Source organism: Lactuca serriola, chromosome 8 (assembly GCF_051521515.1).
Source record: "Lactuca serriola cultivar US96UC23 chromosome 8, Lser_US96UC23_V15, whole genome shotgun sequence".
Taxonomy (NCBI): domain Eukaryota; kingdom Viridiplantae; phylum Streptophyta; class Magnoliopsida; order Asterales; family Asteraceae; genus Lactuca; species Lactuca serriola.
In genome coordinates, this window is record NC_136415.1 from 279996138 (window position 1) to 280068226 (window position 72089).

The 72089-nt window shown below is 37.8% G+C and overlaps 2 protein-coding genes and 1 non-coding gene across 3 annotated transcripts; 2 read left to right on the forward strand and 1 right to left on the reverse strand.

Moving 5' to 3' along the window:
• The first annotated feature begins 6188 nt into the window (after positions 1-6188).
• Positions 6189-6857, forward strand: LOC145068124 (uncharacterized). Its single transcript, XM_079015105.1, has one exon. The coding sequence runs from the start codon at positions 6189-6191 to the stop codon at positions 6855-6857; it is 669 nt and encodes a 222-aa protein (XP_078871231.1).
• A 1692-nt stretch (positions 6858-8549) lies between these two features.
• Positions 8550-11154, reverse strand: LOC145066594 (F-box protein SKIP14-like). Its single transcript, XM_079013889.1, has 2 exons — positions 9456-11154; positions 8550-9354 (listed from the first exon to the last, which is right to left on the reverse strand). The coding sequence occupies exons 1-2, from the start codon at positions 10380-10382 to the stop codon at positions 8875-8877; spliced, it is 1407 nt and encodes a 468-aa protein (XP_078870015.1). The 5' UTR covers positions 10383-11154; the 3' UTR covers positions 8550-8874.
• Positions 11155-55565: 44411 nt separating this feature from the next.
• Positions 55566-55672, forward strand: LOC145071580 (small nucleolar RNA R71). The gene has a single exon (XR_013690586.1). It is a non-coding gene; the product is annotated as a small nucleolar RNA R71 (small nucleolar RNA).
• The last annotated feature ends 16417 nt before the right edge of the window (positions 55673-72089 follow it).

The window sequence follows — 72089 nt, forward strand, 5'->3', positions numbered from 1 at the left end:
TATCATTCGGGGAAAGCCAACGTAGTAGCGGACGCCCTGAGCAGAAAAGAATATTCCGGACGAAGGACCAAGTCGTTGAAAATGACTATACATTCACATCTATCCACGCAGATCAAAGAGGCTCAGCTGGAAGCTTTAAAGCCTGGAAACGTGACGGGAGAATCCTTACGCGGAATGGATAAAAATCTGGAGGTTAAGGGTGACGGAGCCTATTACTTTATGGACCGAATCTGGACTCCACGCCATGGAGGTTTTAGAGATTTGGTTATGAGAGAAGCACACAACACTCGTTACTCCGTCCACCCGGGTTCAGATAAGATGTATCTGGATCTCAAAAAGCTATACTGGTGGCCGAACATGAAAGCAGAGATCGCTACCTTTGTAAGTAAGTGCCTTACTTGCGCGAAGGTCAAAGTAGAATGTCAAAAGCCATCAGGACTCCTCCAACAACCGGAAATACCAGAATGGTAGTGGGAGCGAATCACAATGGACTTTATCACCAAGCTGCCCAAGACAGCAGGTGGATTAGATACCATTTGGGTCATCGTTGACAGGTTGACCAAGTATGCCCACTTTCTACCCATCAAGGAGACGGACAAGATGGAAAAGCTCACTAGGACTTATATAAGAGAAATAGTGCGATTGCATGGCGTCCCTATATCTATTATATCAGACAGAGATAGTAGATTCACCTCTAGATTTTGGCAATCATTGCAAGAGGCACTAGGAACGAGGTTGGACATGAGTACAGCCTACCATCCGCAGACTGACGGACAAAGTGAGAGGACGATCCAAACCTTAGAAGACATGCTGTGAGCTTGTGTGATCGACTTCGGGAAATCGTGGGATACACACTTGCCTCTTGTGGAGTTTTCCTACAACAATAGTTATCATACGAGCATCAAGGCAGCTCCATTCGAAGCCCTCTACGGTCGGAAGTGCAGATCCCCTTTGTGCTGGGCCGAGGTGGGAGACACTCAGTTAGCTAAAGGACGAGTTCCCGAAAGCGCCCTCACTGGTCCGGAGATCATTCGAGAGACGACCGAGAAGATTGTACAAATACGTGAACGACTAAAAGCCGCCAGGGATCGACAGAAAAGCTACGCCGACAAACGAAGAAAACCCTTGGAATTCCAGGTGGGAGACCGGGTCCTTCTGAAGGTCTCGCCCTGGAAAGGCACGATACGCTTCGGGAAGCGTGGAAAGTTAAACCCAAGGTACATAGGGCCTTTTGAGATTCTTGCCAGAATCGGCCCTGTAGCTTACAAACTAAACTTACCCCGCGAACTAAGTAACATACATCCTACCTTCCACGTCTCAAACTTGAAGAAATGTCTGTCTGATGAGACTCTCGTGATCCCCCTCGACGAGATCGAGATCAATGAGAGCCTCAACTTCGTGGAAGAACCTGCGGAGGTTTTGGATCGTGAAGTAAAACGGACGAAACAAAGCCGCATCCCAATTGTGAAGGTTCGGTGGAACGCCAAGCGAGGACCGGAATTCACTTGGGAGCGCGAGGATCAAATGAAACTCAAATATCCTCATCTCTTTGCTTAGTAGTATTGTAGTAACGTATCTGTTTGTATTCTAAATTTCGGGACGAAATTCCCCTAACGGGGGGATGATGTGACAACCCCAAATCTATTCCCGTTACAAATCCCATTTTCACTAACGGAATGCGTCACTATATGTTATTTGATGTAATATTTGGAATCGTCAATATCTGAATATCTAATTATATGCATGTCTTGATATTATTATATGAAATATAACTCGTATATGTTAACCCCGTTTAACCTAATAGAGTTGTATTACTTTTTCAACCACTTCACCCGGGTAAAAAGTTTTAACCCAGTTAACTTTAAACATCGGGTAGCCGTGTATCGGGTGCGATACCCGAGACATATGAAATGAGTGTGCACAACATTTGAACACTCTCTTACCACACATCCACTCTCTCTCTCTACTTTCTCTCTCTAGACTCGAAATCGACCCCGATTCCGCTAATTTCCGACTTCCAAACGTAAGTACTCATCCTCTATCTTAATCTAGACATACTTCATTGAATTTAGGGGCCAAAATCATAGAAATCAAGGACCAAAAAGGAGTTTACGGCCTAAGAAACTCCTTAGGCCGTAAACCCCCAAAATCATGCCAAAGACCAAGTTTTTCCTTCTTTTAAGCTAGTATACTAATTAAGGCATATATCTAGAAGAGTTTGGACACTAAAACACAAGGATTTTATGCTTAAAAAGGAGTTTACGGCCCAAGCTTGTGCTTAGGCCGTAAACACCTCAAACACCCCACAAATCCATGTTTAAAGCCCCAAAAACTCTTCTAGGATGTTTGGTAAATTGGACTTGACACCAAGGAAGGATTAAATGCATCAAACAACTTCATTTGAACACAAAAAGAGGAGTTTACGGCCAAGGCTAAGCTTGGGCCGTAAACACCCATGTTTTTGTGTCAAACAAGTCCCTAAACTACTCAAATGCATGTAAGGAATTTAGCTAAGGCCTTTGGAGGTGTGTTGTACCATTAAACTTCACATTTGGAGGCAAAATGAAGAGTTTACGGCCAAGGATGTTCTTGGGCCGTAAACTCCCCAAAAGTTCATGCCAAATTGTCCCAAAACTCATTATAGGGCCTTCTAGGATTTATCTAAGGTGTATGAGACCATGTTGTACCATTAAAACATACATCTTGAAGGGCTTAATGGAGTTTACGGCCCAAGAACAAGTATTAGCCGTAAACTCCCCAAAAATGTCACAAATTAAGGGTTTAATCCCTCCCTCTTAGTCCAAAATACATACCATTAAATTAAGGAAGTGAAATAAGGCCTTAAACATACATTTTGGAGTGTCACATGAGTTTACGGCCAAGCCTAGGGGGCTTACGGCCGTAAACTCCCAAGGAGTGGCCTTTGGGCCATAAACTCCAAGGGAGTGAGCTCATGGACCCTCCCGTAAATTATCCTTGGCCTTGTACCACTCCCGGGAACCCTTTCTAGGCCATAAAACCCCGAAAACGATGCTAGAATGCCCAAATACTTTAATGAAAAGCATAAGATGATTAACTTCTTGTAAAATACATATTTCATATGACATTAGGGTCCTAAAAGGTGCTCAAGTGGTTATTTGGTACCAAACGCTCAGTCGACACTTTTACCCGATTTACCCGATTCACCCGATTTTCGCGATTTCAAGTGAGTTCATACCCCTTTAATGAACCTTTCAAATGTTTTAAATGTTTTAGGGGGGAGATACAAGTTGCTTATAAATGTTTATGTAAAGTTTTACAGAACGATTTCCGCGTTACAAGGATTAATCACATGTGATTCACTACCCTTAGTTCAAATCACATGTGATTTGTCCCTATGCCTTATAAACGGGTTTTACATTTTCAAACTATTTTTAAAACAGTAAGCCAGATTTTAAATGTTCTTTTGGAAAAATACTTTTATTAAATCAATTTACTTATAAAATGTAACCACTCTGATATATTTATATAAGTAAGACTTGGAGGACTTAGGACCGATATCTCGCCTTATTTCCTGTTCTTGTTTGATTGTGGGCTTAGGGTAGTAGTTATCTGTCCGACTGTCGTTGATTTCTTAGTTATATAACATGTATATCAGTATGGGATACGAATGTTACTGCTTTCACTTAATACTAAAGTCATTACATGTCGAGAACCATCCACACTAAGTTAACTATAATAGGTATAGTTAATGTTGTTACTACTACTACTCGCTAAGTCACTACTCTTTACAATATAATACTCACTATTACCAGATAATACCCTAGTAAGAGAATACACTATGATCAATACTAAAAGATTACTACACTGTAACAAAAGAGAAAACACTAAACAAACAATAATACTCGAACCCACTACGAGATACTCTATTCGTTACCCACTATGCCCGGAGTTTTCCGATAGGAAGACGACACTACATGTATAGATCTATACGGGGCAGACGCTATTACATCCCGACTGTTAATTTCAGTCCGCGCCGTACAGGCCCAGGGATGCCACTACTTCACTATACTGTGCATGACCGGGATGGTCATGGGATCCCCTATTATCCTCACTATTAGTATATACAAGGAATACACTATAACTACACTAAATTACTACACTAAATGCTAAACTGCATCCCGAAGTAAGTAAGTATCTACCACTAAAAGAAGCTTGCACCTCTATCGCTGATTACAGGCTTAACCTATTCTATCACAATTATTATTTGGATATTTCCCAATATACGTTTACAATAAACTGTTTCAAAGAAATGAAGAATGCATACTTTTCACAGATTGTCACCTTAAATGTATTTTCTGGAAAATATGGGATTTTTCTAAGTTTCTACTACTTAAGAATAAATGACACATTTTTCGTACTAATGCTTTGTATACTAAAACTCACGCTAAACTCTTATGAACTCACCAGCTTTATGCTGATATTCGTTTTCAAAATAACTTGTATCTTCAGGTCAAAGATAGACAGGTACAGACGCAGCATTTTTGGAGAAGGTGGAGCACACAAGACCCATCTCTTATTTTTGATTTACTTTTGGGTGATTGTTAAACATTACAAAACACACTTGTAATTAAATTCACTATGTAATGCAATGGTTGTATGTTTCTTGTTTCTACTATTATGCAATTGTGATGATACTGTTCACTACGTCATCCACCCCGAAACGTATTCCGCCGTTATCGGTTTTGGGGTGTGACAGTATTATTATTGTGTTTATGAAAGGTAGTATACACTCACACATATAAACAACTTTATATTATACACATAGCACGTATTTTATAGAAAATACATAATATTTATGTGTTAGAAGAAAGTAACTACGCACTCACTTGATCAGAAGATGATCGGACAGCACTACGATTTGCAGAAGTAGTAATCCTCAGCAGATCTGAAAGATCTCTATAAAAATCGAACTTCTCGCGGGCAGAGCTTCGGCTCGGGAATTTCACTTCTCGGGATATTCGGGGCCTCGGGACTTGCTTCGGGGCTCGGGAATGATATCGGGGCTTCGGGATAATTCTTGCACGAAAAACGATGCAAAAACGCGAGAGAAAGAAGAGAAATGAGCAATTGAATCAGCTGCACTCGACTCCCTTTTATAGGGTCTGGATCTGCGATTTACGCGGGGCGTAACGACGATAAGGTCGCTGACCCCCCCCCCCCATGGATAATATCGGCCAATATATATTTAAATTAAATATCGAAAATATTTAATAAACTTCAAAAATTCATATCTTCCTCATACGAACTCCGTTTTCGACGTTCTTTATATCCCCGCGTAGGTGAGACTACGCTCTACAACTTTCGTTTAGACTCCGTTGGCTAATTTTGACTTTATTTTTATTATTTATTTTTAGTAGGCCGGGACAGAAAAACTCCGTTATAAAATCATAACTTCTTCATCCGACGTCCGTTTTCGCCTATCTTTTTATCGTTTTACTACAATTAATGAGATCTTCAATTCTCATTTAGATTGTTTTGGCTAAAAACTGCTCGGTCTCAAATCGAGCATTCGGGCTGCATACCGCTAAGTCGAAACTTCAAAAAATCATAACTTCCTCATACGAAGTTAGATTTGGGCGTTCTTTTTATGCACGCTCATGATTTAACGTATTCTACGACTTTCATTTAGATTGCTAAGGCTAAATATCACTCTAACGTAAATTCACTTTTTACGTCGCGCTGTGTCGTGCCGGTTCTGTCGCGAAACTTCGACAGGTTATAACTTCTTCGTTATAACTCGGATTTCGGCGTTCTTTATATGTACGAAATCCTTGTAACATATACTACAACTTATTTAAGATTATTCATTCTAAATAATCTTTCATCAAAAATTCATTTTTGACGCTTATCGTCTCTAAATTGACTAGCCCTGATCTACGGGCATTACATAATTTGGGATGAAGCTCCTATGGTCCATTAGCATGCATTTGAAGCTTTAGATCGAAGTTTGAAAGATGTATTCAGGTTTGAAAATTCTAGCAACTCAGATATTCTGTTTGGAGGGAAAGTTATTGTTTTTGGAGGAGATTTCAAATAAATTCTACCTGTTATTCCGGGTGGAAGTAGACAAAACATTGTTAATGCTTCTTTAAGTTTTTCATATTTATGGAAACAATGCAAGATCCATAAATTAACAAAAAAAAAACATGAGGCTAACTGTTGGAAGGGATCAATCTGATATAGAAAAAATCAGAGATTTCGCAGAATGGTTGTTGGATATAGGAGAAGGCAAACTTGGTGGTATCAACGATGGCGAAACGGTTATTGATATTCTCATTAATGATCCACATGATCCTATAGGTTCATTAATCAAGTTCGTATATCCTTCGATTTTGGAAAAGTACAACAATACAAGTTATTTTCAAGAAAGAGCAATACTTGCTCCAAAAAATGAAGTGGTTCAAGAAATAAACAACCATTTGCTATTAAAGTTTCTAGGAGATGAGGTTGAATACTTAAGTTCAGATAGTATATGTCAATCTGAATTTGTCCATGATCAGTTTGATGCAAACTTATATTCTCCTGATGTTTTAAATGATCTAAAAGTTTCGGGTTTACCAAACTATAAGTTAGTTTTAAAAATCGGTGTTCCGGTTATGTTGTTGAGAAATATTGATCAGAAAAATGGCTTGTGTAATGGAACAAAACTCCAGGTGATATCATTTGGCAAACGTGTTATTGAAGCACATATCATATCTGGAACTAATATTGGAAACCGTACTTTTATTCCAAGAATGTCTTTAACTCCATCAGAAAAAAAAATCCTTTCAAATTCCGAAGAAGACAGTTTTCATTGGCTGTATGTTTTGCAATGATCATTAATAAGAGTCAGGGACAATCATTATCCAATGTTGGTTTGTTTCTCAAACATCCCGTGTTTTCACATGGCCAATTGTATGTTGTCTTATCTAGAGTTCAAAGCAGAGACAGATTAAAATGGTTAATTTTAGAAAATAATAGTAGTCTCACAAATAAAACTTTCAATGTCATTTATAAGGAAGTTTTTAGGAATATATAAACAATGTTTTTCTACCATCTTTTATTTACTTTCCGTGTATCACACTTCATCCATCATATTAATTAATCAATTTATAATATTTTATTGTATTTGATTTATTCATGTTAATTACAATATCAATATTCTTCATTTTTTTCAACTTATCAACCGTGGATTTCTACGGGTTTAAACCTAGTTACATTATGAAGCGGTATAAGTAGGGGTGAGCGTGGTGCGGTTCAGTGCAGTTATTAGCCAAAACCTCACCACTAACCGCAAATGCGGTAATCCATTTTCAATACTGCTTGGTTCGGTTATGTTTGCGGTCCGGTTAGGCGGTTATTTTTGCGGTGCGGTTTTGTTTTTTCTGTGTCGCGGTTATTAACCGCATGGATTTGGTGCAGTTATTTTGTGTGATTTTTCACCACAGTTTAGAGCTCAAACGGTTTTAAGAGTTCAAACATATTAGTTGTAATAATAATAAAAGAAAACCATAATATATAAGACAATTAACTTAAATCACAAACAATTAATATTTTAAATACATCAAATCAATAGTAATTAACAATGAATTTCTTAAAATTGTCTAATTTCTCCATTTTTCAAAGTTAAACATAACAAAAAACCATATTTTTGTCTTCTAGTATTTTATTCATCTTTCATTCATGAAACTTGTCTTATTTTTAATATTTAATATATCAATATATTATAATAATAATAAAAATTGTATATAATATATGTGGTGCAGTCTTTTTTTTTTTTTTTTTTTGCGGTTTTTGAAAACTAATAACCGCAACGCACCGCAAATTTGCGGTTTTTGAAAAACATAAAACCTCACAATCGATTTTTATTGCGATTGCGGTTTATGCGGTTAATTTTAGTTGCGGTGCAGTTTTTGCTCACTCCTAAGTATAAGTCCTTGAAAAATATGAGAATAAATTATTTAAATTTTGAAAGAAAAACGAACGGTCAAAACTAAAACTTTTGGTACAAAAATATAATCCTTGTTTTCTTAGAACTTTAAATTTTACATAAATTATCTTTATAAATTTTTTTTCGCTTTAAGGCGTGTTCGGCAAAACTAGCTGGTAGCGGGTAGCTTGTAGCGTTTTGTTAAACACTACCTGAAATAGCATTTGGATTTGAAGCATTTTGATTAAACTAAACGCTAAAAAGCGTATAGTGCCAAACGAGGTTTTTTGTTTTAAACAAAATGTTTTGTGAAACGCTACAAACTAAAAGCTCTTAAACGCTTCAAAACGCTCCGTGTCGATCACAACCTTAGTCAGTTCTTCTATTTTGAATAAAAATATCGCTATTAAATAGAAGGTAAGAAACCATTATAACACGAATCAGATACAAACTTAAAAGACCAAAACCACAAAATAAAATATATTCATAAAAACGATCTTCACAAAATTAAAAAATCACGACTGAAACCTTTAACTTCTTGACAAGCACTTTTGAGAACATTTCTAAAACTGAATATAATAAACATCGTCCCCAATCATAAATGAATATTTCAAGTAAAATTAAAACCCAACATCAACATAATCAAACTACAAACCAAAAATAAAACATAACATGAAATGATATGATGAAATCATAAAAAAGGGTCTAAAAACTTCAAACCCTAAATTGACCACGCCAGCCCAAACCCATAGCCCACAACAGCCCAAACCGGTCCACTCACCAAATCCCACATCACCGGTTCAAAAAAATCCCAGGCAAACCAAGAGCCCAAGCCCAAGCCCAATTAACCATCATGACATCATCACCTGGCCTCATAAGATTACAATACTTGCCATATCCCGTACGTCACGTACCTAACTAGATTAGCCACGTGGCAACTGTTTCAAACACTCTGAACAAAGATACTCCAATGAAAACGTTTCTTCATACTCACTATTGTGCACACACCTCCCACATTCACAACACCGAGGTATGCAAATTATGCAAGCCCTACAAAAATCAGGACATTCATCTTTCTTTTCTTGACAGCTGTCACCTGGACAATCGTAAACAAGCCTCAGATTTTGACATCTAGGGCACACTTCAACATCTATTGCTCGATCATCATCCGATTCTGAATACAAGTTTCCACGATGATAATAACGCGGATTCAGATCATTATCGTGATCGTTTTTCTCAATTCCCAAAAGTTGTTTCAATTCTTCAAAGTGTTCGAGTGTTATTCCATAGAATCCACCTGTTCTTATATATCTGATTCCACCCGATTCAGCAATTGAATTGAAGGATTTTAGATTGTTCAAGATTCCCTCGATTGTGAGTCGTGTACATCCTGGAACAGATAACTATACGAAAAAGTAAAAAGATTGAATTACATAAAATCGTGGAGTAGAAATAGAATTACAATAAAAAAAGTTGAAATAAGATTGAATAATTGTTTGTTTACCTTGGTTAACTTTGGATTGGTTTTGAGAACACGTTTGAGAGCATCATCAGTGATTTTGGGGCATTTTATTAAGCTGAGACAATGCAGATTACCTTCAGCCCTATTGGTTAACTGAACAAGAATGTCATCGGTGATTCTCTCATTCAATGGCTGATCAATGTGAAGATTTCTCCATAAAAGAGAATCGTTACGAATGGTGGAACATAAAGATCTACAAACACGTTCCACCAATAAAAGGTCTCTAGTTTGAAGATAACTAAGAGCTAGAACAAAAGCCTCGTGAGGTTCTCCTCCAATAACATCAGGACAAGATGACGAAATATTTACAAATTCTTCTGATTTTGGGACAAGAACACTTGGACTCCCATGATCGAAAGACATTATGACATCTACATTGTGTTGATCTTGATCAACCATCGTATATGATGTTGGAGTAGGAGTAGGAGTAGGAGTAGGATATTTATCTTGATACATGAAATTGGTAGGAAAAGATTGGAACCTCATAGCACTGCTCCAAAAGAAATTAAAACCTGCAAATAACCCGTAATCTTCCTTGTGATTTGTGATTCTGTTCCTCATGTATTCGCCATAATCCATTTCCAAATCACCCAGCCATCCTGTAATGGCTGTAAAAGTGGTACTGATGTCAATCTCCATGCCAAATGGATCAGATGGCAACATGTCAATGATATCTTTTGATACAGAATCTGGTGAGCCACTCTTGTCAATTATCTCTCTTCCATGGCTGAATCGATCATGTAATTCTCCATGAACATGGCCATGTCTTGGCTTTCCATAACCATCTCCCCCTTTATCCGACATGCCTTCGACACCATACCCACCGTTCACCATTCTCAGTGGCGAAACCAAATTGTCTTCCGACGTATGAGCAGGGAAAATCGGACGCTGAGAAAAATTCAATGCCATTTTCTATAACCCTAATAAGAAGTTGTGATTTCGCCGTAAATGAAACCGAAATTGAGGAAACTGAGACGAACTAAATGACAAAACGAAATAAGAAAAGAGGAAGAAGTCGCTGATTTTTTTAATCGTTTTATTTTTCGAACTTTTTATTTTGGGGATGATTACCTATACCTAAAGTTAACAAAAGTAGAACATACGTAAGATATTAACAAGAAAACCCTCAATTTTGGGGGCAAACTAAAACAACGCGCCAAAATTTCACAGAGTTTCTTGTATCAGCTATAATACAAAATATAGACCGCGTGAGATGATTAAAAACGAACACTGTACAAATAAAGAATCAACGAATAATAACGCCCTAACGTTCAAAACCGATACCTAAATTGGCGTAACCACAACACAAAAACCAATCCGAAAGAACGGAATCAAACAAATTAACAAGTGGAAGAACACAACCTGATTGAAATACCAAAAAACCCAAACTTTTACTCCAAACGAACGCCAATCGACAGAGTTTGAAGAGAGAGAGAGAGAGACAACAGAGCCAGTGTCCGTGGATCGAATTAATCAAATCGCCTTTAGCGTCGATATTCTATCGAATGAATGCAGATGACATGGAAGGAATGGAATGGAATAGAAATTGGATCCGATATGGAGGAATCTGTCGATGGAGTCCGAAGATTTCTAGAGAGAGAGGGGGAGGGAGAGAGAGAAAAAAAGGAAGGAAGGGGGTAATGTGTAGAGAGAGAAAGAGTGTGGGAAAAGAGATGAAGGGAATTGTGTTGTAGGGAGTATTACTATGACTACAAGAGGTGGATACCGACACGTGTCTGGTTGGTAGGGTTTTACTGCTTCTTCGATATAAGATGTGGCGGGAGTCCAAAACTGAAAACTCCAAATCGATCTGTTTTTGCGCCTCACCGTTCGTCATGAAAATCTACCGGTCACCGGTAAATACCAACGCCATGGTAATTAATGGTGAAAAAGAACTTGTGCCTCTATTTTGCTGGACCTCACTTCCTATTTTTCCTCTTTTCTCATTGAATACGTATGCAAAAAAAAGGTGTATAAATTATTATTTAAAAATTTCAAGTAAATTGGTTTAACAAAATAATTTTACTGGTTTGATGGCTTAAATATTATATAATTTAAGTGGTTGATGTCTATCTTTTATATTTTAAATACGATGGTTCGAACTTTTTGTACTTTATCTATTTTTATCACTGTCTTTGATTTCTAGCTCCAATGCTAATGTAACTAAACCGAATCTGTTTTTCTTCGTTTGGTTTGTCAGATCATTAAAAAAATATTATCAAAATCAATTCATATTTATGGTCTAAAGTGTAAACTTTTAAAATAAAAATTGTCCATGTTAGTGACAAACAAAAGGTTATCTATGTCATATTGAATATATACGGGCTTTTTTTTTTTTTTTAAGATCTGTGCAATCATTTTTGTCTGTGCTACACAGATAACTTGCAGACATATGTCCTTACAGAGTGTTTGTTTTTTGAAGCACGTAGATCAAAAAACGTCTATGCGAGGTCTTTCTGGCGCAGACATAGGACACTGTCTTCAAAGGTCTTCAGGCCACATTTTAACCTAAACAAAAAAATGTCGCTTATCTTTTTTGCTGAAAATGGTTTTTTTATGTTTATGACATGAAATTAAGTTTGAAAAAACAGTTTATTTTAGTACATGCAGACGTTAAAAAACAAACAGACTTTTTATTGCAAACTGCATACATTTGGTCCACCTATTCTGCTACAGAGACTTGCAGATATGGTCTGCAGACTGCAGACATTGTGGCTTAAAAAAAAACAAACAGCACCATAGTTGTCCTATATACAAGTTTACATATAAACTATATAGAAAATATTTAATATTGGTTTGCCTTAATGTCAATACTTTGAAATAGTCTAAAAATCATTTTGGTTTAGTAAAGACTTACGGGTGAACAATTGGTCTGATTGGACCGAATCGGATTGGGACCAGTTTTCATCAACGGAGTGGGTTTACGGTTCTGGATATTGCCTTATATCAGTTACAGGTATCAACACGTCTCGTACCTCCGGTTCAGGGTAAATAATGTGAGGATACCAAAGTTGTCCTTTTCTGTAAATTGTCATAATTTTTTTGTTTGAAATTAGAACACATTAAACTTGTTTCAAAATCTAGTTTACAATTTGTATTTCATTTTAGACTATAGAAACAAATTATTTGATTACATATTGATTGAGTTATAGATACCAAAACACATGATATTAAAGTTGAATTGTTTTTTGTTTCAGTATTATTCACAATATGTTCTCTTCTTTAAATTGTCATAACTCCTTCGTTTTGATTTTAAAATGATATGAAAGTTTTTCTAACATGCAGTTTATTGTCTGCACCTTATCGTAAATTGTAGAAACATGTTAATTGGTTGCAGATTTATTGAGTTACAGTCCGCGCGGAACACAGGGATGCAAATGTGAACTAGATTGGCTTAGGTTCATTGAACTTCTATGGGAGAGCATGTCCTGAATGCACCTACGGTCGAATAGAAAAGTTTAAGGATCTTTGTAATTATTTTATTTTTCATAACTAAATTTGTATCATTTATAAACCCATATTAAAGGCAATTAATCATATATTTTCTCTTTTTGATTTCTTGATTAATTATGCTCTTTAATTTTGACAATTATGTATCAGTGTTTAAGACATCAGTTACATTTTGTTGTGTATGTGTGTGTGTGTGTATATATATATATATACATGCTTCAAGATCAATTACAAAATGATGATGGAGGCAAGTCAGGGAGGAAGCAGAAAGTCTCAAGAAACTTTATGGTAAGAGCCCAGGAGCAAGAACTAGTGAAAACTCAAGAACAGGAAGTGCAGGAGAGAAAGCAGTACTCAGGACCGCTTCCGAAGTGCAATAAGTGTAACTTTCATCACAAGGGAGCTTGCCCAGTGTGTCAAAACTGTAAGCAAACAGGGCATTACTCGAAGTATTGTAAGCTGAATAAGGAGGGAAAAAGGGCATGTTACGAGTGCGGGAGTATTGATCATCTCCGTAGAGCATGTCCCAAACTGAACAAAGGGCTTGGTAACAATGGACAAGGCCAAGCCAGGCAAAACTTCCAAGGAAATCAAGTTGGACGGCCAAGAGGTGTAGCCTTTGTGATTGGTGCAGAAGAAGCTCGTCAGAACCCTGAAGTGATAACATGTACGTTTCTCCTGAACAACCATTTTGCATCGGTAATATTTGATGCGGGAGCAGATAGGAGTTTTGTTTCTTTAGCATTTAGACCGTTAATTGGCTTGAAATCGAAAAAGATGAGGAATGCTTATGCTATTGAACTTGCTGATGGGTTAGGGCTAATGATATAATTCCTGGTTGTACTCTGAATTTAGCTGATAAACTATTTAGCATTGACCTAATTCCAATAGAGCTAGGTAGTTTTGATTTGATAGTAGGAATGGATTGGTTATCCAAAAATAGAGCGGACATTGGTTGTTACGAGAAAGTCATTAGGATACCTCTCCCTAATGGAGAAACCCTTATCATACACGGTGAGAAGCCAGGAAGAAGTTTAAACATAGTATCAAGCATGAAGATTCACAAGTACCTGAAGAAGAATTGTATTGCATTCATGGCCCACGTGCTAGAAAGAGAACCTGAAGCTAAGCAACTCAAGGAGATTCCAGTGGTTCAAAATTATCCTGAAGTGTTTCCCGAGGAACTGCCCGGTTTACCCCTCACAGACAGGTCGAATTTCGGATAGACTTAATTCCCGGAGCGGCACCGGTAGCAAAAGCACCATATCGCCTTGCGCCATCCGAGATGCAAGAACTATCCGGACAACTTCAAGAACTTCTAGACAAAGGGTTTATTCGACCAAGTTCTTCACCTTGGGGAGCCCCAGTGTTATTCGTCAAAAAGAAAGATGGTTCGTTCCGAATGTGCATTGATTACAGAGAACTGAACAAGTTGACAATCAAGAATCGATATCCCTTCCCCCGAATAGATGACTTTTTTGATCAGTTGCAGGGCGCTTCCTACTTCTCAAAAATCGACCTTTGGTCAGGGTATCATCAACTAAGAATCCACGAAGGGGACATTCACAAAACAGCATTTAGAACCCGTTATGGACATTATGAGTTCTTAGTCATGCCTTTTGGACTAACGAACGCACCCGCTGTTTTCATGGATTTGATGAATAGGGTCTGTAGACCATACCTAGACAAGTTTGTAATTGTATTTATCGATGACATACTTGTTTACTCGCAAACCAAAGAAGATCACAATAGACATCTGAAGCTAGTGTTGGAGCTGTTGAAGGAGCAGAAATTGTATGCCAAGTTCACTAAGTGTGAATTTTGGATTCGGGAAGTACATTTTCTTGGTCATGTGATCGGCGAAAGAGGAATTCATGTAGATCCAGCTAAAATCGAGGCAATCAAGAAATGGGAGGCCCCCAAAACCCCAACAGAAATACGACAGTTCCTAGGATTAGTTGGGTACTATAGACGCTTCATTGACAATTTCTCTAGGATTGCTCAACCATTAACATCTTTGACCCAAAAGGATAGAAAATTTCTCTGGGAAGAGAAACACGAAGAGGCGTTTCAAATCCTAAAAAACAAGCTGTGCAATGCACCAATTCTGGCTTTACCAGAAGGATCAGAGAACTTTGTGGTGTATTGTGATGCGTCTCATCAAGGATTAGGATGTGTGTTAATGCAAAAAGATAAGGTCATTGCGTATGCTTCCAGACAACTCAAACCGCATGAAAAGAATTATACCACCCATGATCTAGAACTAGGAGCAATAGTTTTCGCTCTTAAGATATGGAGGCATTATTTGTACGGAACCAAGTGCACCATCTATACCGATCACAAAACCCTTCAGCATATCCTAGATCAGAAAATGTTAAACATGCGGCAGAGGAGATGGGTAGAGTTGTTTAGTGATTATGATTGTGAGATACGATATCACCTAGGAAAGGCTAACGTAGTAGCCGATGCTCTTAATAGGAAAGAAAGAGTGAAACCTTCCCATGTGAGAGCTTTGGGAATGGTAATTCATACAAGCTTGAAATCTCAAATCATTGATGCCCAGGAGAAAGCGTTATTCAAGGAAAATCTTCCTGGCGAGACCTTACATGGTTTGGAAGAGAGATTTGAAACCAAAACTGATGGAGTTCGTTATTTTAAGGACAGGGTCTGGATTCCAACGGTTAACAATCTGAGAGACATGGTACTAGAGGAGTCTCATCGATCTAAATACTCAATCCACCATGGAGCGGATAAGATGTACAAGGATCTTAAAGAGTACTATTGGTGGCCTAGAATGAAAAAGGATATTGCCTTGTATGTTGGGAAATGTTTGACATGCTCAATAGTCAAGGCTGAATATCAAAAACCATCCGACTTGTTGCAACAGCCTGAAATTCCCCAATGGAAATGGGAGCAAATATCTATGGATTTCGTTACTAAACTTCCTAGAACTGCTAAAGGTCACGACTCAATTTGGGTCATAGTGGATCGACTGACGAAATCTGCTCATTTTCTCCCCATTCGGGAAGATTTCAAGATGGAAAAATTGGCCCAAATCTACATCGACAAAATTGTTTCTCTGCATGGTGTACCCCTATCTATCATTTCTGATAGAGATAGCCGTTTTACATCACGATTTTGGTGGATGTTACAGAAGGCACTAGGAACCAAGATATATTTGAGCACAACATACCACCCTCAGACAGATGGGCAAACAGAGAGAACAATACAAACATTGGAAGACATGCTACGAGCGTGTGTCATTGAGTTCAAAGGAAATTGGGATACTCATTTGCCTCTAATTGAGTTTTCCTACAATAACAATTACCACACGAGTATCCAATGTGCTCCATATGAAGCATTGTATGGACGCAAGTGTCGTTCGCCCTTATGCTGGACAGAAATCGGAGACAGACAATTGACTAGACTCGAACTTATCCAGGAAACATCTGACAAGATTGCTATCATCAAGGATAGGCTTAAAGCTACCAGAGATCATCAGAAAAGTTATGCGGATAATCGTCGAAAACCATTAGAATTCCAAGTAGGAGACAAGGTACTTTTAAAAGTGTCGTCTTGGAAAGGGCTTGTACGTTTTGGTAAGAAAGGAAAACTAAGCCCGAGATATGTTGGACCCTTTGAAATCGTTGAAAGGATTGGTCTGGTGGCGTATAAACTTCAATTGCCCCAAGAGTTAAGCGCCATTCACGACACATTCCACGTCTCCAATCTCAAGAAATGTCTAGCCGACGAAGCATTGATAGTACCCCTGGAGGAAATTAAGATCAATGATAAGCTAAACTTCATTGAGGAACCGATAGAAATCCTTGACAGGGAGGTTAAACAACTTAAGCGAAGTAAGATCCCGATTGTGAAAGTTCGATGGAACTCAAAACGCAGGCCGGAGTACACCTGGGAGCGCGAGGACTTCATGAAGGAAAAGTATCCAGAACTTTTCCCTTGCGATGACAAGCGATGACATAGATTGAATTTCGAGACAAAATTCTTTTTAAGTGGGGGATACTGTGACAACTGTCAATTCAGGTCATTCTCGGACTCATGCATCTTTATAAAAACCATTCATGCACCACATGCCATGGCCTAGTAGTATAGATTAGGTCAAAATCTTGCATAAACTAGGATCCAACTAAGATCTAGGACTAATATACTTGACACTTACGATTCTAGTAAGTTGCTTAACTACATTAGGAAATGCCAATGCTATAATTAGAATGAAACTTCAAACTTTGTTACAATTGAAACAGGGTATAAAACCCTAAAAATAAATTAAAGTATTCTAATTATACATCAATATGATGGTGAATATCAAACAATATTCCAAAAACCCTAAAGAGCCAAAAATCCAAATTTATAAATCTTAAAGCTTAAAAACTTTATAAAATTTGGCTATAAACTTCTAATATCAAGTTTTTATTAATCAAATTATGAATTATACCAATGAAATAGAAATTTAAATTATCATGCATTAATCATAATTTATTAGTTAAAAACAAGATTTTTAAATAAATCAAAAAAAAATTGCTTAAAGAATCACTTTTATAAAAATTAGATTTTTATAAAAATTAAGGATGGATTTTTAAAAAATTTGAATTGAGGAGAGAGAAGGCCTTAATGCCTCAAAAATCTGGCCACTCTCCCCTCCCTATGTCCTCTCTCTTCCCAAAACTCAATCATTAAACTTAAACCTTCACTCTTCCACTTCTCTCTTCATTTCCTCCCACACTCTACCTTTCCAACTCTCTTCCTCTCTCTCTAACTCACGAAAATCCTCCATTCTCTGCCATAATTTCGAGATTAAGGAGGCCTTGAAGTGTTCTTGCTTCTCTCAAGATCAAAACCAAGGTAAACAACACAATCCTCCCTCATAGTTTCATGATTTTACTTCCTCTTCTTCATGGTTTTCTCTACTCTTCGGATTCTATGCCCTTCCATGGCTAGAAATCCTTACTTTTCCCTTGTGGTTTGTAGATTCTCACCATAACACAATGTATGTGTTTGAGATGGTGAAAATCCGGGATCAAACCCATGCAAGGAGTGAAAAAGATGCACATGTGTTCATGTGACTTCAAAACCGAGTATTACATCTTCTTCTCCATTTCTTTTGTGTTCTTGCATGACCAAAAGCATTTAAACCATTTCTAGTACATCTTGGATGCTCATTCACTCCATGCATGTGCTAGAAATCGGACCTTAACAGAAGCATGTATGTTGTTCTTGTCAAAATGCCCTAAGAATGCATTCAAAGCAAACATGCAATCTGCCAGATTACATTGTTCAGTTTTGAACGACCATAACTCAATCATTTTTTAATCAAATCCTGATATTCTTTTTGTATTGGGTAGTTCCACGAGTTAAATTTCAAACCCAACTAGTCTCACTGTAAAATATTAAATATCGGATTTTTGGCAATTTTTACAAAATGATTGCGCAAACAGCTCTTTTTCTGTGATCACCATTTTTGCCCTGCGTGATCAGTGGCCTTAAACCCAACCATAAATCTGGGGAAAAATAATTTAGAAACTTAACATATCCAGTGAATGATGGCTGAAATTTCGTGGCTTAAAACCCCACAGAATGTGCTACTCAAATTCATGAACTTCAGCCACGTTTACATCTCATGCACTATAATGTGCAACATTTCTTAACTTGTTTGGGTTCAATACCCCTATTTTCCCTTCTAAATAAATTTTGAACATTTTCCCTTTTGAAAGCCCTCACATGCATGTGATAATCTGGAAAAATTTCAAGAGCTTTTATCATTTCTTTGATTTATTAAAATTATTGCAAGAAACCAAGGGCATAAATCACCTAAGATACTTCCAGAGGTCTATAAATCCGGAATAAATTCATGGATGACCCCTATAGTGAATAATGACCCCTCACTAAATTTAATCGATTTTTGTTGCTGTTTGGTATGATTTCCGATTTTCTTTTTGTTTGGGTATAATAAATCACAAAACCACTTTAGGTCGCAGCCCTTACCTGTGGTGGGTGACTCAGAAAAATAATTTCAGAAATTTTCATCATGCCTTACTGTTTTTCCCGATTTTTAGTAATTATAATGGCCTAAAAATAGGAAAAATAGTTCTGATTATCCAAAATTCATGAAAATTTACCAGAACATCATGTTGTACAGTAGGAGCTTAAATACAAATTTTGATGATTTTTCTCTACTGTAAACTATTTTTCTCCTAATTTCTAAAGTTAAATACACTTAAATACACATAAATACCCAAAACTGGATTATACAATATGAAAACCACTTTTGGTATTTTTACCAGGTTACTTATACTGTAAATGATGTTACAAAAAATTTTGGTAATTTATTTTAACTGTTTAATATTATTTCTTCAATTAATGATTATTTAAAGGAATAAAACAAGGAAAAATAGAAATACCCACTGAAAAATATCTTTTATATTTTTCCCAGCCTAATTATGTATAATAACAGTTAAATAAAAAGTTTGGGTAATTTTGGAAACTGTTTTATATTTATTTCAATTTTTATTGGAATAAATGCTCAAAAATCATAAAATATAATTAAACAGCTTGTAAATCTGTTTTTATAATTTTCCCAGCTTAGTAACGTGTAATAACAGTAAAATAAAAAGTTTGAGAATTTTTATCCTTTGAATGCTATTTTTCGTGAATTTATGTTGATATAAAGACTTACAAAAAAATTTGAAAAATAGTTAACCATATCAAAAATTCAAGGAAAATTTTCTGGAAAACCTCTATTGTATTTACAATGAAAATACAAGGTTTGACCATTTTTGGAAACTGTTTGATAATATTTTACATTTTTAGGAATATAAAACACCTTTAAATGTGTAGAAATACCTTTAATTTATATTACTAAATCTGGAAAGTTAATATTCCAAAGTTGTAATTAATCGCACGACTTGTAGAATTTCATCATTTCATAAAAAGTGTAGCCAATTAATATAAAATCCAATATTAGAACATAAATTGACATTTCACTATATGTAGAGTTTAGTATATTAGCATTAGATTTCGACATGGAAACTCACTAATGTGTGTTTGATGTCGTAGGATCCCGGTAGTAAGACGTTGGTGCATCCTGAGGCACTACTTGTACCTACACGAAACATTGTGAGTATTCACGCACTCCCCTATTTTCAGTTTTTATGTTTTGGGGTGGAAAAGCATGTCCAGAAAAACTATTGTTTGCATGTTGTATTTAAATTGATTATTATCAAACATGATTGCTATTGTATTGTTATGTTTCTTTATGTATGTCTATGCAACACGGAACATGAGAACTTATCGTACTAAGGCCCTTCCCTTATCTCTAACCATTAACTCTTTGAGCCAATGGTCATTATGGATAGCGCTATTAGGAATTGACAACTCCTCACTCGCCCTATTGCTGGAGTGCATGATACCATATTCATCTATGAAACGATAAGCATAGATCTCGATAGGGCTTCAGTCATAGGTTTGGTTGAGACTCATTGTTTGCTCATATACATACAAACCCGTTTCTCGTTGTAGCAATAAACTTGTATTCATTAATAGCAATCAACTTTGTTTATCATTAAGGCAATGTACTTGTATTTACGAAAAGCCTTATTTCAAGCTCGATTTTATAAACTTGTGAACTCACCAACTATTTTCATAGTTGACGCTCGTTTTACATGCTTTTTCAGGAAATAATTAGTAAGTGGATGTAAAGATTCATCATCATAGAGCATGTTGCATCGTGTTGAAGCTATTATGAAGTTATATTTTGAACAATGTTGTTTTGAAAAACTTGTACTTTGTTTCTTTTTAAGCTACGGGTTGTAAACTTTTAAATACTGCTATGGTGATGTATCTTTATCTTTTGCAATGAAACCGTTATCGCTGTCATATCTTGCGTTTCCGCTTTAGCGGGGTGTGACACCTGATAGGTACGGTGAAGACTTTGTCTCACAAAATTCATTCAACACGTTTACGTATAGTGTAATGAAAACCCTTTTTGTAAGTGGAAGTGTTGCCTTTCCATAGTAAACACATAGTGTAAAATAATTATCCCTTTAAATAATCATTTGTATCGTATCCAAATGGTAAAATAGTGTCAATGACCCATAAACTATACATATTGTAGTTTAATGTAAATGTTTTGTTGTAATGAAAACATTTGTATGTATGATTATCACTTTTTCCATAATAATGAAATAGTATAAATTAATTATATATAAACCTTTATATAATTATCCACTTTGCTCAACATGTTACAATAGTGTTAATGATCTATAAATTATACTTATATAGTTTATTATAATATTTGATTTTTGTATCTATATATGCATGTATATACATATATAGAGGCTAACATGCTTTGATATTTATAAATAACAAGTATATTACATCTAACACAAATGAGTGAGATCTTAGTATAAAAATGTCCATTTTTATAGCTTTTGACTTTTAACGTCACAAACGGCAAATAGTGAAATATAGTTATGTATAACTTATTTTTATATTTTTGTGATTTTTAGGTCAAGTTAACTTTATATGTTTTAAAAAACATATTTTTGGTCAAAACTCACAAAAATGGTACCATAACCTAATCATGATCATTTTTGTTAGTAAACCCACTTTTGCATAAAACGATAAATTTTGAAGTTTTCTTTTTGTAAAACTAAATATTTTGTATTTTTGACTGGTTTCAAGACATATGTCCAAAATAACATATTTTGGTTTAGATCTTAAAAAAATAGTGTAATAACTTGGTTATAACCATTTTTGCTAAAATAATCATATTATGCTCATAAAAACCCTAGTTTTTATAGTTTTGTGTTTATGACTTTTTCATAAGAACATCTAACATGCATATACTTATTTTTCATAGTTTTGTATTTTAAACATAATTTCACATCTAAGTGTTCATAAAGCTTGGTAATAACATTATTTCATGTTTTTAGCACTTTTACATAACATGTAAGCAAGCATGCATAATAACTTGTATATTTATACAAGTTTACTTGTATTCTCCCCCAAACACTTAGAAATCTCGAAAATGAAGGGGTATGAACTCACCTTATGTGTGTTTTATTGATGAAAGAAAGGTTGTAGATGGAAAGTTTCAAGTCAAGAACACTTTGAAGATTTGAATACATATGAATAGTAACACATGATAATGTGTGTAGATAAATTGAAACTAGTTTATAAGTGTGTGGAATCACTAGATTATGAAGGAAACACTTACCAAAAAATCAAGGAACAACTTGGAAGAACTTTGCTAGGAAATATAGGAGCTTTTCTTGGAGAGAATATGAAAATGATGAAGAAATGGTGATGGGAAGAGGCCTATCGGCCGAACCTTAAAGAGTGGGGGGAAGGGGGTGGGGGTGGGTAGGGTGGCTTATGGGGGGGTGATGAGGGGGAACATGGGTGGGACTTAAAGGTGATCTACTTTAGGGTTGGTAGTTGGCTAATTAAGATGAAGGTACATCTTAATTAACTAGTGATTTTTATAAAAATAAAAGTCAAACTTTTATAAATCTTGGTATTTTTATAAAAATCGTAGTGTTTTATAAAATAAATATGGTATAAATGACGTATAAAGTATTTAATTTAAATTATAAATATTCAAATTATTATAACAAACATTGTTATCAAATAATAATACGTTACATGAAGAGTTAGGTTGAATTTCCAAGTTTGTTTCGTTAGAATTTGGTGTTTAGTTGGGTATAGACTTTGTTGCATTTGGTGACGAATTCACCAAAAAGTTGTGTTTGTAGCCTTTGATATGAGTTTTCCACATAGTATAGGTTTATGAACTCCACTACATTGCGTTACGAATATTATTTATTCACAAATACTATATAGCTAGATTATCGAGCTATTACGTTGCTAACCCTAATTAGGGTTTATATTGATGATTGGAAATCTAGAGAGGTACTTTGTATTATGACTGCAAATTGTACATTAGGAACATTAGGAAACATAGTGTTTATCCTAAAATCCTAATGCTAGTCGAGTTGACTTGGTTGACTTGTTGACTTTGTCTGACCCAAACTTGATAGTTGTCACACCAATATCCATGAAAAAAGTATTCAAATTTGTTGTCGTAATCTGTCTTTGTATATGCAACGGTCCCGGGATTCATTATCTCCAAAATATAACAATATAAATGAAGTCTTTAAAAGCTTTCATTAGGGGTCCATCTCAAAAATTTGGAGCATACATTTTTTTACTTAATGCTTGACAGTATGAAATACATACACTAGGACGGTCATTTAAAGTTTGTTGGATATGTTTTCTCCATAATATATTACATGTACTATCATCTAATATGCCCTTTAAAAAGTGATCAATAATTTTTGTTGGCTTGGCGATGATGGGGAAGGAGTTGTGTGTTTGAGCAATGACTCTTTGATAGTTTAGTCACTTAAAATGAATTAGTATTTTATCTCTTGTACCCCAAAACCGCCATTTACAATTTTTCGCAAAGTAAACGGTTTCATACCCATCTTTTGTAGATTTTTCTTAATTTAATTTGAAAACCCTCAGTAACACATTCCTAATTTAAGCTTACGTTCTTATTTGCTTTTGAAGAGTTGAAAGAGCTTCACATAAGAAGAATAATTATGGGATACAACACCTTTAATTTTTTGTTGAGTTAATTCGGTAAATGGTAAAGGTTAACACATCCCTCCAGCTGGCGGTGGAAAATATTAGTTTTTCTATGCAATTAAGCACTAGATTATGACAATGGAAGCATTCAAAAATTATCCTAAGTGTACATGCATCATAGGATCTAAGTTTTACTATTATAGAAACATACTTTTAAAATTAACTTAAGAAGCTAGAAGATGAGGGATTTGAATACTAACGTTTAGAAAATTTGATAGCCTTATAGTCTTGAACTCTTGATGCTCTTGTTCCTTCAAAAGACTAGTACCCAAAGTAGAGTACCTCTAATTGTTCATACCTAAAAGTCAAGAACTTTAGAAACTCAGGAGAGAGATGAAAGAGATGTGAGAATCAAAATTCTCAACCTTTCAGGAGAGTATGAGGGACAAAAATATGAGCTCCCCATGACTCCTTTATATAGTTGTTGTTGTAACAAGGTAACTCTAATTTGAATCAATTAAATTATCATATTTAATCCTGATTCAAATCATTGCCTTATCTATCACTTGGATTAATTCCGGAACCCTCTAGGAAGGCTCTAAAACTTTCCAACACCTATGGGGTTCTAGAATGTTCCCTTTGTTTAACTATTAAACAATTAACATTCATTTCCTGTACTTCAAATTAATTCCAAATTAATACTACTTAATTTTAGCTAGTTTCTAATTAATTTATCAATCATATAATATATTAATAAACTATTTTCTCAATATCCTAAAAATATTTTTAGCTATTCTTGCTCTTGAGGGCAACCTAAAAAGTATTTTGCTATTATTCCCAAAGTTACACCAACTAGTTATGATATTGGACACCTATTTTCAACAGTCTCTCACTTGGACAATTCATCAACCACTATTGGTCAGATAGACTTTGAATCTTAACTCAATAGTCACTCCCAATACTATGATCTATTATGGATTTTGTGTCACACCCCCGAACCAGACGACGGAAACGTCCGAGGGCTATTGTGACTCAATCAAATACCATCACAATGAATATACATGAAACATAACATCATTCATCACCATGCATTGAAATATTACAACCGGTATTGTTTACATTTAGTACGTTGTTTCAAAACTGTCATACCCCCGAACCAGACGGCGGAAACGTCCGGGGGCTGTTGTGACTCAATTGAATACCATCACAATGAATATACATGAAACATAACATCATACAATACCAAGCATTGGAATATTACAACTGGTAGCGTTTACATTCAGTACATAGTCTCAAAACATTACATTCTCAAAAGTAGATTGTTTAATACTAGTTAAACAACAACAAGACATCACTGAGTACATTTTTCCCTTCGGTTTACCGGTTACCTGAGAATACAAGTATTTTGAAAAACGTCAACATATGAAATGTTGGTGAGTTCATAAGTAATGTTTGAAATATAGTGGTTTGTATTGTTTGAAAATCACCAGAAAATCCGATATTTTCTGAAAAGAACTTAGTATAAAAAGTGTGAAGATCCGTAAGTATGCTTGTTTGTTTCTATAAATGTAAGAATACGATTTGTAAGACTCGGTATGTAATTCGGAGGTGTATTAATTGAAAACCCTAGGAAAACCCGACGTTTCCCTATTACTTTGCATTAAATAATTTATGTTTTGTTTCTTCGTTACGACAGGTGTATTCGTTGAGCTCCGGAGACGTTGGATTAATTGCGGATTGTGAATTGTTGTAAACGTACATTAATGAAAACGATCAGTTGACAACCGTACAAATGATCCCTTAGGCGTCGTTTGCACTATTCACTTAACCCAACCACCCGGACTCATGTAGCCCCACAACCGAGGGGAAAAGAAGAGGGTGCGAAACCCCGGTATTTCCCTACGTCGTTCAAGGCTATCGTGAATGCGAAGGACCCTTAGTCCGACTCGCATTTAGTGAATTCTCGACTTTACTAGCAGCACCAGAAGGCCCTTGGGGTCCAACAGCACAAAGCCTGTAAAAGTCCTTTTACACGAAATTAGGTCATATAAGACCCAACTACATGTAAGCGAGTTTCCTTCGGGCCTAAAGATCATGCCATTGGGCTAGCTAGGCCCAACAAACATGATTTGAAACTTTTGGGCCCAAAGACGGTGTATCGTTGTCTGGTGTATTCCCGCGTGTGTATTGAGTTCCCGAGAGTTTCATGTGTGTATTGAAGTGTCGTCGCGTTAGTAGTTTCGGATTTGTTATTGATTCGAGACTGAATCAATTCGTTTGATAACGATTTTGGTGTTGAAGGTGTATTATAATTTGCCGATAGTCGAGATGTTAGAATTTCATCATGACGGATTTATTATTTACAACTTTAGGATGTTTCATTATTGCAGCCCCTTTTCTTTTGGATAATTTACACATTTAATCCTTTATATAAAATAATTTCTATTTTAGTCCTCAAACTATTTTTCTTGACACTTTAGTATCAAAACTTGTAGAAAAGTTATTTTTCAGCCCAAAGTTATTTGAAAAACAGTTTTAGTCCACCAAAAGAAATTTTTCTCGGCTAGAACCCTTAATTTCGCAGTTTTTACACTTTTGGCCCAAAATAGAATCTTTTTGCATTTTTGGTCCCTTTTAAATATAAAAAACATTTTTAACCCTTGAAATGGGCTTGGAGCACTAGTAGTCCCCTGTTTTACAGAAAATCACAGCTTCAGCCCTTCTAATTTGAAAATCTCGCATATTGGGCTTTATTGGGCCGAAAAGTTCATTTTTGGCCCATTATGCTTAAAAATTCACATTTTAATCCTTCCAAGAGAATATTTCCAGAAAAATAACTTATGGAAACTGTTTTGAATCATTTCATCCTTCAGAATTTGTATTTTGACATTTTGGGCCCTTTAACTTCTCATTTTTAACATTTTGAGTCCAAAAATGGGATTTTTAGCCCAATAAGTTCATGTTAACCAAGTTGGCTATTTTTCTAGAAATGATTTGTGTATAGCAATATGTTTAACACTTGTTTCATACATCCTAATGCAAATCTCGATTTTAAGGGCTTTTTGACTAGTTTCAACACCATAATCACATATAAACATGTATATAAGCATAGAAATCATACAAAGCATACATATACTCATAGATCTACACATTTGCTTGTATTCCCCCCCCCCACAAAACTTGTAAAAACCAAAAAAGAGGGGGTATGAAGCTCACCTTTGGGTGTGGTTTCGGTTTTGGAGAAAAGATAGAGGAAAATGAGGTGATTTTCGGCCCCTAGCACACCTTGATGAAGATCTCGGCCTTGAGGTGTTTCTAGGATGCAAGATCATGATTTTTGCATGGATTAGGAAGAGATTTTTGATAGATCAAGGAACTTAGATCATAGATTTAAGTATAACCTTACCTTGGATGGTGATTCTTGTGAAAAATCTCTTTGAAATGCCCTTGAATCTTCGAAAATTTAGTGAAGAGAGGTGAAGGTGTTTTTGAGAGTGTTTGATGTGTGAAAAGTGATGAAGTGTGTGTGTGTGTGGGTACTTTCGGCCGAACTCAAGAAGAAGAGAAGAGAGAGAGGTGAGTTGACAATCCTAGATGCATGTTGGTCCATGCATGGAGATATGTGGGATATAAGTGAGGTGGCAAGGATTAGGTCAACTCCTTTCTTCTTGGATTTGGGCTTTGGGCCGAGAATTTGGAAGGGAAGGAGATCATTGGGCTTTAATGCCCCTAAGCCTATATTATAGTTAGTTTGGATGATTTTTGGCCCAAACAAAAATATAATATGATTTTTACACTTTGTTGGGCTAGTTTGAGTTAATTATGATTCATAATATTTAATTTATTTCATTCTAGGCCCAATATGGCCCAAAATGTTGAAATAAATAAATGTGGGTCCAATTAGAGCCCATTTAAAGGTTCTAATCTCATGATAGTCAAATTGGAGGCTTATTGGCCTAATGGGTCCAATAAGGAAGTCCTAGTCCAAAGTGGACTTAACAAGAACCTCTAGGGTTTCCAATTGCTTATTGACTATTTGTAGCACTTGTATGGTGTATTTGATTGAAATTCTGTTGTCATAGAGTAAGTATCATACATGCTTTTAAGTTTTTGGATTCTACATTTTACTTGAATCTAGTGATTACAAGACACAAAATTTCTAGTTGTGACAAAAACATTACATTTCCAAAACGTAAATTGTTCGATACTAATTAAACAAACAACAAAACATCACTGGGTACATTTTTCCTTCGATTTACCTATTACCTGAGAATACAAGTATTTTGGAAAAACGTCAACACATGAAATGTTGGTGAGTTCATAAGTAAGGTTTGAAAATAAATGATTTGTATAATTTCGAAAACCACCAGAAAATCCGATATTTTCTGAAAAGATTATTGTAAGTAAGAAAAGTGTGAAGATCTGTAAGTATGCTTGTTGATTAATATGAATGTGAGTAATTGTTAAACTTTGTATATATCACATAATTAAGAGCGTTGAATTTCCCAGGAAAACTCGATGTTTTCCCAATACATTAAATTACGAGGCTGAGTTAGTATTATTCCGATACGAAGTTGTTTTCGATAATTCCAGGTGACAATGGATTAATTACTGGTTGTGAGTCGTTATAATCACGCATTAATGAAAATGACTAGTTTACAACTATGCAAACGATCCCTTAGGCGTCGTCCGTACTACTCACTTAATCCAACCACCCTGACTTCTCATAGCCCCACAACCGAGGAGAAAAGAGGGTACGAAGCCCCCGTTATTTCCATGAGTCGTTCAAGGCTATCGTGAATGCGAAAGGCCCTTGGCCCGACTCGCATTTGACTTCTTGACTTTGCTAGCAGTACCAAAGGACCCTTGGGGCCCAACAACACAATAAAGCTATTGAAAGTCCTTTTACACGAAACTAGGTCATATAAGGCCCAATAACATGTAAGCGCGTTCCCTTCGGGCCTAAAGATCATGTCATTGGGCTAGCTAGGCCCAACAAGCACGATTTGAAACTTTTGAGCCCAAAGATGGTGTATTGACTTCTCGTAAAGTTTCCGTGTGTGTATTGAAGTATCGTTGTTAATTGATTTGTGATTTGTTATTGATTCGAGACCGAATCAATTCGTTTGGTAACGATTTTTGGGTGTTGAGGGTGTATTTGCTAATACGTTTCGCTGGTAGCCGTGGTACTCGAATTTTTACCTTAAGAGACTTATTGTAAAAAAAAAAGAGTTTTTCTTTTAGAAGCCCCTCCTTGGATAAAATTTATACTTTTAGCCCTTTATATGAAAGAAATTCCATTTTTAGTCCTTGAACCATTTTTCTTGACACTTTAGTACTAAAAATTTTTGAAAAGACATTTTTAGCCCAGGTCTATTTAATAAACAACTTAAGTCCCTCAAAAATGAAATTTCCTCGGTTGAAACCCCCATTTTCGCAACTTTTACAATTTTGGCCCAAAATGGAAATTTTTTGCATCTTTGGTCCCTTTTTAATTTGAAAAGCATTTTTAACCCTTGAAATGGACTTGGTACACTAGTAGTCCCCTGTTTTAGAGAAATGTGCAGTTTCAGCCCCTCCAAATCAAAAATCTCGCAATTTGGGGCTTTATTGGGCCGAAAAGTCCATTTTTGGCCCATTATGTTTAAAATTCACATTTTAATCCTTCAAGAGTGTAAATTTTCAGAAAGTACATATTAGAAACTGTTTTGACTCATTTCAACCATCAGAATTTATATTTTGTCGTTTTGGGCCCTTTAGTTTTGTATTTTTAGCATTTTAAGCCCAAAAATGGGTTTTAAGCCCAAAAATGTTCATATTAGCCAACTTGGTTATTTTCCTAGACTTGGTTTGTGTGAAATGATATAAGCTATGTTTATTTCATCCCTCATGTTGTATGTCTTGGTTTTTAGGTATTTTTAGCTAACATAATCATGACATAACACATAAAATCATACATACATGCATAAAATCACACAAGACATACATGAACTCATAGATCTACACATTTGCTTGTATTCTCCCCCACAAAAACTTATAAAAACAGAAAAATAGGGGGTATGAAGCTCACCTTTGGGTGTGGTTTCGGTTTTTGGAAGAAAATGAGAAGAAAATTCGGCCTTAGCAACCTTCCTTGGAGATCTCGAACTTAGAGGGTTTCTAAGAGAGTGATCATGATTTTTACATGGATTAGAAGGAGATTTTGATAAAACAAAGAACCTAGATCATAGATCCAAACTTGATCTTACCTTAGATGAAGTACTTGTGTAAGAATCCCCTTGAATCCTTCTTAGATTTTGAAAATATGGAGGAGATATGAGGGAGTTTTCTTGAGAGAAAAATGAGTGAAATGTGTGTGTGTGTGTGTGCTTGAACTCGGCCGAGAGAAAGAGAGAGAGAAGGAGAAAAGAGTGGCTAAGCTTGGAAGTATGTGAGTGCATGGATGTTTGAGTTCTCATGCATGGATGTCCCATGAATAATGGTGAGGTGTCACTCACAAAGTCAACTCCTCTTTCTCTTGGGCTTGGGCCGAGAATGGGGAGGGTGAGAGGAGGCTTTTGGGCTTTTTTCCCTTAAGCCCATGTTATAGTTAGGTTGAATGATTTTTGGCCCTATAAAAATATAAATGTGATTTTTATGCTTTACTAGGCTAGATTAGGTTAATTATGGTCCAAAATGGTTCATATAATTAATCTATTTCATTCTAGGCCCAATATGGCCCAAAATATTGAATAAAATGGAAATGGGTCCAATTGGAGCCCATTTATGAGTTCTAAGCCCAAGATAGCCAAATTGGAAGCTTATTGGTCCTTTGGGCCCAATAAAGAAGTCCTAGTCCAAAAATGGACTTAAACAAGAACTTCTAGGGTTTCCAATTGTTTAACGATTATATGAATTGTGTGCATGGGGTGTTTGATTGAAATTTTGTTGTCATAGAGTAAGCATCATACATGCTCTTATGTTTTTAATTCATAATTTGACTTAAGTGTTGTAGTTACAAGGCTCAATATTCCTGATTGTGACATTTTGAGTAAACTTATTCGGGAAGTAGGGATCTAAACATGCAAAAACAAAACACAATATAAATTAAATGTAAATGGTAACACACTTGAATATAAATAAATCTATATTATTTAATCACCATAACAACTAATAGATTTATTCTTTGTTCTAAATGTTTCAAATAATAACTAACTACTAAACTTTACATAATCTCTCATTCCTATGCTTCTAGCATGTATCCTATGTCTATCTTTGATCATCCTTTTGTGAACGGATCATTAGGTTCTCCTCTGATGACATACACTTCACAACTAGATCTCCGTCCTTATATTTTTCTCAATTGTAGTGAAACTTTCTCATTATATGTCTTAACCTTCCATGATTCCTAGGTTCTTTAGTCAGGACGACTACATATTCGTTATCACAGAACATCTGTAATGGATCTTTGTTACTAGGAATAACTCCAAAGTCTCCTAGGAATTTTTTGATCCAAACTACTTCCTTGGAGGCTTCACTTGCAACAATATATTCAAACTCGCATGTAGAGTCTTCTATCGTCTCCTGTTTGGAACTTTTCCATGTTAATGCATCGTCATTCAAAACAAATACCAATGGTGACTTTGAATCATCTCTATCTATTTGGAAACTAGAACCACTCTACCCTTTCACTACAAGCTCATGTTATCCATCATATACAAGCAACATGTCTTTCGTATTTCTCAAATAATCAAGAATGTTCTTGACATCCGTCCAATGACTTAATCTTGAATTTCCCTGATATCGACTTACCATGCTTAAGGCATATGCCACATCAGGACGAGTACATTGTTCGAATAAGTGTCCAATATCATAACTAAATTGGTTAAGGTCATGACTAAATTGATATAATTTTATGAAATACAAGCAAAGTCCTTTTTGGGTTGCCCTCAAAAGCTAGAATTAACTATAAATGACTATAGGAGATAAAAATAAAAAGTTTTGTTAATTTATTATGTGATTAATAAATTAATTAGAAATAAATGGAATTAGTTAAATATTAATCAAAATTAATCTGGAATTAATTCGTGATTAATTGGAATTATTTAAAGGTGCAAGGAGTAAATTGTAATTGTTTAATAGTTGAACAAAAGAATCGATTCTAGAACCATCCATGGTATGGAAAGTTTTGGAGGCTTTCTACGAGTTTTTGGAAGGCTCCTGGTTCCTGATAAGGAAATGATTTGAATTGGGATTAAATTTATTATTTAATTATTCAAATATGGATTTATCTGTAACTTACCTAAGCTATAAATAGGACCCTTTAGCCTTGATTTTTCGTTTAAAATATTACCTAGAAGGAAAAAAAATCTGATTTACTTCTTTCTCCTCTCGCATTTTGTTTTTCTAGTGTTTTAGGGTTTTAGGTGTGAACCATTAAAGACGTGCATACTTTTGGTGATTACTTTCCATGGAGCATTTAAAAAACTCGAGAGATTGACATATTGATTATGTTGAAGGTATGTTCTCTTGTTAGTAATTTCAATTATAGTAGGATATACGTTTTTGTTTCAAAGTACTTTACTATTATTTGTGGAAAGCTATAGATCCATTTAGGTTGCATGTACCTTTAAGAGTTAAGTGAAATTTCGCATGAACAATGTAATTGTAACCTAAAAACCCCAATAATGGTATCTGAGCCAGGTCTTTTCAATTACTAGTGCATAAAAGATGAAACCTAAAAAACAAAAAAATAATTATTAAAGGGTGCGATGCGTCTTCTAAAACATTCATTTTTTCTGGATCTGATTGCCTAATTCAATTAACAGGTTAATTATTAGTCATTGTCTATTATTCTATTTGATAAAATCTGAACCAATTAATTCTAGAGAATTTGGAAACCCTAATTCGAATTTTGAGGAAGTAAATAAAGAAACATAATATTTAATTATAAGATAACTAAATAGAATTATCCTTAATGGAATTTAATATATATTTAATTAATGGTCTAACTAAAGGATAGATATTAAATTCATAATTGGTTTAAAAGATTAATTAATTAATTGATAATTGATATAATTAAATTTAAACCATCTGATTTGAAAAGGTTTTAAAATACACCTTACACATATATACTAGTATATTATTATATGTATCACTAGAAGTCAGGCAAATCAATAGTAGGCCCCATACACGAAGTCACACTATAAGAGAGGTATAAGGAAATGACCTATAAAATAACCTTTGAATGGGTGTCCTTTTCACCCACGGCTTCTTTGTGTGGTGGATGGTCATTAGCAGAATGGGTTTGATAGGAAACTAATCACATTAAAATTATAATGTATAAATTTCTAGAGCACTTTATAAAATCCTATTCTAGTTACTTTAGGAAAAATGTGAAACTATATGCTAATCCATGAAAATGCACGTCATTTCTTTGCAAGTCGTTAGCGGAGCGTGTGTGGGTAACCAACACGCTAATTTGGGACCACAAAGATGAAATGACGGAGCATACTTGAATTTGTGGTTTTTGATGGAGCATGTGTGGTTAATCGACACATCAATGTGAGATCATAAATGACCTCGAGGATGCCACACAGGTTTGCATGGTTATTCACATCTTGTTTGTGATCTTCGACATCCCATTCAAAAATAAAAGAGCATAATCCGAGATTAACATGTCATTGATTGTTCAATGAATCTCAAAAGATCTAGGCATTTTATTTTGATTAAAATTGGTAAAATGTTTTATCTACCTAAAATAGTTTTGTGATGTGCCTATGACATCACTCTTCATATTACGAATTGTATTTATTGATTCTAGCCTTAATTAAAAATTAGGTTAATACTTAAGGATAGAATCGACTTGTTTAAACTTTCTCTCTTCGGTTAGATGGAAATCCTCTCCCACCTTCCCACATATTTCTGATTCTAGATTCTCTTTGTTCTCTATTGGTAGTGACTCATTTATTATGGGATCTTCCTCGATGTTGATATTGGGAAGATGTCCATAATGAGCATATCTCTAAAATCAATAATGAATCAAATTTCATTAAATTGTTATTCCCACAATCATGCAGATTTGTCAAAAAGGCCTCTTATATCATTATGTTTATGTCCTCGATGTTCCAAAAATGATTTTTGTGAACATGTGAACATATGAAATGAATTTGCATTTGAGTGAAAGGCTTCACCAAAAGACAAGACAAGAGTGATTTGAAAATAGTCAAAAATTTCTAATTGCATTTGAATTGAAGAAAAGATTTTAGTATTTAATCAATGAAAGCTACGTAGAAAAAATTGAGAATCTCAATGTTACCCTTGATAAGAGTCTTCCTATAGATCCTATTCTTAGATATTTTATTAGTTCTTATGATAACTCAAATTGATTTATCTTATGAATATTATGGAGAAAATATTGTTGGAATTCTTAAAAATTCTCTAAAATGAGGAAAGTGGAAAGGAATTAGATTTCTTATCCAATTCCAGTTATTGTGTTTTCTAATGTTCTAGGAAAGAGGTGGAAACGTTTGAATCCTAAATGGAAAAGAGCAGTTTTAGCCAAAACTTCCCATTATGAAAGAATGGAATTGGTGTGTCCTCCATTCCACGTAACCATGATTCAAAAGTGACAAGTTTCAAGTAATGCAATGACAAGAATCATAGGAGACAAAGATTGCCCTAAGTATTTTGGGATGGTAAGTCAAATGTTTAACTCTACATCAAGTACTTGAATAATCAAACTCCAAATACAACGAATTCGTGGTTCCTTGATGCATGATATGGTAATCACATTTGGATGACATTGTAGGATCTATAGGAAATAAGGAAGTTAAGCATCAAGAGTTAAACATAATCATAGACAAATTTCACTTGTATCAATGATTAAGGATTTCTTCTTAGTAATGGAGTTAGGATAAATCTTGTTATTTTCTATTACTCTTCGGAGATGTATACAAAAACAAAATTTAATTTTATGCATTATATAAACCTAAATTTCAAATTTCATTTGATAATGGAAAGGTGACAATTCTATTTTATAAAGATGGTTGTTTTATGATTAAAGCTTTTTCTTGCAAATGGCATTCATTAAATTTTAGTTTTATTTCTAATAATAGCATTAGACTTGAGTGATTCCTCTAATAGTTTAGATATGATCATGATTATGGTGTAACGCCCGTAGATCCGGGCTAGTCAATTTAGAGGCAATAAGGGATCGAAAACGACTTTTCGACAAAAGGTTATTTAGAATAAATAATCTTAACCAAGTTGTAGTATATGTTACAAGGTTTCCATACATATAAAGAACGACGAAATCCGAGTTATAACGAAGAAGTTATGACCCGTCGAAGTTTCGCGTCAGAACCGGCATGGTACCGGGAAGCGTGAATAGTGAATTTACGATAGAGCGAGATTTAGCCTTAGCGATCTAAACGAAAGTCGTAGAATATGTTAAACTAAGAACATCGATAAAAAGAACGCCCAAATCTGACTTCGTATGAAGAAGTTATGATTTTTCGAAGTTTCGGACTAGCAGTGTACAGCCCGAAATTCGAATATTAGATCGAGCGGTTTTTAGCCGACATGACCTGAACGAGAATCGAAGATCTCATTAAGAGTAGCATAACAAGAAAAAGATGGGTGAAAACGGAAATCGGATGAAGAAGTTATGAGGATTTAACGGATCAATCCTGTCCCGGCCTGTTAATAATATAAAAATCAAAATTGAGTCAAAATTAGCCGACGGATTCTAAACGAAAGTTGTAGAGTACGTTCCCACCTTCATGTGGATATAAAGAACGTTGAAAACGGAGCTCGTATGCGAAAGTTATGATTTTTAGAAGTCCAGAATGCAATTTGCGAAGGCTGATAAGGAATTGATGACATGGCGCGTTGTGGGCCGTCCATCGCTGATCAGATCTCGCTTTGGATGAAGGACACGTCGCCCTCGCTTACGCCCCGTGTACCCTCGCCCTTATCTCTTCCGGAGTGCAAGACAGCTGGTCCGAGGTGGCACCCTTATCCGAGCCATTACGCCCAGCGTAGGTCCGAGGTACGCCTAGCGTACCGAGGCCTCACAGGCTATAAAAGGGGGTCGACATTTCTTCATTCTTCAAACTATTTTTTCACTTCTCTCTCTAGTTTCTTTCTCTCTCTAGAGTTCCAAACCTCCCCTAAGCCCTAGTTAAAACCCTTAGCATCCGAGGGAAGCCCCGAGGCTCCCGGAGTCTCGAGAAAAAGAGCCTTTCGGTTTCGAAACGCTGCTCCAATTAAATTCCGGTTTTCAATAAAATTCGCTGTAAGTGTGCTACGCTTACGCAATTTTTAATATAGCTTTCAAATAATTATAGGAATGTTATTAGGTCCTTAAAATAATTATTTGGGCTATTATTATGAGATATATTGAGCGTTATTAACGCTTAATAATAGTCAGACTAATTAATTTGTTGCGTTTATCGTTAGACTAAACCCTAGTGGTATGGGTACTAGGTTTTATCAAAGGAATATTGTTTTGAGAATATCGAAGCGCTGTTCGAGTGCTGAGTCACCACCAACTCAGGTGAGTGCATAGTCCCTTTCATCTTACACATAGATATGAAGTATTTTATATAAACTACGTGCTATGTATACATATTATCTGAATACTTGCTGTCTATGCTGGATGAACGTTTTATACATGTTTTAAATAATTTAAACTGTATATGTATTTTATACGAATATGTTGGGTATGACATGGGTAGATGAACGATGAGAGATATGAGATGATGAGAGTATACGTTGGCAGCTATAGACTTAGTGCCTATTGGACAAACACCGGTAGCTATGGACTTAGTACCTGTTAGACGCTGGTAGCTATGGATTTAGTACCTGTTAGGAATTGGTAGCTATGGACTTAGTACCTATTAGTTGGACGCTGGTAGCTATGGATTTAGTACCTGTTAGGAATTGGTAGCTATGGACTTAGTACCTATTAGATGAACACTGGTAGCTATGGATTTAGTACCCGATGAGTAGACTATAGCAGCTATGGAATTAGTGCTTTACGAACGAACATTGACAGCTATGGATTTAGTGCCAGTCCTATAACCCTGGAAGTAAGGGACTTTGGAATAAACGAATGCAGGATAGATGACTCTTAGGTTAACTCCTTAAGAGTAAAGAAGATAATGGGGATGGGTAATTGGGTGGATTGTTTGATTGTTTAACATAATAATTATATTATTGTGGGTTGAAAACCCTATGTACTCACTGTTGGATTAATGTCTAAGTCCATAACTATATTTGGTAAGACTTGACCCGACCCGGCATGGTCCATTTGGGTTGCATACCATCATGCACTTGGATGAGAGAAATAAGACACTTGTGGTTATTAATATATTATAAGTTCTAGTATATTAATAATAAGAATAATAAGATTATTTAATTAGTATTGATCAAGAATTAATCTAGGATTAATTAAGTGATCAAAAGAAGACTAATTAAATATATGGGTTGATTGTGTAAATCATCCATACTTGTATAGTGGGCTAATGCTCCATGGATAATCAAGTTGGGCTAAAACCCATAGGATGGTTCATGGATGCTCCATGGTGTATTTGAACCCATGGATCCAAGGAAATGGAAAGTCATGACAATTAGGGTTTGCCCTAATTGTAACACTATATAAAGATATTATTCTTGGCAAAATTGGTGACTAGAATCACACTAGTGTGTGTGAAGAAAGGGCTAGCCGATTTTGATGAGTGTAGAATTCTCTCAAGTCATTCCAAGTGTTTTGATGATTGTGATTCCATTTGAGGTGTCACACTTGGGGCACTAGACACTCAAGCTTCATGAAGACTTTCTACATCAAAGAGGTATGTATTCTATCTTGTTACATTCATTGTTTTTGTATGCTAGATTAGGATAATACCTTGGAAGTTCTTATTTGCATGTATAATAGAGAAAACATAGATCCAAGGTATTTAGGGTTGCATGTACACTTAGGAAGTGTTAGAATGCTCAAAACCCAACAGTGGTATCAGAGCCTAGGCTTGTTTTCTTGTTATACCTGCAATAGAAGCTGAAAAAACGAATCTGGTGCTGTCTGGCCATCAGACTCGGCGAGTCCATCAGGAGACTCGGCGAGTCCATGCCTAAAAAGTGATGAATTCGATCCAACTCGCCGAGTTGGTTCATGCACTCGACGAGTTGGACCCCCAGACAGCATATTTTCGAGTTTTTTTGGCTAGAAATGGACTAGGAACATTACCCTAAGTTGTTTTTGATCTTATAAACTTGTTTTTGATGTGGTAATGTTCATGCTAATCCATTTTCAAAGATAATTGTCAATAGATTCATGTTTTGTATTAGTTTAAGGTTTAGACTAATTACATGAAAAAGCTTGATTTGAATTATCTTGTTCTTATGAGTTGCTTAGATTAATAGAAATGTTGAGTGAAATAGTTGTTTTCAATCCATTTTAATCTAAGAGTTGAGTATAAAATGTGTTTGTGTAACTTGTCCTCAAGTTACATGAAGAGTCACATTAAAGACTCATAAAACTCATAATAGTTGGCAATGGTTACAAAATGAAGAGTCTTGTGTCATTGGATAACTTTTTATGACTCCATAACTTGTCCTCAAGTTATGGAAGTTCAAGAGTCACTTCATTAAAGAAAAATATGTAACCATAATTAAATCCATAAGTTATAAAATAAAGAAAAAGTTAGTTCTTTTATTGGTTTAAAGTCTTCCATAACTTGTCCTCAAGTTATGGAACTTGAAGAGTTTTTGGATTAAAACTACTTTAAACACATAAGTTATGGAATTAATTAGTTTTGAATAGTTTCAAAACTTGCCCTCAAGTTTTGGAATTTGAAAAGTTTTCAAGTATGAATACTTTAATTCCAAGTTAGCCCTTAGAATTTTAAAAGTTAAAATTCAACCCTTATACTTTATAATATTATAAGTTAATAATATATATATGTATAAGAGTAAAGTCAGTCTTACCGCTAGTACGCCTCATTCACGAAGCCGGTCTATAAGGTGGGTATAAGGTTGTTGCCTATAAAATGGCAACTTAATGGGTGTCCACTCTCACCCACCGCTTGCTTGACTGGTGGAGGGTCGTTAGCCGAACGGGTTTGACAGGACTAGAATTCTCCCTTCATTAAAAGTATTAATGAAAAAATACTAAGTAACTAAACTCTTAATAATACCCAATCTTAGTTACTTAGGAAAAATGTGAATAAGGTGCTAATCCATGAAATTACACTTTGCACTTTGTCTAAGTCGTTACTGGAGCGTGTGTGGTTAACCGGCACACTAACTTGGACTTAACAAGGTAGGTAAAGGGTGACTTAATATTTATCATAGTATCGATGGAGCGTGTGTGGTTAACCGGCACATCGATTGAGGGGTAATTTATTAAGGGTACCAAGTGATTTGCATGGTTACTTCACACCTTGTTTTGTGATCCTCGGCATCCCAGTCACAAAACCTGAAGGGCACACTCGAGATTGAAACATGCCTTTGAAAAGTTCAATGAATCTCAAAGATCTAGGAGTTTCAAAACCAATTAAAACCTAATTATACATTTCGTTTATCTTGGTGGAAATTGGTGAATCGTCATTCACCTACCTTCAAATATTTTATAGCTTGGATTACGGCATACCTCTTCTAAGTTATAAAATAGTTTGTTGGGTCCTAGACTTAATATTTCATATTGGGTGTCATATTAAGGACTTAAAATCAACTATCTTGAATATCTCCCAAAAGATGTCTGGTTTAGACACCTATGATCTTTCGAATCTCTTGAAACAAGGTTTCCTAATGAGGATGATGTCCCATGGATATCATACTTCTTTCACCTCTTCCAATTATTCTCCCTAACCCACAAGTTCTTGAAAAAAGGTTTAAGGTCACTCAAGCCCTATTGGCAAGGCAAGGTCTAGGTGTGGTCACATCTTGGAGATGTAGTCACATATTGACAAGCCGGGAGAGTTGGGTGTCAAAGTCTTGAGAAAGTTGGTGGTTCAATCACTTTCTAAGTCACGTAGTGAGTTCTTTTGGAACACCTATGTAACAGACTATGACAAGACCCTTAATGATCTTATCTATTTGCTAAGATCAACTTCCTAAAAACTTTATGGACATTGACAATAGTGACACAGGAAATCCAGAAAAGCATTCTCTTCCCAATGGAAAGGGATCGGCCATAGTCAACTCGGTTGACCAAATGGTAAAGAGAAAAGCTAAGTCTGTGATAGTCTCGTGTACCATTATCAAAGGGTCCATATGTTTGTATTGCCAAAGAAAGGGGCATTGGTTGCGAAGCTGCCAAAATTTACCTAAGGATGTTAAAGTCAATAAGTTTGACTCTACTTCAGGTAAATTCCACTATCTAACTCTGTTAAGTTTCTATTCTGAGATTCTTGATACATGATGTGACTGGGTCACATGGTGATGTTTTAAGAATCAAAGAAAAGTGAAGAAACTTAAAGAAAGAATATGCTGAATCTGATCGCATAGATGGATTTCTATCGCATAGTTTGAAGATCGGATTCTTGAGCTACTTCTTAGGAGTTATGAGATATTGCTTAGGAATAGGTAACAACAAGTTTTCATATGGATTGCAAGGATAAGTTTTCCGCAAAGTTTAAAATAAAAGAAAATTTTTTTGATTTTATTTATTTTAAAATATCCTTACAATGGCATTTGAGGAAAAATTGTTGCTTATATGATTCAATTAAAAGCAAGAGTGGAAATATGAAATTGATTCTTTCATTTGTGGTAATGTCTAGATTTACCAAATAAGGAAAGATTCTCATCACCCAAGTTTCAATTGGACCGGAACTTGGAATCATGCAAGTTGTATAGCATGATGAATGAGAACTTTCAAGTTTTGGAAAAATTAAGACTAATTACTCGTTCACATGGATGTGTGAGTCAAGTAAAGGACTAAGGGATCGAGTACACATTCTTGTGCACTGGTCAAGTCCACCACAAAAAGATTGATTAAACTATTCGTCATAGTTTACTAAAGCTCAGTAAATATGATTATACTTACAAGCTTAAGTGTAACTCTGAGACATTGGAAATGGTTCCAATGTAAGGCAGAGCGAATAAGAAGAATCAAATTAGGCAGAAGGATAAAAGTTTCTCAAATCTGAAAAGATGGGAGAGTACTTTAGTATCAGCTTTTGTGATCATCTTAATGATTAAGAAACCATAGCACAATTAGTTCTCTAAGGAAATCTTAGTGCATTCTTATGACTAAGAAGAGGGATCTTGAATTGTTGAAATGGTTAAATCAAGAAGATGAGTCATACTTCGTTCCAATACAAGTCTTAGAGTCATACTCCAAGATTGTAACTTGAGTGACATGTCTCAAAAGAAGGTTTAAAACACTTGTCAAATGTAAGAGTAAAAGTTTTCTACTCTTGTACATTTGAAATTGGTAAGTTGTGATGTTTTGGATAAAACAAAGACCAACTTAGGCCAATTGTGTGAAGTGTTTGTCTTGATTAGAATCAAGACTATCTCTTGGATATTTGACAAGGGAGTCTTATAGGTCAAGAGGACAGTGGGAGTCTTAAAGGTCTTGAAAGTCTCAAGAACTAATCAAGAATAAAACCTGAAGTTCTTCTCTAGCACACGACTTGAGGTTTATAACCTATCGTGTTGACATATCTGTGCCCATTCCAGTTAAAGTTGGCTCTGCATATGAGTTCTTAGAGTTCTCAATTTGTTGCATAACAACTTGGAAGCAATGGCAGGCCCTTGAACTGCCAGGTGGCAAGAAGTTAAGATTGAGTTCAATCCATATGGTTTTGGATTTGTCATTATCCTTGTCTTGTGACTATGATTTTGACAATTCACACGGATAAGAACACATACATTAGTAAATCTAAGTGTCATAAGGTTTCTCTCCGATTCATGAAAATGATGGTGAGGAAACACTTTCACTAAGTAGATTTTAGCTAGATAGCAATTGTGATATTTGCATTCTCAAAGTCGTTAGTGGAGCGCGTGTGGTTAACCGGCACACTAATATGGACTTGTGAGAAGTGGCAAAAAGGTCTAAACATTATGATTACGACATCCCTCTTCATAATTGTTTAGATACACAAGTGTGCTATCTAAGGGAAGGTGTATGATTTTGATAAAGTCTTATCAAAACAATCTAGTATCAGAAATCTGAACTTTGGTAAGAAAGTCAATGAAGTATTGATTTCTAGAAGTCCAGCTGATTTCTGAGTACATGTCAAAGCTAGTGGGAGCATAAGTGTTATGCTAATAATCATTATGTTAGTGGGAGCATGATAATTATGATAAGTATTGCAAGTTAGCAATGTTAATTATAGAAAACAAAAGTTTCAATTGGGAAAAAGTTGTTTTGCTATAATTAAGGGAGAGGAAATTACACTTCATCTCAAATCTATAAGCTTAGATCGTGAGGTTTTAATCATTTAGTCAAGGATATATATATATATATATATATATATATATATATATATATATATATATGAATTTCATGTTGGAATGGCTCAACATAAGGAAATTCTGTATATGGGTCCATTATTTGCGTTCTAAAATTCGATTATGATTACGGCATCCCTTTTCATAATCTAAATTATGAGAACTTGGCAAATTGAAATGGACATATTATAGCAAAAGACTAGTTTAGTCTTTATGTGAGACATCATGAATCGAGTCCCATATGCTTCGGATATAGGATCGATTACATGTGCTATAATCATCCGTTCTAAAATTTTCCAAATGCCTGGGGCATTAAGAAGGGAAAAGGTTTAGAACTGGATATGACTAAAAGGATTAAATAATTGTCGAGGACAATCTAAGGTTTACCAAAGATTGGTTGCTCAAGGACAGTTGGAAGTATAGTGATAATTCTGGAAGGACCATATTGACATAATCTGTAAGGAGGCAACTCTTGTTCAGAAGTGATAGTCAAAATGGAATCTGGAAATGTTTCAAAGTTAGAATTTTCAATCTGTTTAAGATTAGGAAACTTAATGCAAGAAGGATATTTCCAAGGAGTTGATCTCCTTTGGAATGCTCTGTAATGTTTGTTGTCAAGTCTTTATGACTTTGTGCATAATCATTACAAGAGTATCAATGCATATAAGTTTAGAATCTAACAGATTTCAGTAAATGGCATGAATTTGGAATTCTTGCATTTGCGGTAAGGATTTGGGAGTGTGAAAAGAGAATCATTGAAGTTATGTTCAATTGATCTAGTTCACAAAGTAAAGATCATAGACAAACATAGTATGCATACTTGGTGTGTGGCATGACTAGTGTTTAGAAAACATAGTGTACATGCTTGGAGCATGGGACAACTATTGTTTTAAATTCAAGAATAAAGTTGATAGTTGAAACAGTATACAATGAATAATGTGTAATCATATGGTGATAAATAAAAGGTGTTTTATTTATGTTCAAAGAGTTGATACCATATTGGATTCAATTATTATTGTGTTTCACTTTGCATGTTTTGACTTCCCGAATAAACTGGGTTATTCTTCCGGAATGACTAAGTTATTCAAACCATCCACAGTCGGTCATATGTTGGAAGTAGATATGAATTAAGACTGTCATGGGTTGGCTTGTAGAGGTCTAAGGTGTTGGACAAGGCTACAACACTCATGAGTGCTCATAAGTTCTGAGTATTGGATTCAACCCGCGCTCATTGGAATCACTTCATGGATTTTATCACGAGTGATCATGAGACGATAATATCTTATATTCTTCAAACCTAGAGATATGAGTTGTTACTATGAGTTGATAGTACATTGATTGCACGAAACCGCATTTGGTAACTCTGTGCTATAAAACGTGCTTTTGTGTATGATTCAACAAGTAGTAGAACAAGCCATATGAGTCGAAGTTTATCCATTCCTTTTACCTTCGGGATAAAAGCGATATCTGTGGGCCCCTCGATGATTTGATGGTGACAAATGGAAGTGCTCGGCCGGGCCAGGACTGATTTGATTTGTTCAATTAGTCAGTCGTCATAAATCGGAAATCGGGAAACAACAAATGGACAGAGAGAATGATTATAATCCATGTCTCAGTCCATATGATATCTAGAATGGAGGAATATATGATCCCTTATCTAATGGACAAGTCACTGACAAAGGTCAGAGTTCATCGATAAGGTCAGAGTTCGACGGAAGCTTTTGAGAGCTACGATTGCCAGTTGGTTCCTGAAGTCATACGCAATAATAGTTTTAGACTTATCCAAGTGGGAGACTGTTGGATTAATGTCTAAGTCCATAACTATATTTGGTAAGACTTGACCCGACCCGGCATGGTCCATTTGGGTTGCATACCATCATGCACTTGGATGAGAGAAATAAGACACTTGTGGTTATTAATATATTATAAGTTCTAGTATATTAATAATAAGAATAATAAGATTATTTAATTAGTATTGATCAAGAATTAATCTAGGATTAATTAAGTGATCAAAAGAAGACTAATTAAATATATGGGTTGATTGTGTAAATCATCCATACTTGTATAGTGGGCTAATGCTCCATGGATAATCAAGTTGGGCTAAAACCCATAGGATGGTTCATGGATGCTCCATGGTGTATTTGAACCCATGGATCCAAGGAAATGGAAAGTCATGACAATTAGGGTTTGCCCTAATTGTAACACTATATAAAGATATTATTCTTGGCAAAATTGGTGACTAGAATCACACTAGTGTGTGTGAAGAAAGGGCTAGCCGATTTTGATGAGTGTAGAATTCTCTCAAGTCATTCCAAGTGTTTTGATGATTGTGATTCCATTTGAGGTGTCACACTTGGGGCACTAGACACTCAAGCTTCATGAAGACTTTCTACATCAAAGAGGTATGTATTCTATCTTGTTACATTCATTGTTTTTGTATGCTAGATTAGGATAATACCTTGGAAGTTCTTATTTGCATGTATAATAGAGAAAACATAGATCCAAGGTATTTAGGGTTGCATGTACACTTAGGAAGTGTTAGAATGCTCAAAACCCAACACTCACCAGGTTTCCCAACCTGACCCACTCAGTTTATTTATATAACAGGTGTTGATATGAAGTCACTTTACACTGAGAGATTTAAAGAGATGTAGATCACTAGTGTAAACAAATGTAAGTTCTGTTTATGTTTATGTTTATGTATTAACGATGACATCCCAAACGTTTTAAGGTGAATAAAATACGTTTATTCGAAAATGTTTTAATAACGTATTTATCGTGTTTTTCTGGGAACAAATTCCGCAACACTTTCATTAAAAGAAGTACTCTGATTTTTACAAAGCATAAACAAACCGGTCTTTTCTGGCCGTGATTTTGGGGATGTCACAGTTAAGTGGGTTAGATTTGATCCCACATCGGCTGGGAAGGAGAACTAAGCATTCCTTATAAGGGGTGTGGATACCTTCCCTATCACAACGCGTTTAAAAGCCGTGAGGGCAGCAGATCCCATAAGAACTCTGCAGTTAAGCGTGCTCGGGCAGGAGTAGTACAAGGATGGGTGACCCCGTGGGAAGTCCTCGTGCCGAGTGGCCCAAAGCGGACAATATTGTGATACGTGCCCGAGGGGGATGTTACAAATGGTATCAGAGCCAGGGCACGGGTCGATGTGTTCGACGGGGACGTCGAACCCTATAATGGGGGGGTGAAAGTGGGTTAGATCTGATCCCACATCGGATGGGAAGGAGAACTAAGCATTCCTTATAAGGGGTGTGGATACCTTCCCTATCACAACGCGTTTAAAAGCTGTGAGGGCAGATCCCATAAGAACTCTGCAGTTAAGCGTGCTCGGACGGGAGTAGTACCAAGATGGGTGACCCCCTGGGAAGTCCTCGTGCCGAGTGGCCCAAAGCGGACAATATTGTGATACGTACCCGAGGGGGATGTTATATATGGCATGATCGCCTTGGCCAATTAGTGAGAATCGCATCACCAGGATCCAAATGGGTCAAACATGGAATCATTTGAGCTTGAGTTGGATGATGTATGAGAGTCTTGTATGCTGGAAATATGACTTAGTCACCATTCACATGGATATGTAATGGTGATAAAAGATTATTGGATCTTGTACATAGTAATGTGACATGGAATCATTTGAGCTTGAGTTGGATGATGTATGAGAGTCTTGTATGCTGGAAATATGACTTAGTCACCATTCACATGGATATGTAATGGTGATAAAAGATTATTGGATCTTGTACATAGTAATGTGCATAAAACCATCGGATCCACCACAAGGGATGACATGTATATTTAATGGTAGTTTTAATTGATGTGATTGTTTTCATATGATTAGGCACAAGTCTAAGACTTTAAATTATTTAAGAGTATCAGAATAAAGTAGGGAATCAATTAGGCAGGAAGGAAAAGGATTTCTAATCAGATAGGAAAGGATAATGCCTAAAGAATCGGGTTCTACGATCATCTTAGAGATTGTGGAAAAGTTTCCATAATTGGCTTCTCTAAGGACACTATATTCTAATGATGTTTCTATAAGGAGAATCGAATGATATATGATTCGATATATGATGAGTCACGCTTCTTTACTAATTACATTTTGGTAATATACACTTGAAATAGTAGAGCATGTCTGAACCTTGTAGCCAACTAAGTAGGTTTTGAAAAAACCTCATGAAATGTGGAGTTAGAAAGTTCCCTCACATTCAAATCTGGTGTTGTAAGGTCTTTCACTAGACGAGAAACCAATAACCAACTTGAATCGAGATTTGAGAAATGTTACATTGTTGAGTATTTACTAAAGAATTTTGATATATGTGATGCTTATAGCTCAAAAGGAGTGTTCCTTGGGAGAAAGAAACACACACACGTATATATATATATATATATATATATATATATATATATATGAATATCAAAAATTCAATAGGGGTCATATTGACCTTGAAGAAATTCAAGATATGACCGATAATGAACCTATTTGGTTGAAATACCAGTTTAGTCAAATGATATTGCCTAACCTCTTCACAATATATAGTAGAGTTAGACCACCTCCTAAGTTTTATGAGTTTCATCTAACTATGGAAGGAGACACATTGATTAGTGATAAAACATTCATCGATTTGGATAATCCTAATATCTATTAGGAAGGAATGGTGGGCCTTAGGGTTGCCAATGAGAAGAGTCTAAGTATAGCGAAATTCGGTCCATGAAGGATAACTAATTATGAAATTGGTTGATCCTAAACCTAGTCTTATGACAGTGGGTTACGATTATATCTTCAATGTGAAGACTAACATGGATAAGAATATACACACATTCAAAGCTGGTGTGGTGGAAAAGAGTATTGCTCAAACTCAACAAATTGATTATGAGGAAACATTCTCACCTATAGCTGAGAAATGTCTATTTGGTTGTTTGTTACCATTGTTTCCTTCTTTAATATAAGAAATGGTAAAGTGGATGTTTAAACGACTTTCCTTAATAAGAAACTTTCAAAGGATATATGACATACTTTGAAAGGATTTAAAAATACAAAGTATCCAAACGAGGTGTGTAAGCTTGAAAAATCTATTCGTAGATTTAAGCAAGCATCACATAGCATGAATTCGTACTTCCATGAGAAAGTGAAAAAAGTATTGTCTTTCTTGAAGTTTAGATTAGTGTTGAGTACATGTCAAAACCAATGGGAGTGTCGTTATCTTCCTATTATTACATGTTGATTACAATAATGCTTATAGAAAACATTGTCTCTAAGTTGCAAAGCGCAAAAGCTCGAAAACTATTTCGCTATAATGGACAAGGGGAAGCGACATTGATACTTGGTATTTGGGTCTAAAAGTATAGATCGAAATGTTCAATGGGATTTAATTAAATCACAATGTGTTGAAAGGTTTAAGCATGAAAAATCCAAAGGGATTGTTCATATGCTTCATAGCAAGGAGTTGAGTGAGTCTCAAAAGTCCTTCGTACTAGTGATAAAAATGATAGGATGAGTCAAGTCCGATATGCTTCGGATAAAGGATCGATCATGAATGATATGAATTGCTCTTATTCTGATTTCTTAGATATTTTGTGTAACACTCGATTCAAGATACTTTTCATTTTTTACCCTTGGTGTGTAAATAGTTTGCAAATTTGGTCCGTAGGGGGCATTGTTGCCATTTTGGAAAAGTGGGAGTACGTTGGGCATACTTCTCATATGTTGGGCATACGCACCCATGGGACAAACCCTAAATTTTAGGGTTTAGACCCTATTTAAGCAACATTATGACCCATGATCCCCTCAATTTTCAGCCTCCATTATCCTTTCAGCCTCATTTCGAAACCCTAACCCCTCTAAAGAAGATTTAACCCTCTTTGTGTGTGTTGGTGAGCTTTGAGGAAGAAGAGTTATGAAGAAGGAGCTTTGATCAAAAGAGAGATTGTAGATCTAGATTCTACTCATCATTTCCAACTTCATTGAAGTATAAAGCTTGGAACTTGCTCATTTCATGCTTAGATCTAGTCTTTATGGAGTTCTGGTCACTTTTTAGTCCTTTGAATGAGATCTAGTCGGTTTCTTCCACTCCAGAAGTTAGGAGTTGCTTCTCTTGATGCTTTTCAGGACCATAGTCCATAAAGTTAGCATCTTGATGGTTGTGCATCAACCATGCATGTTTTTATGTCCATTTGGTGAAAGTAGAATGCTAAATATTGGGTTTGAGTTCATTTGAGCAATGAAAAGGCTCCAAGTTAATGACTTTATGAATTAAGACGTTCTCCAAGGCTTGGATATGAATTTCAAATGTTTAGTTGAAAGCATTAAGTGCTTACCGAAAAAAGTGCTTAATGGGCGCATACGTTGGCCGTACGCGTTCGAGTCCCCGATCAGGCACACTGCCTAGTATGCTAGGCGTAAGTATGGTATGCACAATGTACCAGGCCTGGTCTTGGGCTTTATGGTTTGGGCTATATTTGGTCTATCAGGGTTTTGGGATTTGTTGGGTGATGTGCACGAAAGTACCCACTAATTTTAATATTTATAACCTAACAAACTTAAACTAACTATGCACTTATAGGTAGTGTACCTAGTCAGATTAAAGTATAGCTTGGGTAAGTCGGGTGTCGATCACAGGGAACGGTGTTACTAATTAATCTACTTACTATTTAATTAACCTAATTATTAACAATTTTAAAATGGGTTTTAACTGATTTTACAAGATCATATGAACTTTAATCAAATTCAATCAATAAGTAAAAAGACACTCTTGTCTAGTTCAGATCCACTTCGTCCTTATGGCTCGCTATTTATTATGGATTATCAAGTTGGTTTTAATTGTATTAGTAATTTAGTTCTAACTTTACCAATAATTAATTAATTCATGTCAAACTATGTATGGTCACACACAATTAAACACAAAATCAATTAAAAATATGAATATGCTATGTAAGATTTATTATCAAACGCAATTATAGTCACAATCCATGTTCTCTAACACAACTAAGTTTATTTACTTTAGTTACTAACTAAGATCGGTCAATCTTAGCTCTAACAATTTAATGTTCACTAAATCATTAGGTTAACAAGTTCATGCAGCTAATGGTCACTAAACTACACCGAACATGAAATTAAGCAACTACAGAAACAAACACAAGCATGCTAGGTAACTACAAATCAAACACAAGCAATTTTACCAACTAATAAATCCATAAAAATTAAGCTATTCATAAGTTAGAAGCTTCATCTAGCTAAACAAGAGTAGCTAGATTCAGCTGCTCATAATAGCAACTAACATACTAACACAAATCAAAGTGTAATGAAACATGTTCCTAGGTAACAAATAATTAAACTAAATTATGGACCTTCACTCTTTTGGTGTTGAAACCCTTTTTCCAGAACCTTTCTTCTGCTCAAAATCGCCTTCTGGAACTCTTTTCTTCAGCCAAAAAGTCTCCTCTTCGTAATGATCAAGAATGCTTAACTATCCTCCAAAATCTCGCGCCACGTCGTGGCTATCTATGCCACGTCGTGGTCCCCAAGTTATCCTTATCGGGCAAGGATTCCTCCTTCACGCGATCTTTATCTTCTAGAGTACTCATGCCACGTCGTGGCTATCCAGTCCATGTCGTGGGTTTAGTAATTTTCGTGGATTTACTCATCTCTTGTGTTCCAAGTCTCCCATGTTCTATATATTGTGGCTTTTGGTCCCTCTCTTCGAAAATACTTTTAATTGACTGAAAATAACAATTTAAAGTCATAAGTACCATTATTCTAAACATATTATCAACTTATTAATAAAATTGTACTTAAATATTGCCTAAAAATAGGTATAAATATGGCAATATCAAAATACCCCACACTTAGGTTTTGCTTGCCCTCAAGCAAATCTAAACTTAATCCTTTATTATTAACATCACATAGAACAATCCGACTTCAACCCATCCATTATGCCAAGACCTCAACTCATGCATTTGTGTCTAAAATTTTCCTAAAGTACCCCCATACTTTAAATACTCACAATCTTCATAAACACACGCCCACTTCTTTCGAACAATGCTCATTTTATGCAACCCTCCGAATCCATCCGCATAAATTTTACTTAACCTCAAGGTATTTTTGTGAAGCTACCCAAGCATACATACCTAGAGAATTACAACTTTTAGAAGATACCACAACTTAGAGCTCTTGAATTCTTCTTTTCTTCGATATTTGATCTTCAATTTCTTTGAATTCACTTCTTCATGATTTTTGGCATCTTCAATTTATGATTCCTTAGAACTTTGATCTTTGATCTTCATACTCTGATAGCTCCAAAATTCTTCAAGAATTCTTACTTTTTAGTAATTTCTCTTTTTCTTTCTCTCTTTTTTTACATGTATAACTCACTTTTTTCACTAAAAACCTACATGCTTAGGCTGCTAAACATATTGCATCCCTCAAACCAAGCGGGGTTATGTTTTTGTTCCATGATTTCACTAAAGTAAGGGAGGCCACAAATGCACTATAACATATATTGGCTCAACTAAACATTTGAACATTTATCGGATCATCCCATATAACACTAGCAACTACAGTTTATTATTATTACTAGATTTAATTATTAAAGATTTCAATTTTCAAATTTTCTAGTAATTTCCACCATCAAATTTTATCATTATCTAGCAATTTACTTTTTCTACCCCTACCCCACACTTATCTCATACAATGCCTTCATTGTATGCATAGATAAATCAATATTAAAGAAAAGGGAGAAAAAGGAACAGACTCCCCTGGGATAGCGGTGTAAGCATCTCCAAAAGTGTGGAAAACGTGCATCTGGAACACGGATCTCTCAAAAATATAAAGTTGGTGTAGAACTGGATGAATATGTAAATAAACCACGAACATGACTTGAAACTTCAATTCTTCAAAGTGGGTGCTAGTAAGTGGAAAAATGTGGGAAAGGATAAACTGATACACGTCGTGGCAAAGAGTACCACGTCGTGATATTAGATGAAAACGTGAACAGAAGGCTGCTTTATTTCTTCAAATTGTATGAAAGCCATGACGTGGTGTAAGAAGCCCACGTCGTGGAAACTGAACGTCAAAAATGCCTCATTGCTTTATTCATCCTAGCAGCTTAACCAGTGTCTAAATGGGTTAAGAATCTTCTATGTAAATATACTTCCCAACTGTAACTTCTCTCCTCCTAATGTACCCCACACTTATCTTGAATTGTGGGTTCCAACTCAAGACTTTAAGCTTCCTTGACTTGACTAGACAAACACGACTCTTGACTTAACCTTATATGCTCCTGAGAATTCCAATGCTAATCTGAAAAACGGAATAACCCAAAAGAAATAAAAGAGTAACATCATAGTTTAACAAAGTCTTACAAAACAAATTCAAACACTACATAAAACAAAACAAAAGAAACTAAATAGAAAAGAAATCAATCATCATCTCCTTGTCCCTGCGCTCCACTTGGTCCTGCCCCGTCATTCTGCGGATGCCAAAGCTCCTCCCATGTTGGAAAATAAGGATAATGTGGTGGCATAGAAGGTGGCCGGGTCACACCCAAATGTGAATAAATACCCTCAGTAAGCTGGGTATGATAAATAGCATGCCCCCGGAGATTATCCAAATAAGTTCCCACCCGACTCTGAAAACACTCCTTGTACATGCTGTGAAGCAGCACGCTCTCTCTCCATCTCTCCTCTAGCTCGCACATTTCGACACTGCGGTCTGGCTGGTGGTTGCTGCCTTGGCTGCGCCTCCTCCTGCTCCTCATCTATTGGTGGTATAACAAAACCGCCCCCGACATTCACCACTACCCGGATAACTCCCAAGACTTGAATGGTTAAATTAGTGTCCGGGAATCGGGTAAGATTCCTCACAAAGTCGTGGGTCAAAATATGATACGACCTAGCAAGGCGAGTAACCAAATGTCCTCCCGTAATCGGACTCCCGGGCCTAGAATTATCCGCTTTCTTCCCCATGAACCTCGCCAACATATATGGTAAATCACAGCAAACCCCAGGGGTAATAAGACTCCATAGATAGAACAAATTCTGAATAGGAACTTTATCGCCATGATGCTTGTGATTTATAGAAAAAGTGATAAGGCGATGTAGCAATCGGAAAATAGGATTCCAAATTTGTGACTCACTCAAGTAACGAGTATTATACACATGGTTGGAAATACTCTGCTAGAACTGGACATCCATAATACTTGGATTAAAATCCCGAGCACACCCAAGTAGGAATGGTATGAAAAACGGAGATTGAGTCTCCACTTTGGTATAAAGTCCCATCTGCCAAACGAACTCCCGAAGACTACACTCCCTATAAACACCACCCAAGCGGAACACAAGTGCCCGGTTGTAAGTAAAGTCAATGGTGCGTTCCTCGAAACATACGGTAGAGAGAAACTCCACCGATAACTCCCGGTACACGTGTTCTTGAATCGCGAACAAATTCCTCCACCCGTGACAAGTGAAAGAAAAATGATACCCTTCGTATATTTTCGTCCAATAGCGTTCTAATTCAGCAACCGTTCCCACACCACCGAGCCATCCCCAATCGACAATCGGAGCTATTGCAAATTCTCTGTTGTACAACCATCCCAACCGATTTTCATATGTAGTCAATAATGGTCGGGGAATGTTTTGTGGAAACTGATATAAAGGATGAATACTCGCCACATCAATCGGATTTTCATCCTGTGGAACAGCCCTTCGAGGTCCCATTTCTGCATATAAAATTAAACTAAAGCAGCAAACACCCAAAACATTAACAAAAAAATAAAACTGTTCGCCCAGAAGTCACGACGTGGCCAAGCACGCCACGTCGTGGACCACAATCAGGATCTGGGTATGGATCGATCACTCTATATGCGATTTTAACCAAAAACAATACTTGGGGTTTGTTCCTATTGCTATTCAAAGGACATGCAACCTAAAATCAACAACTAATTTCAACCAATTTCGTGAATCTCATTAGTCACATAAACCCTAACTATGAAAATGTAAAAATTGTAAGAAATAACTACAATTAATGGATAGAATACGTACCAAATGGAGTTAGGAGACAAGAAAATGAGAGGGATTTGGAAGACAAACTAAGAAATCGGCTGTGGGGACCTTGTTTCCGTTCGTGAGGCAGGTAGCAAATGGGGAATGGGGAATGTGCGGTCAAAGTGTTTTAAGAAATCGTCCCCCCCCCCCCCCCCCCCGTGACTTTTTAAAGGCCACATCGTAGCTGGCTTTGCTACGTCGTGGACTGTGAAAGATTATGATCTTCTTAAAAAAAAATCTTCATCTGATCCCCGTAATTGCTCTTTAACCACGACATGGCCTTGACAACCCATGACGTGGATTATGTCTGTTCTAAAAAATGATTTAAATAACAAATTTTTAATTAAATACTTTGTATTTTATTTATTAATTAAAACTCCCCACAGCTAATTCTTAGTAAGTATCAGTTATTAGACGACGAGTTGATATCTTTCCTAATTAAAACTCAAAAATTAAAAGAAAAAAATGCAAACCAAGCTTGGGTTGCCTCCTGAGAAGCGCTTCTTTTTCTTCGAGTCTTGAGCTGGACTCCGTGCCTCCTACGTTGAATCCTCTGAAGAGTCTATCACCAGCTGATTCTTTTGTTCCTTAAAACGCCTCTTGTAAGCTTGGACTCGTCTTTTGTACGCCTTCTTTGAATTCTCTTTTTTAGCTTTGACCTCTTCTTCAAGCTTGCGTTTAATCCCTCGAGTCTTTAATTTTTCTTCACTCTTCATCTCCATACCACTTGTCTCTTCCTTCAGCATTTGCCTTGTCACCTTTGAAGTATTCCTCTTCTTCATCACTTGTCATCCCCTCATCTTATTTGCTGACCCAAGAAGGTGGACTCTTGTAAGCTATGACTTCAACTAAATAGGGAATAGATGCTCTTGGTTTTGTTCTTTTGACTTGATGGACTGTCATGATCTTTTCTTCCATAAGCCTTTCTAGTTCCTCTAGTTCATTGTCTTCATTGATTGTGAACACCTCTTCTTGAACATGTTCCTTTTGAACGTCATCTTGCATTCCAAAAACTTATTTTTCATCTCCCACCCTCAAAGTGAGCTTAGACTCGCGAATATCAACAAGAGCTCCAGCAGTGTTAAGCAATGGACGACCATGGATAATTGAGACATCGGGGTCTTCCTTCATATCCAACACTACAAAATCTATTGGAAAAACAAATTTTCCAGTTTTCACCAAAATATCCTCCACGATGCCCCGGGGTTGTGTCACTGAACGGTTCGCTAAGTGAATAGTCATTCTTGTAGCCTTCATCTTCTGAATTTCCAACTTTTGATAAAATGAATAAGGCATCAAATTAATGCTAGCCCCAGAATCGGCTAAAGCATTAACCTTCATTTTGTTACCAAACTCACATGGAAGAGTGAGGCGTCCAGGATCCCGCATCTTCTCTGGTATCTCTCCCAACACAACTTTTGAGCTTTGCTCACTTAGAATCACCTTAGAATTCTTCCTTAATTGGTTACGGTTATCTATCAAGGCTTGCAGTAAACTTTGATACTCGGGAATTTTGGATAAGGACTTGACAAAGGGAGTATTAATCGGGATTCCCTTCACATGTTTGACAAACTCTATATGCTCCTTCTCCAGTAGACTAAGAGCAGTTCGGGATGGAAACGACAAAGGTGGCTGATAAACCGGAACATGCTTATGCGCTTTTTGTTCAGACAAGGGCCACGTTGTGGCAAAGCTGTTTCAGCAACCCCTTCACTTTCGAACTTTGGCTTCTTTGGTTTTGGATCGGGCTGTTGTGGTTCTTCTTCCAATGCCTCCAGGAACTTAGATATGGCCTCTTCTTCAGCATCGATGGCTATTACATGAGATTGGGTCTTCATTTCGGGATTCTTCAGGGACAAATTTTCATGAACCAGAGTGGCTAGTTGACCAAATTGTACTTCAAGGTTATGGATGGAGGCTTGCTGATTCTTTATTAAAGTTTGTTGTTCAATAATAGTAGAATCAGTGGCATCGTGTCTCTTTTCCGAAACTTCCATAAACTTCATCAACATGGTCTCTAGATCCGGTTTCTTCTCAGCTGGTGGCTGCTCCTTTTGATAGAAGCCTCGACCTGACTGCCTATACTTCTCTTCTTTTTGCCTCTTATACTCTTCATATGACAGCCACTCCTTCTTTGGTTTCCTCCAGTCCTTATCAAACTTATCCCCACTCGAGTAGCACACTTGAGCTTTTCTGTTCCCAAACTCATCTAAATTGCAGTCTTTGGTCAAGTGTGGACCACTACATCTCTCGCAACCCACTCTTATGGCATGAATTGATTGGTCCATTTGTGTCATCCTTCGATCCAAATTATTCAGCATGGCCATTACAGCTGCTATTTCTTCAGTTTGTGCACCCCCACCACCTTTGATTCCATCTTGCCTAGGGTTGTGGTATTCGCGAGAGTGCTTCACGAATTCTTTTATCAGCTCCTTGACTTCCCTTGGATTCTTCTTTGTCAAAGGTCCTTGAGAGTCAAGGAGTTGTCTTGTCATAACGTTGACCCCATCATAGAAAATCGACATCTCTTGTTGCACATTTAGATCATGTTGAGGGCAATTTCTGAGCAAGCCCTTGTACCGCTCCCATGCTTCGTATAATGACTCCCCCGACTGTTTCTCGAAGTTGGCTATTGCCTTCTTTAGTTTAGCTATCTTGGATGGTGGGCAAAACTGGTCCAGGAATTGCTCACGCATTTGAGCCCAAGTGGTGATTGTACCCGGTGGAAGTGATTTTATCCACTCTTTAGCAGCTCTCTTGAAAGTAATGGGAAGCATCCTAAGGAAGACGGTGTTTCTGTTGACATTTGGGACATTGAAGTAATCCGCAATGTTGTTAACTTCATCTAGATGCTTAAAAGCATCCTCATGATCTTTCCCAAAAAATGGGATATCTTTCAGTGCAGTCAAGATGTGCCCCTTCAGCTCGAATGTGGCAGTGGTAGGTATTGCGGGTTGGACTAAACCGGAATCCACATCTTCTCGGATCTGTTTTTTGTATGCTCCCATAGACATCTCTTCAATGTTTTCCATCTCGTTCCTTGGCTCGTTCTCGGGTTCGCTCGTATGTTCTTCAAATTCTGGCTCGGTATCGTATTCGGATTCGGTTTGGACGGGTATTTGATCCAAATGCTCAAAATTACTCTTGTGCCTTGAGGATGAACTTGACTCTCCTGTCTTCTTTCCCGACTTCCTTGAAAACGCTGACTTGAATTCTTGTAAGGACGTCTTTTTCTTGTGTATTGCAGACTCGGGATGTTCAAGTGGTGGCACCAAGGGTGTGTTTGTGCCTCTGGTCATGAACTCCTGTAGATAAACTAAATAAACAAAATGTAAAACTGAACTAAAATAGAAAAATTAGCTAACAACTAAAAATCTAGAGGTCTAGGTGTCCACGTCGTGGCACGGATCTAGCCACGTCGTGGACTCTGTGACTAAAAAAAAAAAATTAAACTTTGCTGAAAAATTAACTTTTTGTGGGTTTTACTCCACAAGAAGGATCGATTAATTTAATGCAAATAAATAAGCTAATAAACTAAGCCGTTCCCCGGCAACGGTGCCAAAAACTTAATGTGCACGAAAGTACCCACTAATTTTAATATTTATAACCTAACAAACTTAAACTAACTATGCGCTTATAAGCAGTGTACCTAGTCAGATTACAGTATAGCTTGGGTAAGTCGGGTGTCGATCACAGGGAATGGTGTTACTAATTAATCTACTTACTATTTAATTAACCTAATTATTAACAAGTTTAAAAGGGGTTTTATCTGATTTTACAAGATCAGATGAACTTTAATCAAATTCAATCAATAAGTAAAAACACACTCTTGTCTAGTATGGCTAGCTAATTATTATGGATTATCAAGTTGGTTTTAATTGTATTAGTAATTTAGTTCTAACTTTACCAATAATTAATTAATTCATGTGAAACTATGTATGGTCACACATAATTAAACACAAAATCAATTATAAATATGAATATGCTATGTAAGATTTATTATCAAACGCAATTATAGTCACAATCCACGTTCTCTAACACAGCTAAGTTTATTTACTTTAGTTACTAACTAAAATTGGTCAAACTTAGCTCTAACAATTTAATGTTCACTAAATCATTAGGTTAACAAGTTCATGCAGCTAATGGTCACTAAACTACACCGAACATGAGATTAAGCAACTAAAGAAACAAACACAAGCATGCTAGGTAACTACAAATGAAACACAAGCAATTTTACCAACTAATAAATCCATAAAAATTAAGCTATTCATAAGTTAGAAGCTTCATCTAGCCAAACAAGAGTAGCTCGATTCAGCTGCTCATAATAGCAACTAACACACTAACACAAATCAAAGTGTAATGAAACATGTTCCTAGGTAACAAATAATTAAACTAAATTATGGACCTTAACTCTTTTGGTGTTGAAACCCTTTTTCCAGAACCTTTCTTCTGCTCAAAATCGCCTTCTGGAACTCTTTTCTTCAGCCAAAAAGTCTCCTCTTCGTAATGATCAAGAATGCTTAACTATCCTCCAAAATCTCACGCCACGTCGTGGCTATCTATGCCACGTCGTGGTCCCCAAGTTATCCTTATCGGGCAAGGATTCCTTCTTCACGCGATCTTTATCTTCTAGAATACTCAAGCCACGTCGTGGCTATCCAGGCCATGTTGTGGGTTTAGTAATTTTCGTGGATTTACTCATCTCTTGTGTTCCAAGTCTCCCATGTTCTATATATTGTCGCTTTTGGTCCCTCTCTTCCAAAATACTTTTAATTGACTGAAAATAACAATTTAAAGTGATAAGTACCATTATTCTAAACATATTATCAACTTATTAGTAAAAATGTACTTAAATATTGTTGGAATAGTGTCTAAGGCTGCAACTATATTTGGCAAGTATTTGACCCGGTTGTGCATGGTCCTTTTGGGTTGCCTTCACCATAGCAATTTGACAGGATGATTTATAATGAGAGAAGAAATATTATTAATATATTATGAGAATAATAAAAGGAATAATAATATTGTTATTTAATTAATATAAGTCATAAATTAATTAGGAATTAATTTGGTGACTTAAAGAGGTTAATTAAATAAAGGGGCATAAACTGTCAAATGTGTGATAATTGTATTTTGGGCTATGAATCTTTATGGACAAGAGGGTGGACGATTTTAGGGTTTGGAAGATCCTAGAAATCGTCCAAGGCCTAGTCTTTAGGGATCATTGGATTGCTTAGGGCCTAAGTTATCCAATTAGGGTTTTAAGGGTGAAACCCTAGGAAGCTCACTAGTATAAATAGACCCATAGGGTTGAGGAAATCGGCACCTTTGTTATTAGAGTAACCCTGGCCGATTTCTCACCCTCCTCTCTCTCTCTCTCTCTTATCATCCTCTTGCTAGTTGGTGTTTGTAAGCCATTAGAGGAGTGACAATTGTGACTCTAAGCTCCAAAGACAAGAAGATTCAAGCAAGAAATTCAAGGTATTCCTTTAGATCTGATTTCATATGTTATGAATTTGAATGTTTACATTAGATCTATCAATCAAAGTCTTGGATACATTGCATGTTCAATTAGAGAAACCTAGATCCAAGCATTAGGGTTTGTATGTGCACATAGGAAAGTTCTTATGGCTCAAACCCATCAGTGGTATCAGAGACATGATTGGTTTCCATTGAATTGATGCATTCGTTGATTGCTTGTTGATTGCAAAATTCGTTTTTGGCCATCTGCCTGATGAACTCGGCGAGTACCATAGTGGACTCAGCGAGTAGGCCTCAACTCGGCGAGTCCATGGTGGTACTCGGCGAGTTCGAGCGTCAGATGGAGCTATTTTCGGGATTTCTTGCTGTTTTGCTTATGGAAACTTGCCTTAATCCCTATGGGTCAATAAAATCCGATTTTATACATATATATATATATATATATATATATATATATATATATATGAGTATATTCTTGACCTAACAAAAGATATTTACCAATTAGTTGAATAATAATTTCCATATATGATATTAATTGATTATTTTAATTGAATTGGTGAATTGTTTTGCAAGAAACATTCAAACAAATCAAATATGGGTAATTATTAGATTAAATGGTTAATTTATATTATTTGTTATTTGATCCCTTGTGTTTTGAAAAGTTTAAAACTAATCCTCAAGTTTTGAAATTTAGTTTTGTGATTAAAAGTTTAATGTGGACAATTTAAATTTCAAACCCTAGAATTTTACAAAGTTTAAAATTCAACCCTATACTAATATAATATTACAAGATTAATATATATATATATATATATATATATATATATATATATATATATATATATATATACGTATAATTAAAATGCTAGTCTTACCGTTAGTAGGCCTCATTCACGAAGCCGGTCTATAAGGTGGGTATAAGGTTGCGGCCTATAAAATGACGCTTAATGGGTGTACACTCACACCTACCGCTTGCTTGACCGGTGGAGGGTCGTTAGCCGAACGGTTAGGATAGGGCAACTCTATCTCCTCATTAAAAGTATAATGTTAAAGTACAAAGTAACTACATGTTTTCAAATTCCCAATCCTAGTTACTTTAGGTAAAGTGAATTGATGCAATCCCATGAAATTACACTTTGCGCCCTTGCTAAGAAGTTAGTGGAGCGTGTGTGGTTTACCGGCACACTAATTGGTTCTAAGAAAAGGTGGAAAAGGGTGATTCATTGTTTATCATAGTTCGGTGGAGAGTGTGTGGTTTACCGGCACATCGAATAGGTGATTGTAACAATGAAGGCACCGTGTAGATTTGCATGGTTATTCACACCCACTTTGTGATCCTCGACATCCCAGTCACAAACGAGAGGGGCATATCGAGATTTAAACATGCCATTGAAAAGTTCAATGAATCTCATCGAAATCTAGGAATTCTCAATTCATTTAGAACTTAAGGTTATGTTTTCATGGTGGAGAATTAGTCAATTGTCATTCACTTACCTTCAAATTGTTTGCATGTTGGATTACGGCATCCCTTTTCTAATGTGTAAATAATGTTGTTGGATCCTAGCTCTAATTTTTCATATTGGGTAATAATTAGGGATTCAATTCTAATCAAACTTTGTCCTTTCTATTTGTAGATGTCGAACGCGAACAATGCTGCTAGGTCATTCACATTAATGAGCCTTTGCCAAAAAGTGACTTTCGATGGAACGAACTTTAGCGAATGGATAAGACACATTCGCTCGATTGCTCTCTATGAGGACAAGGAGTATGTCCTTGACGAGAAGCTCAAGAAGATCAATCCAGAAATTGCTAACATGATAGCCACAATGAACGCCGAATTCCAAAAGTCCTATGAGGACATGTATCCGTACGAGATGCATCAAGAATTATTGGAGAGATACCATCAAAACGCAAGGCAAGAACGTTACGAGATCTTCACTAACATGATCACTGCTAAAATGGAAATGGAGATTCTCTAACCGTACACTTACAAAAGATGCAAAGGTATGTCGATCGTCTTCGCAAGTTGAATGTCGACTTTGGGGAAGATTTGGCTATCGACATGGTACTTCATTGCTTGCCTCCGTGTTACAACCAATTTAGGATGACCTACCACATGAACAAGGAAGAGGTCACCCTAAGTAAACTCCAAGGTCTCCTAAGGGTTGCTGAGAGCGACCTCAAGGACAAATCTATTGCACCAACTCCCAATCCACCCGCTGCTCCTGTTTTGGCTATTGGGCAGGGAAGGGGAAAGAAGAGGAAGGCTCCGTCAAAGAGCCACCGCAAGGGAAAGTCCCGAGATGGTTCCTCCTCTAGTGGGACCAAGGTTGATCCTGCTAAACCCAACTCTAACCCGAAGGAGGCAGAGTGCCACTGTAACACCGTAAATTTTCAAACAAAATTTTCATTTCAAAATAAGTTATTTTCATTCAAAACAAGGCATAAACATTTCAAGTGTCATGTCAAAATACAAATCATCTGAATCCCAAGATCACAAAACATCTATCAGTGTGTACAGATCACGCCGGCGCCTTCCCACGGTCCTCGCTAGTACCTGAAACACATACATAACAACTGTAAGCATAAATGCTTAGTGAGTTCCCCAATATACAACTTACGCACATACGCCTTTCCAGGCCCTGACCTTCCGGTCCATGTGTCTCAGGGGACTTCCGTCCCTGCTGGGTAAACCTTCCGGTCCTACCCACGCCGACCTTCCGGTCCACAACACAACGCCTTCCGACCCATAACATAATCGCCTTCCGGCCCATAACATAATGCCTTCCGGCCCATAACATAATGCCTTCCGGCCTACATAACATACAAAGCACGTATAACAATTAACTTATCACATATAGCACATATATCTCATATCATATCCGACCTTCCGGTCATAGTCAAACCCTTCCGGGTACAGTATAGTGAGAAGACTCACCTCGTGAATGTCGAAAGCTAGCAAATCCCGAAGTCACTCGTACTCGATCCGCCGAGCTACAATCTCCCTATAACATCATACATCTCTTATTAACACTTTTATCTTCTAAGTTTGACTATCCCTAAGAGGTCAAACATAGGTCAACTCTGGTCAACGGTCAACGGTCAACTTGACCTGACTCGGCGAGTGCTACGGCGACTCGGCGAGTCTACACGTTCTCATCAATTCTCTAAGATTCCCTTTCTACTCGTCGAGTATCCCCCTTGACTCGACGAGTTCCTCCTGGAAGAATTGCGGGGCCACCCCGACTCAACTCGCCGAGTCTGAAGAACAACTCGACGAGTCCCAGTTAATCTTCAAGCTACTCACCGAGTCTGTTCATCGGAATCGGCGAGTCCATGCCATGTAACCACTCAAACTGCTTTCTAAGGTCAGAACTGCTCCGACCATTCATAGGTCTGGCCTTCCTAGACTGATTCATCACGTAAGGTCCTCATTTCGGTGCTCATAATACACCCCATGACTCATAATTTACATTTTGACCTAAGGCATAAGGATTCCAATCCAAAACCTCCATTGATTCACGAAATGCTCAGGCATGGGACATTCTGGACTTCCAAAGATCCCAATACAGGGTTCCAATCATTTGGGGGACTAAGGTAACACTCATTCTAGCCACAAAAGGGTTCAATAAACCCTAAATCCATATACACATCAACATAGAAGGATGCAATTCGAAATATTACCTGAATAACGTGCTCTCTGTGTCCCCAATCCTCAGAACGTGGCTTCCCTTGCTGTTCCCTTAACCAAGCCCCCTCTTCCTTGCAAAACAACACTTCCAAAATCAACAATGGTCTTCTACCTTGCTCCAGATGCTCACAATCGAATTAGGGTTTCTCTCAGAGGACTAGGGTGAACAATGACGGCCATAAGGTCCCTCATATACGTCCCAAACCTGAACGGCTAGGGTTTTTGCTAAACAGCGCAGACTCGTCGAGTCTATGCCCCGACTCGTCGAGTCCAGTCGCGAACCCGCGACCAGATCCGCGATCCTACTCGGCGAGTCTGAGCTCCAACTCGCCGAGTCCCCTCTTAAAACACCCAAAATCATAAATACAACAATACCTGGAATTCCGGGTTGTTACAATTCTCCCCCACTAGGACTAGACTTCGCCCTCGAAGTCTCACTCTGAAAATAGCTCCGGATGCTGCTCCCGCATCTCACGCTCCGGCTCCCACGTCATTTCCGATCCCTTCCGGTGTTGCCACTGAACCAACACCAGAGGTACCTCCTTGTTCCTCAGAACCTTGATCTTCCGATCCCTGATGGCCACTGGTCTGTCGGCATAATTCAGGCTCGCATCCACTTGAATATCCTCTAATGGAACCACTGCCGACTCGTCGGCTATACACTTCCTTAATTGCGACACATGAAAAGTGTCGTGGATCTGACTCAATTCCACTGGCAACTCCAAACGGTAGGCCACCCTTCCTACCCTTGTAATCACACGAAAAGGCCCAATATACCGGGGCCCCAACTTGCCCCTCTTCCTGAATCGAATCACTCCTTTCCAAGGAGAGACCTTCAAGAGTACGAAGTCGCCGACCTGAAACTCAAGCTCAGACCGGCGTCTGTCTCCATAACTTTTCTGTCGGCTCTGGGCGGTCAATAACCTCTGTCTAACCTGCTGAATCTGTTCTGCCGTCTGAAGCACGATCTCTGTACTGCCCATCACTCTCTGTCCCACCTCTCCCCAGCAAATGGGAGTCCGACACCTCCTACCATACAACAGCTCAAAGGGTGGCATACCAATGCTCGAATGATGGCTGTTGTTGTAGGAAAACTCTGCCAAGGGTAAATACGCATCCCAGCTGCCCCCGAAATCTAACACACACGCTCGAAGCATGTCCTCCAGCGTCTGAATCGTTCGCTCGCTCTGACCGTCTGTCTGGGGATGGTATGCGGTACTAAAATGCAATTTAGTACCCAGCTCCTCATGGAATTTCTTCCAGAATCTGGAAGTGAAGCGCACATCACGGTCTGAAACAATCGAGATCGGCACCCCATGCCGAGATACCACTTCTCTCACATATATCTCCGCCAACTTCTCCGCTGAAGAACTCTCACTGATGGCAAGGAAGTGAGCGCTCTTCGTCAACCTATCCACAATCACCCAAATTGCATCGACTCCTCTGACAGTTCTCGACAATTTGGTGATGAAATCCATAGTGACCTGTTCCCACTTCCACTCGGGAACCTCCAATGGCTGCAACTTGCCATGCGGTCTCTGCTGCTCGGCCTTAACCCTACGGCAGGTCAAGCACCTCTCCACGAACCATGCGACGTCCCTCTTCATATAGGGCCACCAATACTCTTTCCTCAAATCCAAATACATCTTCGTAGCCCCGGGATGGATCGAGAATTTTGATCGATGAGCCTCTTCCATCAAAGTAATACGCGTACCACCCACAAACGGTACCCAAATCCGACCCTGAAACGTCATAAGCCCTCGTCCATCCGTAACAAACTCTGAAACCAAACCGACAACCCGCTCTCTCTTCTGCATCTCTGGTCGCACAGCCTCGGCATGTGCCCCACGAATAGCATCCAATACTGGAGCTATTACAGTCAATCTCAAACATACATCCCGCAGTGGAGTGCTCTCCGCCCTGCGGCTCAATGCATCGACTACCACATTAGCCTTGCCTGGGTGGTACAGGATTTCACAATCATAATCCTTGACCACATCCAACCACCTCCTCTGACGCATATTTAGGTTGGGTTGATCCATCAAATACTTCAAGCTCTTATGGTCCGTGTATATCGTACATCGAACCCCATACAAGTAGTGACGCCAGATCTTGAGAGCGAACACTACTGCCCCCAACTCTAAATCATGCGTGGGATATCTCACCTCATGAGGCTTCAGCTGCCTCGACGCATAAGCTATCACATGACCCCTCTGCATCAACACTGCACCCAGCCCCGAAATCGATGCATCGCAGTATACTACAAAATCCTCCATCCCTTCCGGGAGAGCTAATACCGGAGCTTCGCACAACCTTTGGCGAAGTGTCTCAAAGGAGGTCCGCTGCTCGGGTCCCCATGAGAATGCAACCCCCTTTCGGGTCAATCTAGTGAGTGGCACTGCAACTTCGGAGAAGTCCTTAATGAATCTCCGATAATACCTTGCCAATCCAAGGAAACTCCTGATCTCAGAAGGTGACTTCGGCACCTCCCAACTCATCACCGCCTCAACCTTGGCCGGATCGACCAATATCCCTTCCTGATTAACAACATGTCCTAGGAATTGGACCTCCCGCAACCAGAAGTCACACTTGGAGAACTTTGCATAAAGCTTCTCCGCTCTCAAAACCCCAAGGACCTCCCTCAAATGTTCTTCATGCTGCTCTCTAGATCTCGAATACACTAGAATATCGTCGATAAATACAATCACTGACCGATCCAACATTGGCCTGCATACCCTGTTCATGAGATCCATGAACACAGCCGGGGCATTGGTGAGCCCGAAAGGCATCACCACAAACTCATAATGCCCATATCGCGTCCTAAACGCTGTTTTCTGGACGTCCTCATCCCGCACTCTCACCTGATGGTACCCCGACCTCAGATCGATCTTGGAAAACCAAGATGCTCCCTGCAACTGATCGAATAAATCATCGATCCTCGGTAATGGGTAACGGTTCTTGACCGTCAACTTGTTCAACTCCCGGTAATCAATGCACATCCGGTGTGAACCATCCTTTTTCTTGACGAACAGAATAGGTGCCCCCCACGGCGAGCTGCTCGGCCGAATGAATCCCTTCCCCAGTAACTCCTGAAGCTGCGAGGACAACTCTTGCATCTCTGGAGGTGCAAGACGATAAGGAACCTTAGCGATAGGCGTGGCCCCCGGAACCAGATCGATACCAAACTCTACTTGCCTCACAGGAGGTACTCCCGGCAGCTCCTCGGGGAAAACATCTGGAAACTCACGCACCACTAGGACATCCTCAACTGATCTCGGTCTCTCGGAAACCTCCCGCGTATCCATCACATACGCCACAAAACCCTTACAGCCCTGCTGTAGACACTGCCTCACCCTGGCGGCCGAACAAAAAGCTGATCCCGAACGGGTACCCTCGCCGTACACCGAAAGAACTCCCCCACTAGGGTCTCGTATAGTCACCAGCTGACGCTCACAGTCGATGACGACGCCGAATCGGCTCAACCAGTCCATGCCCACAATGACACAGACATCACCCATCGCAATAGGAATCAGATCAATCGGAAACTCGACCCCGAAAATCTCTAACACACATCCCCGGAGAACCTCCGTGGCACAAATCACTCTATCGTCAGCTATAGAAACTCTCAGAGGCCGACTCAACGACTCACGACTAATGCTGATATGCTGACTAAAAGCTAAAGATACAAAGGACCTACTCGCACCCGAGTCAAATAACACTAAAGCAGGCACAGAGTTCACAAGGAAAGTACCTACGCATATCGTAACATAAGCATAACATCTCGACATCAAAATAAATACACGAAATAAAGCATACCTGCCACAACATCAGGCGCAGCGCGGACTTCCTCCGCTGTCAGCTGAAAGGCTCTCCCACGAGCCCTCGGGGCCTCGGCCTTCACCGGTCGAGTCGCAGTAGCTCTGGCAGTAGGTGCAGATCCCTGAAGAAGCTGAGGGCACTCGACCTTCCGATGGCCTGTCTGGTTGCAATGAAAGCAAACCGTAATCCCCTTGGGGCACTCCCTAGCAATGTGCCCCTCCTTGCCACACTTGTAGCAAGCACCAGATCGACATGCCCCATCATGACCATTGCCGCACTTTCCGCAAGTGCGGCCCTTCGGACCTCCCGTCCTCGAATCGGCGGACTTAGTCCGCTTGGCTGCCGGCTGAGACTGAGCCGGCCGCCGGTCCACCCGCTGTGACTCGGCCTCCTTCCTGGCCTGGGTCTCCAACTCAATCTCGCGCTTCCTGGCATTCGCCTGAAGCTCAGCAAAGGTATGATAGGTGGAGTTTGACACAAACTCCCGGATATCCCTCCTCAAAACACCCAAGTACCGGCTCATCCGAGCCTGCTCTGTGGACACCAGCTCGGGGCAGAACATCGCCCTCTCATGAAACTTCCGCGTGATCACCGCAACCGAATCAGTACCCTGCTTGAGGGTCAAGAACTCCTGAACCAATCGTTCCCTCTCCACCGGGGGAACGTACTCGTCTCTGAACATAGAGGTAAACCCCTCCCATGTCACTGCTGAAACCTCTGCCAACGTGAAGTTCGCCGTCACGAACTTCCACCAATCCTTCACTCCCAGACGGAGCTGGTTCAAAGCGAACCGTACCCTCAGATGCTCCGGACATGAACAAGTGTAGAAGCACCCCTCAATATCAGCGATCCACCTCATCGCAGCAATCGGATCCTGCGTCCCATCAAACTCAGGTGGCTTCGTGTTGCTGAACTCCCGAAACAGCAACGAGTCACCCCCTTGTGGCCTGGCAGCGGCTGCAGCCTCAGTCAATGCGGCGTACCGCTCCTCAAAAGTCTCCATCAAGGTGGTCTTAATAGACCCAAACATCTCCGGAATCTCAGCCCGGATCGCTGCAGCCACCTCCTCGTGAATCATCTGACGAATCTCCTCGTCACTCACACCGCTCGTACTCGCTCCGTGGCGTGGTCTAACCATGCTGTCTCTGAAATACAACATAAAACTATCAGAGACTCCATCGAGTATAATTGCACTCGATAACACAACCCTACTCAGTCTCCGATATCCAGGGATTCTTACTTGGGTCTCCCACTGACCCGGTGTCTTCGGTAGTACGGGCCCAATACTACCGACCACACCGCATCAGCATTCATCCCAAATCTTCCTCCCCAAACCCCGGATAGTGAGTACTCTACCTCTGATATGCACTATCTATCTGCACGCTATCAAAGCATCTCATATCGGCAATTCTCCCTAGACTAAGGCATCACAAATCAGGCCACTCTAGTCCTATCACGAATACCTAGTCTTCTAGCATGCATAACAATTCATATCATAACTTATCTCATAACATAACATTGTAAGGTATTTTGGGGATCTTTACCGTTCGGGCGCTGACTGATCGTACACACTGCTTCTTTCTTGTTTACCACAAAATCATTTATAAAAGTTTATGCCTTTCTTTTAAAAGTTTTCCTCAAATCCTCGGTTTGAGTTCAGTTACGCCCGAAGGTGCACCCGAATCCCTCAAACCAAGGCTCTAATACCAATTTGTAACACCGTAAATTTTCAAACAAATTTTTCATTTCAAAATAAGTTATTTTCATTCAAAACAAGGCATAAACATTTCAAGTGTCATGTCAAAATACAAATCATCTGAATCCCAAGATCACAAAACATCTATCAGTGTGTACAGATTACGCCGGCGCCTTCCCACGGTCCTCGCTAGTACCTGAAACACATACATAACAACTGTAAGCATAAATGCTTAGTGAGTTCCCCAATATACAACTTACGCACATACGCCTTTCTAGGCCCTGACCTTCCGGTCCATGTGTCTCAGGGGACTTTTGTTCCTGCTGGGTAAACCTTCCGGTCCTACCCACGCCGACTTTCCGGTCCACAACACAACGCCTTCCGGCCCACAACATAATCGCCTTCCGACCCATAACATAATGCCTTCCGGCCCATAACATAATGCCTTCCGGCCCACATAACATACAAAGCACGTATAACAATTAACTTATCACATATAGCACATATATCTCATATCATATCCGACCTTCCGGTCACAGTCAAACCCTTCCGGGTACAGTATAGTGAGAAGACTCACCTCGTGAATGTCGAAAGCTAGCAAATCCCGAAGTCACTCGTACTCGATCCGCTGAGCTACAATCTCCCTATAACATCATACATCTCTTATTAACACTTTTATCTTCTAAGTTTGACTATCCCTAAGAGGTCAAACATAGGTCAACTCTGGTCAACGGTCAACGGTCAACTTGACCTGACTCGGCGAGTGCTAGGGCGACTCGGCGAGTCTACACGTTCTCATCAATTCTCTAAGATTCCCTTTCTACTCGTCGAGTATCCCCCTTGACTCGACGAGTTCCTCCTGGAAGAATCGCGGGGCCACCCCGACTCAACTCGCCGAGTCTGAAGAACAACTCGACGAGTCCCAGTTAATCTTCAAGCTACTCGCCGAGTCTGTTCATCGGACTCGGCAAGTCCATGCCATGTAACCGCTCAAACTGCTTTCTAAGGTCAGAACTGCTCCGACCATTCATAGGTCTGGCCTTCCTAGACTGATTCATCACGTAAGGTCCTCATTTCGGTGCTCATAATACACCCCATGACTCATAATTTACATTTTGACCTAAGGCATAAGGATTCCAATCCAAAACCTCCATTGATTCACGAAATGCTCAGGCATGGGACATTCTGGACTTCCAAAGATCCCAATACAGGGTTCCAATCGTTTGGGGGACTAAGGTAACACTCAATCTAGCCACAAAAGGGTTCAATAAACCCTAAATCCATATACACATCAACATAGAAGGATGCAATTCGAAATATTACCTGAATAACGTGCTCTCTGTGTCCCCAATCCTCAGAATGTGGCTTCCCTTGCTGTTCCCTTAACCAAGCCCCCTCTTCCTTGCAAAACAACACTTCCAAAATCAACAATGGTCTTCTACCTTGCTCCAGATGCTCACAATCGAATTAGGGTTTCTCTCAGAGGACTAGGGTGAACAATGACGGCCATAAGGTCCCTCATATACGTCCCAAACCTGAACGGATAGGGTTTTCGCTAAACAACACATACTCGCCGAGTCTATGCCCCGACTCGTCGAGTCCAGTCGCGAACTCTCGACCAGATCCGCGATCCTACTCGGCGAGTCTGAGCTCTAATTCGCCGAGTCCCCTCTTAAAACACCCAAAATCATAAATACAACAATACCTGGATTTCCGGGCTGTTACAGCCACCATTGCCACAAAATAGGGCATTAGAAGAGAAGTTGCCTGGAATATCTGCAAGCCATCAAGGATGGAAAGATCAAGCCGTCTTTCGCAGGTATTTATACAATTAAATCTAACGATTCATCTCATGCTATTTCTTGGGTTCTTGATACCGGGTGTGGTTACCATATTTGTTCTGAATTGCAGGGACTAAGAAGAAATAGGGATGTGGAGCATGGAAGAATAAATCTAATCATGGGAAACAGAAGATCGTCGCCTGTCACCAAGATTGGAGTGTATTCTTTAGTGCTTAGTAATGGATTAAATTTAGATTTGAATAATTGTTGCTACTCGCCAGATATGGAAAGAAACATCATTTTGTTTCATGGTTTGTTTAGACAAGGATTTAGATTTTCGTTTAATAATGAGAATGGTTCGATTTATGCTTATCTAAATGGTGTTTTATATTTTGAAGCAATGCCTTGTAATGCAATTTATGAAACTGTTATGATTGTAGATAACCTAGGAAATGATGTTTTATTCATGGATTCTTCCAATAGTATGGATAAAGCATGTTTGTGGCATTGTCGTCTTGGACATGTCAACAAGAAGCGCATAGCCCAACTCCAAAAGGATGGAGTGTTGGAGTCATTCAACCTTAGGGAAGATGATACGTGTGAGTCTCTTTTGCTTGGAAAGATGACCAAGTCACCCTTCACTGGTTCATGAGGGGTGAGGGTTTGTTGGATCTCATACATACCGATGTATGTGGACCCTTTAAATCCACCACAAAGGATGCGAACCGCTTCTATGTGACTTTCACCGATGATTATAGTAGATATGGGTATATTTACTTAATCAAGCACAAGTCAGAAACGTTTGAAAAGTTCAAAGAATTCAAACATGAAGTGGGGAATCAATTGGGCAGGAAAATCAAGATGCTTTGATCCGATCGAGGAAGAGAGTACCTAAGTCTTGAATTCCACGACTATCTCAAAGAATGCGGAATCGTTTCGCAATTGACGCCACCTAGGACACCGCAGTTGAATGGTGTGTGTGACAACCATCAATTTCCGGTCAAGTCAAAGTCAACTGAAGTCAACAAGTCAAACCGTTCGACTCAATTTGCTCGTGGGTACTAGAGTTTACGTTATGTAATTTCTAAACAACTCGCTATTCTAATGAGAGATCATAAATCGAAAAGTATGTACATCTAGATCTCCTTAACTGTGGTACGTGGCGAGCCAAACCGATAAAACAATGTTGCATACTCATCGGGAGTGTGTAAGATCCTTAAACAAGGCTTAACAGGGTTTACAGACCTTGCATTGCGAAGCCGGACACTCACATTTGTCACACACGAAACCTCTCTCAATCGTTTTCACTCTATCTCTCTTTATCGAGAATCTCTCCCAAATCTCCCTACGTTTGTCAAATCTCTCCTAAATCTCTCTAAGTATGTGCAATCTCTTCCAAATCTCCTTTGTATGAGAAATCTCTCCAAGAATGTGAAATCTCTCCCAAATCTCTCTCAAAAGTTCCCGTAACTTTTTGAAGTCATTCGGGTCATTCCGACCCTTAACCGGGTCAAAAACGGCTTGAAACGGGGTAAAAACGAGTAAAATAGGCTTAAGGACCCGAAACCCCTTTTAGTGCCGAAAGTCCTCTTAGGGACCGAACCCTCTTGGACCGAACCAGAAGGTTGCTGAACCAAACCCGAAGCTACTGTTCATTCGGTCTATTTCGCTTCCGCTGACTTCGAACCGAACCTGCCCTTTTGCTTCCTACTGCCTCGCCTCGCTTCAGACCCAACATCAGAAGGGGTCGAACCTTCGGCTCCCTTCCGAGAAGCCTCACTGTAATGCCTTTTCTTCCCGGTTTTCGACTACGACTTCATTTTAGCTTCGTTTTTAATTGTTTTAATGCGGGATTTTCACCCAAAACTTTATTTTAACATATAAGGACCCTTAATTAATGATTAATCACGTTTTTAACGATAAAACCTTATCCAAGAAGAGTAGGTGAAGTACAAAGGTTGAGTGTTGACTTATCCTTGTATTATGACACAAGCAACCCCCATACCCACTCCATGCCTAACCCACACTCCTCCCCACCATACCTTGTCACTTCCTTGTCCTTTTTACCTCACTCACAAGTCATTCCCACGTTTTTGAGAGCTGGACATTCATCATCTCTCCTCATTTTCTTTCTCTTGCTCTCATTTCACCAAAAATACAACACAACTTTTCTCTCAAACTTTTTCTCTCTATTTCAAGACTCCAAGGTTGATTTTCAAGCTTTATTCTTCTTTTGCTCCTCAAATCTTCAAGCATCTCCCAAGTGTTCTTGAGTTGAACACTTCTTTTCTCCATCATCCATCTACTGAAATCACTCAAGGTGAGTTCATACCCCTACATTTTCATGTTTTCTCAAGTTTTTAGGGGGGGGGGGGTGGGGGAATACAAGTCAAAACACCAATAACATAGCTAAAAATCTTCTAACAGCTTTCATCAGAAATGTTAGACTCCATTCACAGACTGTTTAGGACAACTTAAACATTTTTGTTTTCAAAACTGTTTTTAGTGTACGCAGTTCCACTTCTTAGCTTTAAAATGACTACTTGCACATCTCCACACGATTTTTCTACAATTTATGGTGATTTTTACAAAACAGCCTG

Coding starts and splice junctions, on each gene's coding strand:
- LOC145066594 (XM_079013889.1), bottom strand. CDS start 10,382: ATGGCATTGAATTTTTCTCAGCGTCCGATTTTCCCTGCTCATACGTCG. Junction 9,355..9,455: donor CCAATCCAAAGTTAACCAAG/GTAAACAAACAA, acceptor TTTTTCGTATAG/TTATCTGTTCCAGGATGTAC.
- LOC145068124 (XM_079015105.1), top strand. CDS start 6,189: ATGAGGCTAACTGTTGGAAGGGATCAATCTGATATAGAAAAAATCAGA.